Raw genomic sequence first — 72,089 nt, 5'->3', positions numbered from 1 at the left:
TCAGAGTCTTCAGTGGCATTACGCCCCCCCACTGTGGCTATTTGTCCACTCTCTAATGATTATGCCCTAAGAGGCTTGTAATTAGCATTTTGGCTCCTCGGGCTGTATCCACTTTGTGATTGCAGCCTGCTGGCCTTTAGGCCCTCTTGTACTCTCGTTTTCAAAGTAATATAACTAGCACTACTTTTTGCGCAAAAAAAAAAAGAATGAGAGTCTTAATAAACTAGTTGATGGCATCGCTATTATATGAAATTGCACTGCTATAAACTAGGCTCGTGAATGGTCCAAAATTGATAACCATGAGAATCACTAATCCCACTAGTAATTACAATGAGAATCACTAATCCCTCTAGTAATTACAATGAGAATCACTAACCATAAGAATCACTAATCCCAGTAGTAATTACAATGAGTCATTTCACAAAGCCATCGCAATAGACAAGGGGATGATAATACAATTGAAAAGAAGAAAGAAAGTAACTTCATTGATGATGGTAAGGTATAGGTGAGCTAAAAAATCTATTGAGGGAGATCTGAATATGAGGGTCACAAAGAAAAGGAGTCTAGTGTATTGAATGTAAAAAAGGACACACCAATAATAAGTGCAAACTTGGATGTTATAATATTTGCAATCTTTCATAACACCACATCAAAAATGTTGGTTCCACAAGAACAACAACATGCTCATTGTCAACCAGTGGATAAAGAAGGAAGAAAGCCATTCAAAGGATAACTTATCCTTACTCAAATTTGTTGAGAAGTTTCCCATCATAATGATAACATACAAGTTGAATCCCCTAATGAGTCCTTTGTCTCCCCAAATCTTGGCTTTGAAACGCCTTTCCCACCACAAAAAGCTATTTTAACCCTTAACATAGCTTTTGTATTTGGAATGGCTGTCACAAGAAATCCAAGAGAAAATCTTTGCAGATATTGCCCCTCTTTCCACCCTCACCCCTAGAAAAGGCTCTACAAATATGTATACAAGCCCCTTCTTTGCTTTTTGTGTCTTGTAAGTTGAGCTAATTGTAGACAATAATAAAGGTTGGGACCTTGGGATATGAATTTGCTAGCCCTTTTGTGGTGGGTATGTGGGTTTTCTTGGTAGTTTTGGTTACTTCTAACTAGGGTAAAGGTAGAAGCAAATAAAGCTACATAGAATTTCAGAATCATATTACATGTAGCTTTGCCTTGTCCAACTTTTTTGCCATGGGTCCCTATGTTACAAGGAGTTGCCCTTTCCTTGTAGGGGTCTTTAGGAGATGTAAGAGAAAAAATATAGAAATTGAGAAAAGAACAAAATATATCAATGACATTTTTAATGTGGTAGAGCATATGTAAAATGGATATGTTTGGAGACCAAACTAGAATGCAAGGTTCAACCACTTCGGTTTGATCATGCCACTTTTTTTCTTGCTAGCAACTCCACCTCCTTATTTATCAAGCATCCTTTATTCATTTCTTTGATATTCTTCATGAAATATAATGATATGGTGCAGTGTATTAAAGATTCCTTGTTTCATCACATGAGAAAGCTAATCTTGACAGCAATCTCTAACTTTGAGAATAACCCTTTCCTGTTAATCCTCCATTCCTCCTAAAGTGTCATCTCCTATGGGGAGAAGGTCATCCAATTTCTAAGAGCCATTGGGCTTGCCAAAAGAGGAAGGTTCTCGGTAAGATGTAGTACCAGTAGGGGTCATGGAAGAGTTCCATACCGAGTCACACTAATACCCATGTAGCTCACAAAACAATTGATTAGAACTCTCCTAAGAATCATGTTAATCTCTATTTTCAGGAACCTCAAGCAAGATCTATGGAAATCCTATGCAAGGAAATACTATGTTTATTATAGCAAATTCTAAAAAAGAAATTATGGGTACGATAATTGCTCTATAATAACAAAAATTAGTTGCATATGCAAGTATATGAATTCCCCTTGAAATCACTCTTCACACCCATGGTAGACTTTCTTTGAAAAACACTTTGCATTTAATGGGGTCTTGGTTTATCCATATCTAATTTGAAAACCCACTCTTGCAATGCTTTTCTATGAAAAAACGTATTGAGAATTTCTTGATGGTCAGAATGCTTGTTGCTTTGCCAATTTAGTTGATAGCATTACATTCCAATGGACCTTTGGTTGAAGCTTGACCTCCCTTCTATATAAACCTTAGTTCATCTTGAGAGATGGGGTTGATTAATGATTGTTTTTGTCACTCTGATAGATTGAAAAGCTTCATTAATGATACCTATGAACATGTTCTTTCACTTAATATTAGCTTTATTAATAATGAGTTATTACACTCAAATTTTTAGAAGGTTCTCAATCATATCCCTAGAGGTAAACCTTTGAAACTTTTGCTTATGAAGTCCTCCTTCATTTAACTAAAACAAATAAAGCCTTTGTGTCAAAACATATTCAAGCTGTGGGATTTACCACTATTGGTGGACGAGATCTCTTGGAGACTTTACTCCTTGAGTCATTCCCAATATTCTTTATTAACTTGACTATGATATACTTAACTATGACCGCTTTCCATGAATCAAGGCTCACTCACTTCCATACTTGACAGGCCCTTTTGTGGCCCATAGAATATATTTTCATTGGTCAATCAATGCCCACTTGTGCCTTTTTTGAGATCACCAAGCTTATCACCATTATTATACATTTTTGTATCCCTTCCCTCGTGGAGAAAACTCTATGAAGATATTTCACCATGATTATTGTACTTGCTTGCATCCCTTACCTCATGGAAGTAGTTAGAAAACTCTATGAAGACATTTTCAGCCAACCCAATATTCAAACGAATGCCTTTTGGGATGTCAATTCAATCTATGATGTTGGACCTATCTCTTGCACTTCTTAGTAAGGAAACAATTGATTTTGTATGAAATGACTATAACAATGACCTCTTTGACACAAAAGCCAGCTTCGTCAATATGGCAATTAGGGATTACTCAAGCAAAATTCCTTCTTTTGTCTTACCCATAGCCCATTGATTGAGTCTCCAATTAAAGGCAACTACATAATTGGAGGGCCAAGGATAATGCTAAGACACAACTCACTAGGCTTGTCTCACCAACATTAAGTTTGAAATTCTGAACAATCTCATCTAATGGAAGCCCTAATGGAAGCCAATCAGCACTCTTTCCATCCCGATTCTCAAAGCTTCAACAAACTACAAATTCCTTTTTTCTAAGCACCCCTTGAATTCCTTTGATTCAACTAGGTCAGTGGCTTATTAACCTTTACTACCCACTAGCACTCCTTCCATCCCAAAGCTGTAGCCAACTACAAATTCATTTTTCCTTAGCACTCCTTGCATTCCTTTGATCCAACCAGGCCAATGTCTTATTATCAACCTTCACTGCCCAACTCCACCACACATTTTCAAGCAAACTAGCATCACCTGTCAACCCCATCCTGCCTTCGCAACACAACATCTAACATCATATCTTCCATGTCTATGATCAAGTCTGACCTCAGGACCTTTAATGGGAAGCCTGAACATAACTTGTCATACTAGTTCATATTCTACCAATGACCAACCTTAGCTCCCTTCCCCTATTCAACAAACCACTTAACTATCTCCATCCAAGGAGTTGAGCATTCAAAAATTCTAAGCATCTATTTGCATAGCAGTTAAGTATTTTTTACACTGTAGTCCCAATCCACCACTGCAACTTTGATAATTTAAGGCTTCTGAGGGTATATATTGAAGTCTTATCCTACCCCTATCTTCAACACATAAAAAGGCCCTTGCCATTTTTTGACCTCCATCCAATAAGTATTCTTGAAATTCCACAAAGAAGCCAAATATATGGTAGAGCATGAGAATATGCTTGATAACCAATAGTCTAGCATTCCATCCTAAGTTGATTCCATACCACCCTCTTAGCTTTTTCTTTTGTATATCTTTGAACCAAGTTAAACCTTTGTCTCAAGGACCCTGGGATGATCCCAACTATTTGATGATAACCCCCATTTCCAACCATTTAACAGGTAACACACGAGTCCATGGAGGAATGGCACCCAAGCTAACTCTGAGAGAAAATGATTTCACCCAACTACATTTAAACATGAGGCATCACAGAATAACTTAAGTTTTTTGAACAAATTCTTCACACTTACCTCATCTTCTTGAGATATCGTTGGCATTGCAATAGCATTCCCAAAACAGACGTTGACTATTCTACCAAATCGAGGCCCAAAACCTAAACCATCCAAACACTGCTATAATAAAATTTGACAGAATTATAGCATTGGCTTTATCGAGGTCAATTGCAAGTTATACACACCATTGTGCCAAAGCTACAACAAATTCTAAGCTCAGAGTTACATTGAAAATATTTTTATAAAATGAACTTGGCTCTAATGAAGCCATTTTGTTCCTTATCCACTACCATCATACAAGTATCTCTAATCCTAAGGGCTAAATCTTTCACAATTACCTTATAGGAGATATTGAGCATGGAGATCAGTCTCCAATCACCAACCTATAAATCTAATCCTAAGGGCTAAATCTTTTGCAATTAACTTGTAGGAGATATTGAGCATGGAGATCAGACTCCAATCACCAACCTATTCTATCTGTTACAGAAGAGCTTCACCAACCCAACATTGACATCTTTAAAAAAGTATCCCTTTACATAGCTCCATTAGCCATAGCAATAAGATCATCTTTCAATAAATCCTAGAAACTTTGTCATTAATTCATCAGGACTCAGAGACCTCTTCTCTTTCATATTAATTAAGGCATCCCACAATTCCTTTATGGCCCAACAAACTTGTTGCATAGCTGAAACTTTACATTCAGCATTAGCTAGCACACTTTGAATTCTATTCTCCCACACCATGTCCAGTACCCAATTAGACCCCACACGTCCCCCAATTCATTTCTAAATACATCAGTAATGTGCCAATATTAAGTTATTATGTCCCCATGTTTATTCATAGTCCTTTCCATGGACTACACATTTCCCACCAAGTCTTCCCTAAATCTCCAAATACCATGAGGTCTAAATGATCTTCGCCAAGGCTATAAGTTTCTATCAAAATAGAAAAGTAAGATATCTACTTTGGCACCTCTATGCATGTTTATTTTGGGATCAATCCCTTGGATTGCATGACAACAAGAGGTTATAAAGGGAGGAGGGGTCTTGAAAGCATTAGAAGAGGCTTTCAAGAAGATCCCCGTAGATGACAAGGCCAAATAGGTGCAAGATTTTAGCACCAAACTTAAAGAAGTCACATCGATGGTGTGTTGCTACAATAGATTCCAACAATAGAATAAGTAAATGTTGCAAGTATTGTCAAATCATGGAATTATATTGAGACAAAAGGTAGAATAATCATAAAATGTAATCAAATCTAAGCATTTTCTTGAAATGCAATTACAAAGCCAGAACTATTGACTGTAAAGCTCCCACTAGGTTTAGTAGTCTTGAGCTTGCTTTGAGCTAGCATGAGATCTTCTTCATATAGTTGCATAAATGGAACACATAGAGAAAGTAAAATGTCAACGTATGGGCCTCGTATATGAACTGAACTTGTTCTCCACCACGTTGCACAATATCTCCACTCAATGAAGGTATTTGTGCAATTGTCTGAGGGCCTTTACAAGGAAAGCAATACGGTTGAAGAAGATCTCGACTAAAACAAATGCCTCCACATGCCTCACAAATGAACTCGAGCAAGTTTGCATTGATGTTGGTGAAGTGTAGAATGCCAAATGCTTGGATACAAAAGAAAACAGAAGTCAACAAAGTCCAAAGAGAAGTAAAAGAGGATCAATTTTTAGTACTCGAGTTCCATAGCCAAGCGTGCAACTTGGCTAACAAATGCTTGCTTAATATCATCTTTGGTTGGCCCCTTAGGCACCTCCACCAAGATTGTAAAATCAAAGACACAAATCATTCCTTTGGCCTTTAAGAATGACACATTCTTTAAGATGTACATAACAACACCTTCTTCGTTGAATTCTTGTACAAGTTGGGTAAGAGTAGATTTGCATTCCTTTACAAAAGACAACTGCAGTCCAAATTTTGTTATGGTAAGATCAATAAATTATTTGAATGGAGAGAAGACAAAAGCAATCAACAAACAACAAAACTTATAGTAGCTTTGTGATTATCTCAATTGCAAGTGTACCCATGATTTGTGAGATTGACAACTTTCCAAAGTTGATCATCTCAGCAACCCAAGGCACATATGTGCGAAGAAAATGATCGGGGCTCCAATTGAAGATTTCCTTCAAATGGTTCTCCTCTAATGATATATGTGGTAGCATCAACAAGAAGAGATTACTTTGAAGTTCCACCTTCACTTGGTCTTTTTGCCACAATAGTTGCACCCTCTATTCTATAGAATTCTCCAATTTCTAAGAAGTTTACAAATTGGTGGATGTATGTGGAGGGTATGAGCAATGTGACTATGTGTGAATAAAATTTGTCCATCAAATCACCTTTCAAAAATATGGGATACTTTGGATTCAAAACCTTTTATGTACCATATTTGCAAAGGAGTTTCCCCTCAAATACAAATCTATGTCGTGCACAATCTGAAAGTTATGTAATGCCTAGGGACACTAAAGAATTACCACCCCCTACATAGTTTTCTTTGGATGGCACAATGGCTTTTGCAATGCATTGAAAGTTATGTGGTGATGATTGCAACTTGCTCACATCTTTTAGTCCATTGTATCAATTTACTTCATCATTTTCTTCATTCGACTTGCATCGAAGTTGCTTGCTTGCTACAAATGCAAAAATGGGAAAGAGTAAGTGCCTAATATTGCATTAACATGCCAAATTAATGCAACTAAAATGAAGCCTATTTTCCAATAATTAAAAATATATTTGAGTTTGCTTCATATTACAATACAATACTAACCATATTTCTTATGAATACTAACAAATTAATCTATACAACCATTGTGTATGAAGACCAATTGCAAACAAATTTTAATTTACAAGTCTTCAAATGTAAATATAAATATCAAACATAGTTTTCACTTAATAATACATGATCGTCTAATTAAAATTAAAGAAAGTCAAGAAAAATTCATAGTCTATTGTTTTTCAATAAGAATCAATATTGATAACTTCACAAGATCCTCTTTTGGATGGGGAATTTATTTCCACAAAGCTGCTCGAATGTAAAGAGTTGCTTGTACATTGCACATGAGTAGTAATTGTTGACTTAAAGTTAACATACTCCGGATACTCTCGAATAAGCTTTTTCACTAAATACAACAAAAGAAAGAAGGAAAGAAATTATATGTTGCCCTTTAAAAAAATAAAAAAAAGAGAAAGAAACAAAAGTCTACCTTGTGTGTATGCCTCTTGAGCCACTTCCTGAAATGAATTCTTCAACGAGCATTGAGGGTTCTTCTTGATTGGGGAGTTTTTCAAGAGATTTTCTTTTGGAGGACGACTTGGGGAAGCAAGAAGTAGTGTGTTTGGCATAGGAGTAGGTGGGGATGCAGTTTTTCCCACATAGGAGCATGCAGAAATAGCAACTCCACCTATAAATCAAACACATACTAATGAAAAGAGAGGTAGACATGTTATTAGATTTATTTTAAAGGAAGATGCCTAAATTCAATGCAAGACATCGTTACATTTCTGATTTTAAAAAACAAGGTTTGAAGAAGAGAATGTTCACGTAATTGTGAACTGTATGCACGACGCTGTGGGAGCTGCAGTTCCAGCTTGCCTTCAAAACGTTGAGGTATAATTTGTCTGTATTGATTGACTGGGGAAACAAAATTTAAGCTTTTGGCCCAAATACTTTCACACGTATTCTTTCCATAAAAAATGAGGACTGACGGTCTACCTGTGGGCACGTATCACCTGGTGCGCAATGAGGAAGCAAAGGTATACACAAACACAAGTGATATACATGTAACTTGGAGTGAAAACGTTGAGTCATGTAGGCTCAACATTATCTATGAGAACCTTGCAAGCGTACAACCAACGAAACTACAACCTTTGTACGTTGATGTTTGTGATGCAGAGCAACTATGATATAGGTCTGTTGCACCGTAGATGTAGGAGACTAGAAGCATATTTGCATGTGGATGCAATGTATGTAAAGGAAACAAGCGCAATGGATACCGACATCCTAATACCAGAGCGTCAGATCAACAGCAAACTTTTTTGCAATGCAAAGAAGAAAGACAAAGAAAATATGGTTGAAGAAAGAACTCCATTAGCAAATTCAACAAATTTTGTAGTAGATAAAGATAAAGATTGGACCTTATAAAGTCCAACATCTTTGAACTTTTGTTATTACTTGGATATGTAGTCAATTTTGAGGTTCTCTATCTAGAGTAGTACTCCAAAAATAATGTTATGGTTATGTGTTTTAGTCCTTATAAGTTATAGTCTTTGTACATCACCTCTAGTCACCATATGATGCAGGTCATGTGATATGTCTTTGCCTCCATAGTACCTCTTGCAGACATGAGAAACTAGGTCCTTACAAAGGCCAAGGATTAATCCTTATACATGAAAGAGAGAACTATTGGGGGGGGGGGTTATCCCATTTTGTAAACCTTGACCCTTGGGCACCCTTGCTAGCATGAGGTTCTAGCCATAGATTTATCCTTGACCACCATGAGATGGCTTGTGAAACTATGTGACTAGATGTATCCTTGACATAGCCTAAGGCAAACCCTTGAGGGGGGGCATGTTGGGACATTTGTGATCAAGGGCTTGCTCTAAGGTGCATGTGTGCATCTAGTAGCAGTCACATGTTTGTGTGTATGTGTGTGTGTAATGAAGCACATTTTTGGTCTTCTCTTGTGTTCTCAACTCTTGTCTCATGATGCATCTCTTCTCTCCCACCACTCCCCAACCCAATCAAGTGGATGTGGGGCCCATAAGCACACATATAGTGGTGTCACCATCATGTGGAATTCTATTCTTTGTCACAAACCAATCGATATGTTCTCCATGATTTGAAAGTTCCTTAATTGGGATTGCCACATGAGCTATTTACCACAGATCATTTGGTTAAAATTAAGTTTTTTCAAAATGTAGATGCATATGGGAAGAAGAAGGTATTGAATGTAAGGAGATTGAAATGTCTAGAGTGCTAAAAATGTGGAAGAAGCATCTTGGGAAATTTATCCCACATAACTTTGTGGAAAGATGGCAAGCTAAGCAATCCAAGGAGTGCTTGACAAATTTCCTCGAGGATGTTAAGGTCTCAATAGTTGACTTCGTAAAAAACTATAATTTTAAGGATCAAAATGAGATACATCAATGCATTGGTATTCTGAACAAGTCACCATACTTGTCTAGATAATGTATCAACAGATTGAAATTGATGAGGAGAATAAAGATTCATAAAGAGATCCAGTTCTCTGTCTCTGATGACAAGGACCATGATACACTTTTTGTTCAACATTGCTTTATGTTCCACCATCATTGGTTTAGGGATCAAGGTGTAAATCTCAAAAGGAAATGGGTTTGCTTAAATGGTGTTGCATCTCAATTCAAGGCCATGAGGCCCTTCTATTTTGTTTCTCGATACTATGGCCTTACATACCTACAACTGACTCATAGTTTAGGTCATAGCAAGGGGGTGGGGGCATGATGGTGAAGGGGTAGTGGTGAAGAGGTGCTTGAAACATGGGAAACTGAAGATGGATGGGGAAAATCTACAATGCGCTGGCAATGTGGTCAAGTTCCTAAGGTCAAGGTTGACTCATGAGGCACATGCACGCTACCCATCAATAGATCAAGATTCAAGATGTAAACAAAATATTTTGGGAGCCTTGGCTGGGGGATGTAGACAAGTCTGGTGGCATGGCCATGCATTGTAGGTGTTTCCAAAGTATGATGCTACTTAATTGAGAACAAGAAAATTATCATGTTATTGATGTGAATGTACACAGGAACCTTGCAGACACTATAACAACAAATCTCACATCAACAAGAGGGCACATGTAATCATGTTCCTTCCAAATGTATCAACAATGAGAGTCCATCAATTTGGACCCAATATATGTTGGTAGAAATGATGTTCTAAGGGATGCCCTTTGTGTAGGTGATAATTTTGCTATTAGCATGCAATAGTGAAGGCATGGAGTCTTACATTGTCAAATGTAACACGTGTACTAAGGGATGGTTGGGCTAATGCATAATACATATAAGTCAAGGTCAGTTGTGGTGTCACATTGAACAATTAAGAACAATTATTACTTGATAGATCTTGCCAATTCAAGAGTAGAAATAAGCATTTGATGTTACTTACTCCTCGTGTATGCCATAAAGATAACTTGCACCTCGTCCAAATTTACAAATTCCAACCAACATGACGCTTGCTTATTGATAAGCATTGCAAAAACGAGGGAATTGACCATATATACACTTCTTTGTACATTAAGAAAAAACTTTGATTAAAACCATATTGCACCAAAAAATAAACAAACGTCAACTCATTAGCTTCAATCAAAATATCAAGTCAAGAAATATGTTGTATCAAATCCTAGGATTGCAATCATTATTCTATCATTAACCTCTTTCCTAGGGTTGGATAAAATTTAAATATCCTTTCTACCAAATATGGAAAGTACTGAGGAAGCTATCGAATGACAAACATGATATCAAATGAGCCCCTATGATGCAATGCAACCACATTTTGACTAAGAGATCTACTTGATAGCCAACGTCCTATATTTTTCTCTCCTCTTTCTTCATGCCTCCTCTCCTCCTTATCTTCCCTCCCTGCCTTAGCTCTCCTCTTCTCCTCAAGCTTCCACTTCTCCTTAAGCCTCCTCTCCTTCTCCTCAGGCCTCAGTGAATCCTCATCCCTCCTCTCCTCCTCAAATAGGTGGCGGGGCAAAAGTTGTAACAATTGAGTAAGAAATCTTGCTAGCCAAGGTTGAGGTACCAAATGACTTTATCTTGGTAGGCTCCATGCTAGCCTATAGAAATCTGCCTACCACAATGCTGGTCCTAACCTCTAGGTTGGGCTAGGGGTTCAACCCAACCTAGGGTCAACGCACAAGTTAAAACTTAACTGGCTTACTAAAGTGACTAAACTAAACCGTAATATGAGACTACAATAAATTGAGCTAGACTAACTAAACTCAATTAAATTGAAGTTCAAAACAAACTGTGGCTCCAATTAGAGCTTTGGAGGAACCTTGGAAGTGGAAGCGAATTGGCAAAATAAAGGCGAGACCAGGTTTGAGGCCCAATGGGATGTGGCCTCTACAAAAGAAACTCCAATAGCAAACTACAGCAAGCAACAAATACAATAAGCAATGACCAGATGCAGCAACAATAAGCAAACACAAACAATAACGACAACACAACACACATAATGTAGACTATTACAAGAAAATAATAGCACCAACACGTAGAAAATAGCCTGTAGACAATGCAGACAAGCAATGATGTAGATATAGCTTGCAAGTGATAGTATAACAATGCATTGCAACTAAGCAACATAAGCAGCTACCATAACAAGCTTCCTAATGAGTGCAGACACGGTGCAATAGGCAAGAGACTCTAGCAAGTAAGTAGCTATAGTGACTCGACAAGAAAGAGAATGCAAGCAACAACAATGGCAACACAACAATGATGCTAGACAAATAGGGTGATGCTTGTTTTGAGGGACATGAACTCACTACATTTTGAGGTTCCAATTTGACAACATTCTTGGGCATGTTGTTATTTCTAATGCAAAGAAGAGTGGCATATTGAATCTCCTTCCAATCAAGAGGCAAAGAGTGAAGATTGCAGAAGTCCCTCAAACTATATATTCAATGAATACTCGTCTCAGTGCTCAGATTCCCATAGGTTTAATCTCTTAGCGCAAAGACATATCACTGAATGAAGACCATTTCAAATCCATAGGAGTGTTTAGAGTTTGAAGTTCAAGAGCTCAACAATCTTTGGCTTGCAACTCTAGAAAGGAGAGTTCATGATATGCAGGGTAATGGAAAGCCATATTTCATCCATGAAGTAATGCAAAAATGTAATGCATCTTTATCGATGTCGCAACTGGTTTCTAATATGCGGGACACGGTCACCACTCAATTGAAATCTATGAAGCAAGAGATGATTGCTAATGTGAATTAGTGAACAAAGTTTATCTTTGCAAGGAAATGAAAAAGCAAGAATCTCGCATGAATAATAGAATGATCCTACACGTTGGGGGATTTAAACATGGATGCCTTTATGATGAAAAAGAGAAAGACATTGATGATATAATCATATGCCTTTAGAAGGAAATTCCACAAGTTGAATGGGACGAGAATGATATAAAAAATATATGTCAAAACAAGCACTCAAGAACAAGTCTACTTTAGTGGGAGGGCAACAAGAGTTAAGGTCCTAAGACAAACACATAAGCTAAGGGTGTAAGAAAATAATACAACGTCTGTGCTCAATAGATAACAGGATCTCATACACAAGAGAGAAAACAAGATAGTATGGAGAATCAAAAATTTGATTACTGTAGAACTGATACAATAGATGGCGCTACCTCCCAACCATGTGCTCCTGTGAAAGAAGCTTCGATGGCATGCTGGAAATAGTAGAAGACAGAGGCTGAATGCTAAGGAATCAAGGTTGTTGTAGCCACTGATAAAATGGGCTTCACGGGCTTGCTCTTATATAGCCACTAGTTGTAGTTGGTTAGGCTCAATTGGGTGGCCGACCTAGTCCACCAAAAATGGTCGACTGGGGGTTTAGGCCACCAACCATACGATAGAACCGGTGTGCAAAATAGAGCAATTAACCTACGGTCTCCATTCGGCCCATAGCCATCCAAGATCATCTGAGGCTCCAAACGGCGGGCCCCGCAACCCGAGAGTGGGCTACCTCAAGAAATGCTCCATCTACCCTCAGTGCGGTCAGTCAAGGGATGCCTTCCTGCACTTGCATGTAGCCTAGTTGGCAGTGTGCCAACTCTATCTGAAGCTATCCAGCCATCAAGCCACACATGGCCCCCATCTGGTGTCCAAACCAGGACCTACCGGCGGATAACCGAGCTACTCAAATGCTTTCTCCTCATATGGGGGGCTTATAAGTAGAGTTAGCTGGTTCCCGCATAGTTACATGAGAGTGGAGCATTGATATCTAACACCCCCCCTCAATGTCCATCCGCAAGTGAACTTACTTTTTCGGCTCAATGCCAAGTCGATGAAGATGCCTTTCCAGCAATTCTCTTCCAAGAGCCTTCATGAAGATGTCCGCAGAGTTCTCTGTAGTCGGACAGTACACCAAGTCGACCTCTCCATCCATGATGAGCTCACGTACAAAGTGATATTGAATCTCAATGTGTTTTGTGCAAGCATGGAACACTGGGTTCTTTGCAATCGCCATGCAACTCTGATTGTCACATGATAACTGTGTAGGCTTGTTCTGCACTGAACCCATGTCCCCCAAAATCCTCTTTAACCACACTGCCTCACAAGAAGCAAAGCATGCAGATTTGTACTCGGCCTCGGTAGAAGAAAGAGCAACTATGGGTTGCTTCTTGCTGACCCATGACACAACTCCAGATCCAAGTGAAAAACAATACACTGTCACTGATCTCCTACTGTCCACGTCTCCTACCCAATCCGAGTCACAGAATCTGGTCAAGATGTTGCCCTTGGTATAGGTGATGCCATAATCAAGTGTGCCTTTGATATATTTCAGCACCCGCATCCCTGCCCTCCAATGGTTCTCCCGGGGCTTATTGGAAAACCTGCTAAGTACACCAGTCGCAAAGCTGATGTCCGATCGTGTGTTGCACAGGTAAATCAAGCTACCCACAAGTCTTCTGTATTGTGCTCCATCCACCAGTGGTGATGAATCCTCGCTTGAGAGCTTCGCGTCAACCTCCATAGGGGTACCAATTGTTTTGCACTCAGCCATGCCAAATGCCTTCAATATCTCTCCAGCATACTTCAGCTATGAAATAAAGATCTGTTTTGGCTCCTGCCAAACTTCAATCCCCAAACAAAAATGCATCAATCCGAGGTCTGTCATTTCAAACTCTCTTCCTAGCAAATGCTTCGTCTACGAGATCTTCTCTTCATGGTTCCCTGTTATGACAAGGTCGTCCACATAAAGGACCACGATCATACACCTGCCTCCTCCTCTGAAGATATACAAATTTGCATCAGATGGGCTCCTCCTGAACCCGTTTTGCAGAAAGTAGGCATCAATTCACTGGTACCACACTCGTGGGGCCTATTTCAGCCCGTAAAGTGCCTTCTTCAGTGTGCAGACTTTACCTTTTGAACCGGGGATCTCAAAACCTGGTGGTTGTTCTACGTATACCTCCTCCTTGAGATCTCCATTCAGAAAGGCAGATTTCACATCCATCTAAAACACGGGCCAACTTCCCTAGGCAGTAAAGCCAAAACACTATGAATTGTGGTTAGTCGAGCTGTGGGAGCAAAAGTATCTTGATAATCAAAACCATGTACCTGTGCAAATCCTTTTGCCATGAGCCGAGCCTTGTACTTATCCAACGTGCTATGTACTTGGTCTTGTACACCCACTCGATTCTCTTGCGTTTTGGTGGTCGATCTACAAGGTCCCAAGTGTTGTTCTTCATTATGGAGCCATACTCCGATTGCATAGCCTCCATCCACGTATCATCGCCCTGTGCCTCTTCAAGACACTTGGAATCATCAGCACGGATCACTTCTGTCATCAAAGCATAGTTGATCAAGTGTTCCTGCGTCCTTCTTTGCTCCTCTAATCTCTTGGATCGGTGGTGTTCGGATGGTTCCTCCTCAATGGCTGGAGGTTCTCTGCCGTCCAAAAGCTACTTTACCCACTTCCGGAATGGCCATTCCTGTTGTGGTTCTGTAGGCTCTTCTTCATCTTCTTTGTCTTGAATCCTCCCAAGCACCGTTGGGGGAGTTCGGTCTACTGTTGGTGACGGTACTAGATGGATATCCTAGTCCTGGTTGTCTGGGAAGGAAGCATCCTCCTCCAATTGATGCGGCTATTCTGAGAAGACTACATCACGACTTACAATTACCTTCTTGGTAACAGGGTTATAGAGATGGTAACCCTTTGCCTCTTCATTGTAGCCCAAGAAAATACACTTCCGGCTCTTCGGTTCCCATTTGGTCCTGGTAGCATCAGGGACATGCACAAAACAGTCACATCCAAAAACTCTGAAATGTGCAGCTAAAGGTTTCTTACTAGAAAATGCTTGCAGTGGAGTCATCCCATTCACAGCCTTCGTGTAGCTACGATTGAGGATGTAAACTGCAGTGTTACATGCTTCAGCCCAGAAAGTCTTTGGCAAACCTTTCCCTTTCATCATACTCTGGCCCATTTCGTAGATGACGCGCTTGCGTTCTGCTACTCCATTTTGCTATGATGTATGTGGCGGGGGTTTTTGCCTCTTAATTCCGTGACTTTTGCAGTAACTTTCGAATTCAGTCGATGTGAACTTCCACCTCTGTCTAATCTCAGCTTCTTCACCTTCCTCCCCGATTCTTTCTCGACCATTACATGCATTCCTTGAACCTACTGAAAGCCTCGTCTTTCGTCTTCAGGAAGTATATCCATATCCTTGTACTGTAGTCATCGATCAGTGTCATGAAGTAGAAGGAACCACCCAAAGCTTCCATCTCCATCTTTCCGCGGAGGTTCATGTGAACGAGCTCTAGAGGAGCCTTTTCCCTGCTGGCCTCTTTAGGAAAGGGCTGCCGATGCGGCTTGCCCATCATGCAAGCTTCACATACATCGAGCAGATCTAAAATTTATGGTAGGTCTGCAATCATTCCACTTTTATGCATCTCCTTTAAAGAACTAAGGTTTAGATGACCAAACCTCTCATGCCATAGCTTAGTGTTTTTCACATCTGCTCGAGCACTGAAAGCTGAGAGTTCGTAAATGTTGTTGCACTGTGTACCTTTACCAATGACCTTTCCTTGAAGATCCAGGTGCACCATTCTTATCGAATTGAACTTTGAGGTTCTGATCCGTGATCGTAGAAACAGACAACAAGTTCCTCTTGATATCTGGCACATAAAGAACATCGGACAACTGTTTTACAACTCCATCTGACTTGAGAGCAATCGTACCTTTTCCTTTTGCTGGACATTTTGCATCATTGCCGACTGCTACCATGATGTCATTCCCTATCGGCTGTAGAGAGGTATACCAATCCTTCTGACTGGTCATGTGGCACGATGCACCACTGTCAATGATCCAAGGTTCATCCGCAGGTACATGAATTGCCTTTGTGCAAATCTCCTCAATTGCTACGAACAGCTCTATAGGTACTGCTTGCGCACTGTTGCTGGACTCTTTCTTCACTCCGTTCTCATCTACAATCTTCTTGGGCACTCATTCTGCTTGTGCCCTGCCTTGTTGCAATAGAAGCACTTGATCTTCTTCTTTCTCTTTTTATCATGAGAAGAAGATGGGTTACCAGAGTCCTTACCCTTACCTTTCTTTGATCCGGTCCAAAAAGCCGAATCTTCTCCAGTCCTCATCTTTTGACGCATCTCCTCCTCCAGAAGCATCGCGTTGAAATCCTCAAAGTTGAGGGGTGGATTTCTATTCTGCGTGTTCAGTGCCGTAACAAGACCATCGTACTTTGGTGGGAGAATCCATATGCACCTTCGTGCTAGATTCTCGTTGGTGATGGTGATGCCAATCGTAGTCATCTGATCACGCAGATTCTTCACCCTGGTGATGAACTTCTCTGCCACTTTAGACTCAGACAGTTTTTCATTCGCGAGTTGAGTCTCTAGATTCTGAATCTGTGTCTGATTCGTGGTCTCGTACTGATTTTTCAAGACTGTCCATGCCTCCTCTGCTGTGGTGACATGTTGAATTAACGCCATAACGGAATCACTAACACTGTAGACAATAGAACACAGTGCATCTGCATTTCTTCTTGTCCACGTGAGAATCTCATCCGTAGTTGGTACTATTTGTTGTCCTGCATTGGCTGGATTTGGTCTCAGAACCGGCCTCACGTCCATCCCAGTAGCAGTGTCCCAAAGCTCATATGCACTTAGGATGGTCTTCATCTTGAACTTCCAGAGAGGATAGTTAGAGCCGTCCAACTTTTCGCTTTCGCCGAACGGTGGGATTTGCAGTCTTGCGGGCTGGGCCATCTCTCACAATCTGCTCGCAAGAAAATAATACCATCTCTCACAATCTGCTAGAGTCCAGGCTCTAATACCATGTAAGAAAATAATACAATGTTTGTGCTCAACAGATAACAGGATCTCATACACAAGAGAGAAAACAAGATAGTATGGAGAATCAAAAATTTGATTACTGTAGAACTGATACAATAGATGGCGCTGCCTCCCAACCGTGCGCTCCTATGAAAGAAGCTTCGATGGCATGCTGGAAACAATAGAAGATGGAGGCTGAATGCTAAGGAATCAAGGTTGTTGTAGCCAGTGATGAAATGGGCTTCACGGGCTTGCTCTTATATAGCCACCAGTCGTAGTAGGTTAGGCTCAATTGGGTGGCCGACCCAGTTCGCCAAAATTGATCGACTGGGGGTCGGTCCCGAAATAGGCCACCGACCATACGATAGAGCCGGTGCGTAAAACAGAGCAACTAACCTCGGTGTCCATTCGGCCCACAGCCATTCGGGATCATCTGAGGCTCCGAACGGGCCCCGCAACCCGAGAGTGGGCTGCCCCAAGAAATGCTCCGTCTACCCTCAGTGCGGTCAATCAAGGGATGCCTTCTCGCACTTGCATGTAGCCTAGTTTGCAGTGTGCCAACTCTATCTGAAGCCGTCCAGCCATCAGGCCACACATGGCCCCCATCTGGTGTCCAAACCAAGACCTACTGGATAACCGAGCTACTCAAATGCCTTCTCCTCATATGGGGGGCTTACAAGTAGAGTTAGCTGGTTCCCGCGTAGTTACATGAGAGTGGAGCATTGATATCTAACAAAGGGGTACAAAGATTTGGATAAGGAGCTCACTTTGACCCAACTCAAAGAAAGAAAGAGTGAACTTACCAAAGTAAAGGTTAGTCTCTCACTATTTTGATGTTGTACTTTGTCTCATAGGCCCATGCAGTCTTTTGCATATGTTAATAGATCTCTCTCTCTCTCTCTCTCTCTCTCTCTCTCTCTCTCTCTCTCTCTCTCTCTCTCTCTCCATTACAAAGAGAACTTCACTCTCACAAAACTCATAAAATGAAGAAGAAAAATACAAATACTCAAAAGATGATAATTCTCTCTCCATAGCTCAAAACGACAAGGTTTTTGAAACATATCAAAGAAGAGAATTAGCTCTACAAGATGAGATCAATAAAGAATGAATATGTGTCAAGGAGAGGGCTTGTGCCTTAATGTAAGCAAGGGCTTTAAATACTATCTACAAAGGATTAGCACAATTTGCTCTAATACCATGTTGGAGGATCAAGGGGAGAGAGAGCACTTGATAAGAGGTGACCAATTGTACACTCTATTGCATTATTAAGAAACAAAAAATAATACATGTCCACCATTTAGGGTTGGGCTTAAAGTCCTATGCTTTATCACAATGCGTTCTCAACATCATGGTGGGGTTCATCATATATTGGCTAATAGTGATGCCATCTCCAACAAAATATTGAAATAGTATAGAGGTTTCTCGGTTCCAAATATTACATCTATAATCATTGAACTGGAAAAAAGAAAAAAAAATTTTTGATCAAAGCCTCTCTGAAAGCCTCGTGCACATTGCATCAACATCCTCATGTGTGTGAACAATCATTAAGAATCCAAGATGCTTGATCTCAAATATGCCCCTTGCTACTATGAGAAGGGAAAGATATGCAAAAACATATTGAATTTTATTTTCCAAATCATAGTTGTCAAGTTGCAAGTATAAAATTCTTGTAGGGCATTAAAATTACCATTTTGTAGTTGACCACAACATTGTACATTTATAGGTGCATTATCAATTTGTAGTGGATAGGATCCTTCAACATTCTCCAATATGTTACCATCTTCAAGTACAAAAGAACCCTCTACGTGTGTTATTGCATTAATACTTTTAGAGCTAGAGAAATATTACCATATTCAACTACATCTGTTATTACATGACTACTTTTAGGTGGAGAAGTTCCCTCTACATTCATGGGTACAATAGCATCTTCTCCATATTTGTTTTTTTTGTTTTGCAACTTTCAATAATATCAGATGTGTATATTGATAGCAAACTACCAAACCTACTTGTTGTGTAGCCCTTTGAATTTTACATCCCTTTGAAATCCTTATCTTGAAGCGTTACGTTCCTCAAGCCATGTCCACCCTCTTTATGTCCATCAACCGACATTTCCATCAAGGAAATTAGAAGTTGCATACTAGTTGAGTTATTTGTTCCATTTTATCATGGATAATGCATATGTACTTGCAACTTCACAACAAGATTGTTTCTTCCAATAGTAGTACAAATATGACATTTTTGTGCAAGCACGAGTTTTCTCTGCTAAGAGGAAAAATAGCCCTCCACCAATTAGAGGAGGGCTATGTAACGTAGGAAAAATCACAAAAAGGAGGAAAAAAGGAAAAACAAGCTTGCATTCAATAGGGATATCTTTTTCATTGATTATATCTTATGAAATGTAAATTTTTGGTGCAAAATTTGATGTTTTTGACATCATCAACACGTCAAGAGTAGGCAAAAACCCCCACAACGACTCTCTTTATTTTGGGGAAAATATAGAGGGTATGTGAAGATGAAAAACAATGTATAGCAAAACACGATTTGGCCAGTTGGCCGCATACCCTCTATATTTCCCCCTTGTTTTCATGTTTTGATTTCCTAACCCCTTTTGCACAAGCAGCTTTGTACCTATGAAAGGAAGCTTTTTATATTTCATGTATTGTGTACCATTCTTTTTCACATCCAATTCTCCACAAAAGAGCACACTTGTACCCATTTGTTTTTCTTCTATCTTTTGTGAGGCTTGAAACATGCCATATACGTAGCTAATCATATAAGATGAGTTTTATCCTCATTATTCTCAAGGTTCTTCAATCTAATTGTTGCTAGAAATAATTCTTATCACAACAATATACAATTAAAACTATATGAATGATTTCTTTGAGGTACTATCTTGTTGAATGACTTTTTACTGACTATCCTATCTTTCCTTGTCCTCATTCTTTATGCAAATTTCGTAGTATCTATGTGCATAAATGATGATGTATCTTGTTAGTGTAACTCAAAAAGGATGTCATCCTTTGAGATTATAGTTACTACCATCCTCTAATGTCACTTGTGTGATTGTCTTGAACATTAAGATTTTCTAATTCATTGATGTTATGAGCTAGATTGTCAATCTAATGTACCAAGCTTGCATGACTCTTAGAGATATTGATCCCAACATGATCATTATCAAACTCCTCATACTCAATTTCCTCATGAGGGTATGCTGATAAGATGTATTCACAAGTAGAAACTTGTGTATGCTTGGAGGACCAAAGAAGAACCTTTTGATTAACCCAATCATCTGTGTTTTGCTTGTATTTATGACAAGTTCCACCCCTAGCCCCATGTGCCATCTGTGGTGGCATAAAAAAGTACTAAGAAACAAAAATTAATGTCAAGGAAGCATGGAATCCTTGACTATTTCCATTTCAATAGTGGTAGAAACCCTACTCTACGCATGGGGGTTATAAATTGACAAATTGTAGTAGGGTCAATAGAGTGGATAGATCCCTTTATCACAACTTTGCCTTCATTTCTCAAGGTTACAATGTCTCCTTTTTACATAAATGAAGACAACCCATAGTTTCAAAAGGAAGCAAAAAAAAAAAAACTTGCAAAAAGAAAGTTAAAAGAGACTACATTTTAAACATGAAAATTGTTCTTTAAAACTTCCAGAAAAGAAAACAAGAAAAACAAATGGGAACCTTTGAAATCCAAAATAAGGGCTAAATTAATATCACTAAACCCATGAAACGTTGCATGATCTTAATAGATCTTATTGGTTATTTGGTTCATCTACAATGTTATATCGACCTAATCAAGATACCTAAACATGCCTTGGAGAGAAAGAGGCAAGCGGGGGGGAAAAGAAAAAAGAAAAGGCTTTTAAACTTAGAATTACAGAGGGGTAGAAATGTATGTGATGAAGTGGCTTTTTTCAAATGTTGAAGGACCTTTGAATGATGTGGCCCTGTCAAAGCTTTAGTTGCAGATAATCAAGGTTGTGACTTCTTTGCTGCAGGGTCAAAGTCATGTCGCCTCTTGATATCTTTGCATTAAAGATAGGATACAATTTGGACGTGGCCGTGGTGAGGACACTCTACCTCCTTTTCCACACCTCTAAAGATGGCTCAATATGAGACTTCTATCAAGATGGTCTTTATGGTTGACATATATCTCTATGGCCTTAACAACCTATCAAAGAAAATGGCCTCCTTTTGCACTACCATATCTTCACCCTTTTTTGGATTTTAAATAGCTTATTTCTTTTAAAATTAAAAATCTAAACTGAAATTGGTTATAATTTAAAATTCCAAAAGAATAAACTTGAATCCACAAGCAATGCATTAAATCAGTTTTAAGCCAAAAATTTCTATTTGGACACCATGTACTACTATACTCCTTCAAGAACTTAGTCCATCAATATACTAGATGAATTGCAAAAGACATGACTCCTTCATGAATGTAGTTTGTCAATTATTTAGATAATTTTCAAAAGACATGCCTCCTTCACATACTTTATTAATGATGAAATTGGATGAATTCCAAAAGACTACCCATTGTCACAAACTTAGTTTGTGAAGGATTGGATGAAGACCACTCATCTTCATGAACTTAGTATACAAAGAAATTGGATGAAACCAAATTACTACCCATCTTCATGGTCTTAGTTTATCAATAAAGATAAAGGACATCCAAAATGGTTGTGGAAGTTTTCCATATTAAGTAAATTATATCAAATGCATGAATCACTATCCCTTTGTTTATAAGTATTTGGATGAATCCAAAATACTATCAGTATTTATAGACTTAGTTTGTTAATAAATAAAGGACATCCAAAAGAAAATTACTATATGAAATAAATTAATATCAATGCATGCATCTGTTGGATTAAGTTGTGCATCCACCACAATCATGGTCCATCCATAAGAAATGGGAAATAATAATTCATCTTTAGATATGATACCAACAAGAAAGAGGATGCCTTGATAAAAGTATCCTTCAATATGGATATCACTTTGACCACTTGAATACATTGATGATAGTACATTAAAAAGAAAAAAGCAAAAGTATGCTCTTGGAAGGTCACACATTCCATTTTTTCCTTGACTACATGCACTTAACTTCAAGCTCCATGGGTCTTTCTTCAATCCTAAAGAAATATATTTGTTGGAGAATGATAATTTCTTCCCCCCTTCCTTTGGTCTCTACCAAAATTTTCCCCAGATTTCCCCTTCCTCCTTCTCTTTTTCCTTTTGCACAAACCTATCTTATCACGCTCACCTCATTTCCCTCTCCCCTACCATTGTTCCCTTTCTCCCTTCCTTTATGTGTCATTCTTTCAACTCCATCATCATGTTGCCTCCTTGCATGCCATGTCGTCCTTTGCCTCAATTACCTATTGTGTTTCCCTTTTATTTTCTAGTATCTCCCCACCCTCTCTCCTTGCTCTGCTTTATGAGTAATTTTGCCTTGCTTTCAATAGACTTTCTCTATAAATAGAGTTGTTTTTCTTGGCTATGGTAGCTGTTTCCTATTCATCTCTTGTCTCCTCTCCATCACTCCCTTGATCAATACACCCCTTTCCTACTCATCTCTCCTCTCCTTTTCTTATTGAGTGTACCTCTTCCCTTTTTACTCTATCCACCTCCCCCTTTCCTTGCTTAGCGCACGTCTCCCTTTCCTACTTCTTTTCCTACTCTACTCAAATTTGCCCTTATCTCAAGGACATGCCTCTATCTTCCACCCTTCTTACCTCTCAATAGATGCTCCATTTGCCTCTCCTATCGATCACCCCCTCCCTTCCCTCTTTGCTTGCCAAAAAGTCTTTAAAGTAAAGCAATTCATCACGAGAAAGGTAGACTTACTTTTATCATGAAAATATGTTAGTTGGTCGAGATGTGTTGCTCATCTTTGTTCTTGATTTTTTCCTTTACCAATACATGGGCTACTCATTCATGTAGCCTATGAGGAAACACATAAAGCATAAATGAGACGAGAGACTATAATGAAATCCATAAAGAGGAAATAAAAATTGGGTGTTTGAGCTTTTAGAGAAATTTGTATTGAAAGATGAGTGTAAGAGGGCGGAGGGGAGGGGGGCAAGAGGGGGAGGGGGTTGTATGGGAGGGGGGGTAGTAGGGTATTTCCCATTTTTGGAGGGAAATTCTCATTGAAAGCTCAAAATTTTCAAAAACAATATGTTCAAATTAATGCAAACTTTTATTTAAAATGCATGAATCCATAGGACTCTTGATAGATAGACTCAATCAATCAAGAGTAAATGAAGTGAAGAGATGTATTTAATCAAATTATATTCAAATTAATGAAGGAATTATTTGAAAATGAAGAGTTTTAAGTTTAAATAAATGAAGAGATTTATTACAAAATGCAAGAATCTATAGCTCTCTCAATGAACTTAGTCAATCAAGAGTCAAGAACAAGGAGGAATGTTAGGAATATTTTTCAAAATATGTTTTTATTTCAATTAATGAAGGACATTCATCTCTTGTGACACAAAGTGGGAGCATCCAGACATAGTGTTATATATATGTGTGTGTGTGTGTGTGTGTGTAAACTCACACTATGAGTTGTTTAATTCTGCCTATGATTGGGTGGTTTCTAGTTGGGCATTAGCACCTGCACTTGCAGGTGTTCAATGCTATTCAGAGTGGATTACATAAAGAATGCCTAATGCACATTCAAAGGAAAAAGAATCACCACCTCCTCATGACCAACTGCGTCAATTTCAACCCAAGATAGAGTATGCACATTCTAAGGAAAAAGAATCACCACCTCATCATGACCAACTGCATCAATATCGACACAAGATAGAGCATAAAAATTTCCACTACAATCACAAATACACCCACGATTTCCACCACAACCACAAATGCACCCACCACAAACCCTCATAACACATCTTATGTTCCATCCCCATCTGCATAACCCATGTCCTCTAATTTTTCAAAGAGGGCAAGGACATCCTTTATAAATTATCACATCCACACCAATCATGCATTCTCCCATTTCTTGCATGTCCATATGAATATGTTAGGCATATACAAATACTTATCTATACAAGTAAAAGTATTCATACAAATATTAAATCATGTGTTAATCATGCATTATCCCATTTCTTGCATGTCCATATGAATATGTTAGGCATATACAACTACTTATCTATACAAGTAAAAGTATTCATACAAATATTAAATAATGTGTGGTGAATTTTGAAGAAAGTGTGATGTGGCATTGATTTTTTAGCCATTTATTATCCCCATCAAATCGTTTGACCAATTTCTTTGTATTTTTCAAATCATGAATTTGAAGGAGAAATCCTTGTCCTTGCTCCACTCCTCTCATGGACTTAGGTTGTCAAGGGACCATGAGATCGAGATACATAGTTAGTAAAGAGTTTAAGGGCAAGAGTTTGTGGAACACATATACATGGCATGGGAGCAATCGTATCCTCACTTTCTGCTTCCATCAAGTCAATTAAAAAGTATATGGAACACAACATGATACCAATCCTTCTCATCTTTCCACTCTACCTATCAAATAATTAAAAGCTCATGGAACATATACACATAGCATGAGAGAAACCTTGTCTTGATCCACTCTACCCCTAGAGGCATAATTTGTCTAGAGTCCATGGGACCTAGATTGATTAGTATGATAAGAATTCATGCATTTCCATAAACTTGCTAATTCCATCAAGTCGGTTAAGAGTTCATCTAGAAGATATGCATAGCATGAGATAAATGCTTGACCTTAAAAGTCTCAGCAACACCCTTCCAGATTGTCCTCGCCTGTCTGCACTCCCAGAGGCAATGCTGAACTGACTCAACTATTGCGTGGCATCGAGGACAAGTAGGATCATCCCTAAACCTGGATCTCCACAGGTTCATTACAATCCCTCCATTCATATAAAGCCAAAAGAAGAGAGTGCTATTTCTATATCTGAGGGATTTATAGAGCCTCCTCCAAAAGTTATTCTACACCTCTGGAGAAATCTGAAAACTATCCCAATGACCTACGGACTGACAATGGTGGAAAGTATCTCTCTCATGACTTTTAGCATTTTTGTTATACATGCGGGATCTCTCTCTCTCTCTCTCTCCATTAAAACTTATCTCAAACGTAATCCAAAAAGAAAGTTGCCCAATGGACAATAGGAAGGGATACATGAATTATGCCATTGGTATATTTTTTATTTTTATTTTGTATATTCTTCTTAACGTTATGTATGAATCTTTATTAATTCATTAATTCTAGAAGAATAACTCAAGGCCTATGGAGAAAGTGATGATATTTTAATTTATTACTTTAATAACTTATTAATTTACTAATGCTAGTATTTCTAGCTAAATAGACATGGAGAAAGAGATGGGTGTTGCAGAATAATAGCTCAAGGCCTATGGGATTGACTTCTTATCAAATTTTCTCCCAATGCTAGATGGGGAGGTAGATGAAAGAATGGAAATTTCAATTTCTTCACCTCAGTACATGGAATCTATTGGAAAAAAATAAAGAGAAGAGAGATGTATTCTTTAAGTGGATGAAAATGGATAGGGGTACAAATGTATGGGAATAATTTTAAGTATGATTAATATAATGTCTACATATGTGTCCCATGTAACTTTGCTCAAAAGGCATGCCCACATGAGAAAATATTAATTAATGTAGAATTGCAATGCCTTTGGTACCCCCCTGTCATGAAGGGGCCAAGAAAAAATGGAAGAGAAAATACAATTATCAAGACGAATTGGGAAATTCCAAACACTTTACAATGGATTGCAAATTCTAGGCTCTCTTTGTGTGAAGACATTACTAAAGGATTAAACAGGTCAAAGGATTAGTGAAGACATTACTAAAGGATATAACATTCCTAAAGGATTACTGAAGACATTACTAAAGGATTAAACAGGTCAAAGCTAAGTAGCTAGAAGAAGAAATAACTCCTTCCTCTAAATTTTATGTTAGAATTTCAAAACATTCATTGGCAAGAGGGAATGGGAAATAATATATTTTATAGGGGAGGCATTCAATAAGTAGAGGGAGACCTTATAGAATATCTAGCCATGCTAAAATTTGGAAATGTAATGAAGACAAAGAAGAAAGTATCTAAGGGAAAGGTCCTAAGGTAGATGGTGAGAAAGAAACATGATTAAAAAATATTCATGAGATGATAAAGGCACTAGAGGTAGTTGTTGACAATGATAGCCTCACACAACACTTAAGAGAAGATAGAAGTAGTAGTAGATCCAAACATTGAGAAGGAATCAAATGCAAAACTATGAGGAGAAACATTGCAAGATCTATCACAATTCGCAACTATATAGATATGTTCAACTCGCTGTTTTTGATGAAGTATCTTTAATAGGCCATAGCACATTGGTGGTGACAGATATGCGACTCTGTGAAATCAAACACAACCATGTACAACCATTCGAAGGAATTGATGTAATCCTATGTGGAGATCTATGCCAAGCAAGCCCAATAAAAGATTCATGGATTTTTATGCAACAATCATCAAACACATCGATGGTCACATCATATTGGAAAGAAAATGTTTTGCTCTATGAACTAAACATACCAATGCGGCAAACAAACACTACATTCATACAAATACTAAATAAAATCAGAACAGGGGAGCATAATTCAAACGACATGACTTACCTAGACACACAATATTTAAGAAAACCATTGCAAAAAGAAAAAATCCCTCACCTCTTCTACACTAATGTTGCAAAGGACATCCACAACAAACAAGTATTTCAATTGCAAAAAGAAAAACCACATATCTTAGAAGCAATAGACAAAATACATAAAACTTGTAGCAAAAAAATCACAATACCAAATGATCCAAAAGACACCGCCGGTTTGCACAAAACGCTACATTTGAAACCAGGAATGATTGTTGAAATCTGTTCAGGAAACTTAGACATTTTCGATGGTCTGGTTAACGGTGCTGATGGAATATTCAAGGACTCCACTACAAACATAGAACCTAAAATTGTATGGATTCTATTTGAGAACAATGAAATTGGTAAGAAAACAAGATATAGAAACTCTTCCCTTTATAATGAAAATATTCCATTCAATTGGACTCCTATTCATTCAATTACACGCGACTTTCAAATAGGGACAAACTACTCAAACACAATCTCCCGTACACAATACCCTATACAACCGGCATCAACTAGAACAATCCACCATTACCAAGGATTGACAATTGAATCACTTGCATTTGACCCCACCTCTATTAAAACACATGGTCTAGTCTACACAGCACTCTCACGTATACGCAACCTAGACAAACTTTTCCTCTTAAACCCAATAGAGAAAAAACATATCAAAGTAGATAACAAAGTTCTCAATGAAATTCAACACTTGCAAAATGAAAGGAAATGGGTTGCAAAACAAATAAACGTTTCCAATCGAAATATACAACAAAAAACACTACAATCACTTAACACGAGCTTAACACTAGAGCATTAAACTCACATTTACAAGATATAATCCATGACCAAAGTCTATTAAGTGCAACAATACTTTGTTTGCAAGAATTACATAACACAAAGAACATACTCTCCTTACCTAACTTCATATGTCTTCAAAATAAAAATGGCATAGGGATTGCTACATGTTATAAACAAGAAATGAAATTGGCAAAGGAAAAATACATACAAAACAAAGGTTGTGAATGCTTGCTAACAATATTCACAAATGAAGACATGGGCAATTTTTCAATCATCAATATATACAATTCACCTTCCACATCCACTTCTACATTAATATATTCCCTACAACAAGTTATAAGCACAATACAACCAAACACACCAACAACAATTATAGGAGACTTCAACATTAACTACAGCAACTTCAACAATAAAACCAAACAACTTCATACATTCATGAAAGAAATAAACATGACACAATTAATCCAAAAACCAACAACAGTACATGGTTCAATTATAGATCACATATGGACCAACAATCCATAGCATACTATTTCAGAAACTAACTTCACCTACTGGTCATGGACCACTCCCTTTTTTACACAAACATAGATTCACCTACAAGGCAGGCCTTATGAATGTAATTCATCTTGTTATAATCTTCTTGCTTTAAGTTGGCATTCCCATTCTTGGATTTTGATCTTTCCATCACCTAGTTGGGAAGAGGATTCTAAGTTAGTCAGCCTTACTAAACCAGGTAGGATCATGCTTGTTGGAAGCCTAGGTTGTTTTTGTACTTGGGAGCTCTCTCTTGCTGTTCTTAGATTGCCTCCCTCTTCTTCAAACTCCATCAAGCTGGGCTCAACCTTAAGGAGACTCCATCAAGCCAGGCGAATTGAAATATGTGGTCTTTTTTCAACTTGTCGTCCATGTTTTAGAGCCTCCTATTGGTATCTAGAGTAGCTGCCCTACTTTAGGGACTTTTGTTGAGCAAATACACTCTATTTTGAGCTTGCCCACGTCTATCTTGCTTCCTAGCTTGTTTCTTGGCTCGTGAGAACATAAACAACCTAATTGCTACAAATTCGCATGTGCTTGGGGCTGCTACTGAGTTCCCCCTTCTCTATAAGAGCTGAACATTTGTTGATTTGGGACTACATAACAAAAACGACCCGCTTTATCACTATTTTTGGACTACTCTTGCTTCATTTCCAACTCCATCTTGAAGAAACGGCTTGTTACAGAGCAGAGGCTGCTCTGCTTCTGGGCTTCTACATTTTCCAAAGCTCTCGACATTAATTTTTTGGAATTTCTATTCTACTACATTGTTTGCCACTGAGCCATGGGGTATTATTTACAAGTACTTGCACTCATTTCGATCACTTAGTCAGTGATTGGACAATCTGTATATAAACATTTTGTAGGTCACTTTGAAATCATGTTTGGGCCTCTCTTTGGTGTAAGAATGGCATGAAGTGTTGTGCTTGGTATCTCTTGCAGCTAAGGATAAGCTTGAGGGGACCAACTACCCATTGTGGTCATATATGATGCACCATGTGCTGTTGCTAAAGGAGTGTGGGGTGTGGTGAGTGGTGTTGAGCTTAGGCCAAGTTTCCTTCCACCCTAACGTGTATCTGAAATCTACACATCTTTATGACTCATAGAGTATAGGGGCATCAAGGAATTGAATACATCCTAGTGACAGACTTCTTGCTATTTTGTGCATGCTAGCAAAGGCTGAACACAATACATCTCCTTTGCTAAATATAGTCTACATAGTGGCTGGATCTCTACCCTTTTCTTTCTTAACTATAACCCACAAAAATGCATTTTATACTTTTTCATCAGGCTTGGTTTGCACAAGTGCACATGGCAAGCATCCAAAGACTCGAAAGTGTGCCACTAAGGGCTTCTTGCCATACGAAGGTTCATATGGAGTTAATATTTGTAAGCCTTTTGTGGGGCATCTATTCAGCACATATGCTGCGCACATGATACTATTGGGTAAACCTTGATCCTTCAATATACATCTTGCCATTTCCATGAGAGATCTATTTTTTCTCTCAATCACACCATTCTGCTGAGGTGTGTATGGCACAATAAACTAGTGAATAATGCCTGTCTACCATATATGCATGAAAATCCTTTGACATAAATTGTCCCCCCTATCTATACGAATAGTACCAACTTTGCAGCGGGAATGATTTTCAATCATATCGAGACAAAATGTTAAACGTGTGCAAACAATTTTTCATCGGATATACCCATGTGAATCTAGAATAATCATCAACAAAATTCACAAAATAGAGGTATCCCCCAATAGATTGTGTTTGCATGGGACCGCATACATCACTGTGAATGACTTGCAACTTTTTAGTAGCTCCAACTGATCCATCTTTCAAGAATGATGCCCCATGCATTTTTCCCAAGATACAAACCTTACAAATATGATGGGAAGGAATATGTTTATGTGGCATCTCACAAACCATATCCTGCCTATGCAAACACAACAAGCTATAAAAATTTAGATGGATAAATCTGGCATGCCAAAGATTTGCATTTGCCATCTCTGAAGTAGTAGCAATTGACAAAGCATCATCTGCACCCTTCTTATATTAAGCCATCCTATGTGCTTGAAGCACATCCCTAATGTCATGAACCATCCATCTCTCATCAATAAAAACAACTAGACCAGTAGTCCTAGCAATGGCTGAAATTGATAGGAGTTTCTTCTTAATTCTAGGCACCCATAACCTCCCCATAACACACATCAGAGAGTCCAAGTCTTCCACCATTACATACACACCCACAAAATTCCACAAAGACATGTCCTTCCATGGGAAAGAGGAGGAATATCACAACGATGCAATAGGTGGTGCAATATAGCAAAGGAAGAGAGATAAGAGGAACATTACAACAATGTACGAGATAAGAGGAGCATTACAACAATGCAAGAGGGAACAAAAGGAGGAGGAAGTTCGAGGAACACCACAAAGGAAAAGGAGTAGGGAGAACATTACAACATTGCAACAAGGAGGTTCAAAATCGCAAAGGGGTGAAGGGGAGAGAGGAAGACCAACTATAGAGCCAAAATGAGGAGAGCTACAAGGCAAGAGGGCACTCCCTTGATGCCACTCCAAGAGGGTGGTGGCTCGGGGGATGCCCATTGTGCAAGTGGAAGGGATTGGCTGCCATTTTTGAAGAGGAAATGGAGCGTGGACTCGATGTCCCAAAGAAAATAGAAAGGGCGAATAAGCTCCCAACTCATTGAAGGAAAAGCGCCACTTGAATATGCCATCGACCTACAAAATAGAGCCTCGTGATTATGCCGTCTATTTGATTAGGACCTCCTTCTCCATATCTCCTAAAGAGGTGAGTGAGATAAGGTAGGAGAAAGCAGCAAGGGCAATGTGCCAATGTATGAGGTAAACGGAGGGCAATGAGAGCTGAGGTGGAATAGGGGCTAATTGCTTACTAAAGATGCTTAGCTCTTTGGTTTAAATGAGGTGGTCTCAGGAAATGTATCTCACAATGATACAATGATCAACCAATAAGGTATAGAAAATTAAAAGTGAGATCCCATTAAAGACCTAACTCTTTTTAATGATTTGAAATCACTCACTGTAACTTACACATTGGGATTGCATAATCAAGCAAATTCTTTTCTTTACAAGCGAAAATGATTTTCTATTTTAGCGATATAACCAAAAACATTGCTAGTTGAGAGGACGCCCCAATTGCACCTTTTTTACCCCATCACCTTAGAACCAGTCGTATATTTACTTTCTTTTTCAATGACAGTCTACATACTCCCCTTCCAACATCATTCTTTATGTGAGATTATCTCTTGCATCTCTCTAGAGGTTCTTGTGAGCCCACTCAGGGAAAGGGGAGCATTCAAACGTTAATTAAAAACCTTAATGTGGAACAGTGGCATTTTTTCCGAATTATCGTGTAGGGCATCATCAATGGTTGTTTTTATATTATTTGAGCTCAGGTTCTGACTTATTTTTGTCCATTGAAATAGTTCTCAACCCCTAATGCGTACTCACTGAATATACGATTAAAAGAAAACTTAAAAGGCAAAACTCAAGAAACATAATTTGATTGAAAAAGACTTGCAAAATCCTCCAATCCATTATAGCTTTGGCGTGAATGTTTCGAATATTAGGAAAAGGTGGAAAAGCACTTTAGTAGAACTTGCTTGCCAATAGCAAATATTGAAGCTTTTTGTTCAGATGCCTATCAATCAAAATTGAGCTATAGCTTTCCATGTGAAATGTGGTTCCCATGGTGGAGAAGGGAGAGAGAGAGGGTAAGCTAGGAAGAGAGATAATTATACTCAAAGAAAGACATAATGAAATGACTAAGCAATAAACAAATGAAAGTACTCACATGTAGACCAAAGAGTTTGTAGCTTGATACTTGATTGATTTGACACTAGACAAGTACAACTCTCATATAAGAGCGCACACACACACACACATATGAACACCTATGCATATGGGATAACTCCCAATGTGACATGTGGCATCCATAGGACACACTAGACTAGAACTCACACTAGAACACACCAAACTGACTCAACTTGGCTTCATATTCTAACACCCCCCCATGAAGGCAAGGTGAGAGACTACTGGAATGGAACCAAGAACATGACAATGATGGTCATCGAACTGTGCAATGACAATCTAGAAGCCATACTATCGCAGATGCAAGTGAGCATGGCTCAGAGGCTCAACCAACATGGCTCAAAGGCTCATCATGCATGGATGCGTGGCCAACTCAGAGGTCTAGGAGACTAATGTATCAACATCCTGGAACTCACATGCCAGGCATGATAAATAGACCTATCAAAGCCAATACATGGCTTCCATAGTTCATCACCCTCTTGGCTCCAGGGACTAATTAGGGACATGGAGCCAAACACCATAAATATAAAAACAATATATGATTTTAGGAGGACTATCCAAGGCAGAGAACCTTATTGACTCAACACACATCATTTATTCCATTCATTTTTGGAAACAACCTAGATCAAAGTACCCAAAATAGAATATGCTTAGAAAATATATGGATCATCATCTCCATCGTCCTGTGGAGGGAAAGAGAGATGTCGGATTTCAACAATAAGAGCATGAACTTGTATCAGAGGGTCGTCATCTTCATCGTCACTCGTGACAGCAGCAACCCAATTGGCATGGTCCTTAGTTTGCTGTTTGGCAAGCTTTTGGTGGCATGTGTCCTCCGTATGACCAAGCTTGTTACAAAAGGGTGCACTTGAGAGGCTTAAATGGCTTTGACTTTCCATGTGCTAGTGTAGGCCTGGGTTTCCATCTGCTAGTGGAGGCAAGAGCCTCTGTGGTATTTGAAGAAGAGATTGGAGAATCTTTGTTCCGGCGATCTTTTTCGAGAAGAAGAGTCACCATATCATCAAAGGTAGTCGTGGCAAGCCTAAGTTTTTCAAGAGTATGCTCAAAGCGAGTGACTCCTTTCCTACTCTTCATGAGGACAACCATTTTGTCCTCGTCGTTTGGGGGACACTTCAAGCTGGAAAGTTGTTGCACAAGAGACTACATTTTTGCTAAATGTGCACTCAAGGTATCACTATCCTCCATTTTCAAATTATAAAATTGCAACTTCCAGAAAACCTTGGAGTTTGTGATTTTGTTACAAAAAAGATTCTCGAGACACGCCCATATCTCCTTGGCCGTTGATTTGAAGTCGATGTGATGAATCAAAGTATCATCGACCGATGATAGCAATAGCTTTTGAGTAGTGTTGCTTCCATGTCTTGAGTTGTTGAGGATCCGTTGTGGGAGTGTCATCCTCAATAGCATCCCATACATTTTATTTCATGAGGAGCAATTGAACCTTAGTTTGCCAAGTAGGGAATTCTTCCCCCTTGAACTTCTCCACGAGCAATGAGCTGGAGGAAAGAGACGTCATCATGAGAGAGATGGAGAGGGAGATGGAGCAGCAAAAAAGTAAGGATAGTTCAGCTCATTTGGAGGAGAAGAGGTAGAGAGCAGTAATGGCACGCATCCCGTAGGCAATGAGCAGCGGTGGCAGGTGTATGGGCAGGTGTACAGGCTTCCGCGAAGCAAGCAAAGGCAGCAGTCCCGAGAGAATTACAGTGTACGGGACTATACGGACTGTGTACGTCAAGCTATACCGCCAAACTTGCAGCTGATGGCGAGGCTAAGAAGCAGCTCTTGGCGAGGCATTTGGAGCTGAAGGGGTAGTTGATGGCGAGGAACCATGGTGAGGCTAAAGGAACGCCTGATGTAGCTCAGGTCCCGAAGGTGAGGCTAAGGGAAGGGAGGCTCTACCTTGGAGGAGAGGGGACCTTCCATTTTTGGGCTTCTCTCATCCTCTAGGTAGAGCAAGAAGAAGGGGAAAGTGGAAAGGAGGCTCTGATACCACATGAAGGCACATGGTGGAGAAGGGAGAGAGAGAGGGTAGGCTAGGGAGAGAGATAATGATACTCAAAGAAAGACATAATGAAATGGAAATGAAATGACTAAGCAATGAACAAATGAAAGTACTCACATGTAGACCAAAGAGCTTGTAGCTTGATACTTGATTGATTTGACACTAGACAAGTACAGCTCTTATATAAGAGCACCACACACATATGAACGTTTACCTATGCAGATGGGATAGCTCCCAATGTGACACGTGGCATCTGTAGGACACACTAGACTAGAACTCACACTAGAACACACCAAACTGACTCAACTTGGCTTCATATTCTAACACCTATATCTAGCTATTCTTCAGCTAAGTTAAGCTCGAGCATTTATGTAAATGTATCAATAACATAAGCAAAGGTTCAAAACTAGCAAATTAGCAGCTTTATGAAAGGAGAGATCATAACCAATCAACTGTTGACATCACTTCAATCATTTCTCTAGATTTGCTAGCTGTAATAAACACTGATAAATAATAACAATAATGTTCATAAATGACAGAAAGGAAACCTTCAGAATTTGAGATGTAACCAGGTCACAATGTAGCTCTATCCTAATGTTGAGAATCTCCTATGATATGTCTTGAGTTTTTGTCTCAGTATGGCATGGAAGACAGTTACCAAAAACCAAAACTTTGATAGCTCCACTTTCAATCTTTGAATTTACGGGTCAGAGAATGGGGCCCAGGGAATTGAGACCCTTAAAGATACTGAACTCCCTCCTATATCAAAACTTCCACTTCCAGGAAATCCTGTAATAGTGGAGAACACATTGATTGAGGTAAACACAATTCACAGACATAACATCAACTAGTCAAAGCCGAGAGGTCATCCCACCAGCCACTACAAGAATCTCCCCTGTGATGTAGGACGCATCATCTGAGACAAGAAAAGCCACAGCCGAAGCCATGTCACCAGTAGACCCCACTCTTCCCACGAGGGTTTCAAACTCAATCATCTGTTTCTGCAGTCGAAAGGGGTGAGTAATTGAGAATAAACGCTGAGTTGTTTGGAGAAATAGATAAGATGTAGAAAAGAATGAAAAGCAAGAAAGCATACTATCTTGGGATCTCGAGAAAGGTAATCTGCAAAATGTGTGGGTACAAACCCTGGTGCCACAGAGTTTACACGCACATTTGGTGCGAGTTCCGATGCCAAACCCTGCAAAAAGCCAAGGATTCTCATATTCAAGCAACCCCTGATCACAATGATAATACAATTCCTAAAATATTAGCTTGGAAGCATTGCCGCCCTTGTTCCTGGCAAGGGAGGGGGAAAAAAAATGTAAAGATGTCCTAGTGCAGAAGGGTGAAAAAAGAAAGGGATACCTTAGTCAGTCCAAAAAGTGCAGTCTTTGTGATTCCATACATGGCAGCATTTTTATGAGGATTATAACCAGCCACAGAAGATATGAATACAATGGAAGCTCCTGCTGCCAGATGAGGTGCTGCATCCTGTTAGCAGTCCATGAAAGATACTAATGCACATATCAGACTGATAATCTTACACATTCCACGTCAAACCTCAGAGAGATTGGTTTCTTCCCAAACTTCCAAAATAGTTGCGTACATACCTGAACAATAAGAACACTGGCTTTAACGTTCACTTCCCATAGCTTGTCCATCGCAGACTCTGATATTTCTAAAAGGGATTCTACAGATGGGCTAACAGCTGCATTGGAGACAAGAATGTCTATCCGGCCATACTTCTGAAAAATATATCATTTCAATTATTGAATTTGCACAGGCTTGAGAGAGGTTATATAAAACTTTCATGTAAGTCTTTCACATGTTTGAGAGCGTCCATGTAAGTTTTTCACATTTAAAGATACTTACTGTGCATATGATGCATTCAATAAATCCAGCGACTAGTCATTTGCCAATACACGTCTCAGAAAACAGCTAGGTTCTTTCTTTCAATTTTCCTTCACACCATGATAACTTTTGTATCAGGATTTCAACAGCCAGAAATTAATGAATGTGCGTGCCTAAAGGCCAGAAAGGAGGGTCAAAGTACCACAATGCAGAATCGATCCCACCAATGAAGATAAATTTGACCATGACACGCAATTCTCCACATAATGAAAAGTATACAAAAAATTTCAAACTGGACGTAAGAAAAGTATTCTAAAAATTAGTATATTTAGTCTTTAGTATCTAAACAGGGATTCTGGTAAAACCCAAACGTGATAATTTAATCCAGTGAATCTCTAAAAATTTCTTGGAGTCTTTACAATTTTCATAAGTTTCCGAGCTACCAGATCGTCTTACAACAGAGTACCTCATGTAAAATGAGGTCATGTACATGCTTTTATGACTTAGCCTTGCCAAATCGCAACTTAAAGCTGCTACATTTATTGCGAACAAACCTCGCAGCTTGAGAGCAATGTAAAATTGTAATAACAGTTTACAAAATATGGCATTGCTCACTTATCAACAAGGTATGAAAACAATTTTGAAAATGGGTAACTGACCCCAATATACAGGATGCTCAACTGAGTTCAGAACATACAAGGAACTTAATTCAGCATACTTGACTCCAGAAGGCATGATATATAGGAGGCTCCCTTGCCTTCACAAGACACACTATGGGAACTTCATTCCATTTACTTGGGATCCTCAATTGACTCTGGATGATAAAGGGCACTCACTTGACTCTGAAGGTACTCACCGAACTCCACAAGACACAGTATACTCATCTGCTCAGGCCAATGCCTGACCTACTTTTTACTCTCTATGAGCAGTTTCTTGTCCAGGTTTAGAATTACCTGCCACACTCCAAGAGAATTGCTATTGTGACAAACTTCAGCAAGTCATTCTGAAATTCATGGCAAGGAGTTTCTGACACTCCCCCACCTGTTTATTCAACCTCTCGGACTGCCTTACGGGGATTGAGAATGCTGCCCAATGCTGTAGGTAATTCCTGCCAAAAATGACCCCCTCAATGACAATCTCTTGAAGAAACCCCTGAAGCTTAGTTGACACATGATTAATGACTGCCAAGCAGCCCTTAATTTTGAATACCATGTATTGGTAGGTTGAGGGCAGTCACTATAAATTCCTAAAGCTTAGAAATTCACGTCCCCATGAGTAAAGTTTGAAGCTTTCCACAAAGCTTTAGGCAGAACTTCCCATTTGTTGATTGAGATCACTCTTGTACGCCAATGTATTATTTAATTAGGAGGGTTAGGGGCACTTTTTCCTTCTAAGATATTCCTCCTAACCACAGCTAGTGGTTGAGTTGGTAGCACAATCAGTTTTGACTCACCCTCAAGGTTTGTTGCCCAATAGTGTCAGATACCTAGGAAATAGGGTTGTTGCAATCCTCCTTTTATGCCATTCAAGCATTTTAGGCTTCTTCTCTACCTCCAACACATTCCCATGTTTGTTGCCCCTAGTTTTCTAGTCTTCTCTTACATGTTTTGGCTTCAAGACCTCAGCAAGCAGTGTCCCCATTGAAGTTATGACCTATGAGCTTGTCCTTGATATTTTCAGCAGCATACTAATGCTGCCCAAAACCATGGGGACAATCCCTCGTTAGGCTCACCCCGTGGTCAAATAGCATCACTTCCTTGATGTCCTGACTTCTTAGGTAGAGCATGATATCACCCAAGTTATGTTCACATGTCACAACATGTCATCAAAGTCTAGCTCTTGCTGAAAGATGGTGTGCATGGGATCAAGCGGTGCTCCCATACTGTGGATACGGGCCTAGTTGTATGAAGTACTCATGTATCCTTATTCCTCTAATGTACTAGAAGCTCCCTCTCCTTCCTTTCACACACTCTCTCTCTCTCTCTCTCTCTCTCTCTCTCTCTCTCTCGGCTATGGGAAAGAATGGAGAATGAAACCTCCCTATGGCCTCTTCAAGGGGAAGGGGAAAGATTGCTTTGCATAACATTTGGAATATTGATTTACTGCATAGATTTGAAAGAACAGAACTAAAATGTACAATCTTGCTTAAGAAAAGATGGACACATAGTTAAGGGGCCAAGACCTTCCCCCCCTCCCCCAAAATTGAGATACAAGACCGAGGTGTGAAGTACATTTTATCAACACTTGCCAAACTTGAAAGGACTCCGTCTATAGCATGAGCTATGTGCAAGACACGAAAATGAAGCTCAAGGCTGAGCAATAAGTCTATATACATAAACAATATCTCAAAAGATAGCCTAGCTAGGGTACTCAAGGTTCCAAGGGCTTTCCCATCCTAAGGGAAGATGCCTGCACACGCATCACTATTTTTAAACATTAGTGCTCCAAACAATAAGATATTTGATTCAACAAAACTGCCGTAAATCTTTCCCTGACGGAAGTGTTGGAGAAGGAAGATTAAGAGTGAGAAGAAAATCAGTTTAGAACTATTACTGCACATGACAAGCTGCCTCAGACATGTGATGAATTGTTGAGGAAAAGCTGTTAGTGTAGAGCTGCAATGGCTGATTGGAAAAGATCTCTAAAAGCCACTCCAAAAGTGTGAGGAAGGAGCTGCACCAAGGAGGGAGACTGCAAGACTGCATGGAGGAGGGGCCACACCAAGGAGCTGCTGCAGAACTGTGTGGGGAAGGAGCTGCACCAGGGAGGGGCTGCTGCAGGACTGCATGGGGAAGGAGCTGCAGATAAAGGACTACTGTAGAGCTGTATCCTGTGTGGTGAAGGAGCTGCAGAGAAAGGACTACTGCAGAGCTGCAGAGTAACACATCCATGAGTTGTCTCTTAATGTTATGCAGTTGTATGACTGCCTGCTGCAAAGCTGCATGGAGAAGGAGCTGCTGCAGGATGCTAGAGAGTATGCAACATAAAGTGCATGAGAGCATGTGTGGAATGAAGAGGGGGAGGGGGGTTGGTTTCTTTTATAGATGCAGGTGGGGGTCTACTTCAAACGTGGGAATTTATGCCCAAAATGGCATGGACAAATTGGCTCCCTCGGAAATGGTGGGCTGCATGGGGACTTGTTCCTGCAGTGACAAGTGGTGCCATGGGTCATGCATGGCCTTCTACATGTCCTATGTCACCTCATGGGCTGCCATGTGCTCAATTCATGGCTGCCACATCAGCATGCCACGTGTCACATGCTATAATTGTGGAATGAGGTTATTTTAACCACTCTTTATTTGCAAGACTAATAGTCCTTAGCATCAGCCCATCTGTATGTCAATTCGTATCTATGTTGCGATACTATTCAATCTGTGAATTAACCTATAAATCATCGCTTGCATCTTTTCTATTATCTTAGGTGGAGCTAGTGGAACGTGGTAGGTAATTCTGGCAACTATTTTTGCACAACCATGAAAAACAGAACTGATGACAATTTATCTTCAGTGAGAAGTCAGACGACCGTTTCTTTCTTCTCACTCTCTCACTCTCTCTCTCTCTCTCTCTCTCTGCACACATTAGGGCCCAGAACCAATTTGGGCTGGAACCCCCCTAGGTACTTTATTTCACAGATGAAAGATTTACAGAGAGTGAAGATCGGCAGCTCGAAGATGATCACAACGTGAGAAAAATCTGAAAATACATAGGAGAGCAACTCCTTCTCTTGGCAAGTGCCAAGAGTATAATTTCTAGCCACTATCTAAACGCAGGCCCTTCTAACTGCCATGGTTACGTGCTTTGGTAAGGTTCTTCCATAGCTCCATGAAAATAGGGTATTTTGACCCCTCTTGGTACCTCCATCAATTTAATGAAGCGCACCACCATGGCACCTATTAACCATTAGCTTTTGTATGCAAAAGAATAATCTGTAGACTAAACCTATTAGCTTTTGTATGCAAAAGAATAATCTGTAGACTAAACCTAGTCTTTGTGGGTGTCCCCTCCAAGCAAACCAATGTGCATGCCAAACATTGATTCTCTGGTTGACCGAGGTCGATCCTCTTTGACTATAATTAAGTGGCTTTGTCTAAAGTCAAGGCACCTTAATTATGACCAAACCTCTCCGACCGAAGTCAGGGCTTGAGGAAGTAGGGGCTGAGGGGGCGGAGTTTGGGGGCGGAGGTAGGGGGCGGGGGGTAGGGGCTGGGGTGGCAGAGAGAAGGGCGAGGGTAGGGGCTGGAATGGCGGGGGGGGGGGGAAAGGAGGGATAGAGGGTGGGGAAAAGGGCTGAAGGAGTGGGGGGAAAGGGCATTGACTGAAGTCAACCCTCTTGGCCTAAACCAAGTCTCCTTGACCGAAGTCAGGCCTTCTTGACTGAAGTCAATGCTTTGACCACTTAAAAGAACTCTTTGATCATAATTAAACATAAATGGAAAACTCTTGAATTATGATCAAATAAGAGATCAACTTGTACTTTACTTGGAGTATTTATAGCTTGGTAACATCCCCTCGGCTTTTAATGAGTTGACCTCAATTGAAAAGTCTCTTTGTATACCCAGAACTTGTGCATAGTAAGACAATATGTCTTCATCCATCCACTTGGCATTCAATGCCAAATAATTCTTGAACTTGATAAGGTATCTATAAAATACCTTGCCTTGAGGTCCCTTGTGTACAGTATGGTACATGATCTGCTCTAGTTGAAGGAACTCCTGGACCAACTCATCCACTTCTGGTGGATCTTCTATTATGGGCTCTGTAGGCTCTGGCCCTTGATATTTCTGAGAAGAGTCACATGAAAGGCATTGTGAATCTTCCAATGCTCTAGTAACTGCAATCTTTATGCCACCTCATTGATTTCATTTGTGACCCAGAAAGGGCCATAGTACCGGGTAGACAACTTGGCATATACTTTCTATTTGCCCTTAGGCTTGCGGAGCCTGGCCTTCTCAAATTTCAAAAGTACCTAATCGCCTCTCTTGAGGTCTAGTTTCCTTCTATGCTTATCTGTAGCTTTCTTTTATTTTTTCTTGAGACCTTTCTATTGGTGTCTGCACTTGGCCGAATGCCATTTGGAGGTCTTTGACATCCTGATCAGCTGCAAATATCTCATCTTTGCTCCCCAAGATTGGTGGCAAAAATACCGTTCCATATACGACCTCAAATGGGGCTTTACCTATGAAGGTATGAATTGTATTAACCGACTTAAGGGTCTCATAGGATAATTCACACTCTTTCGTCCAATGGAACACAATCAGCAACTTGTACAGGGGGCGGGATAAGGAGTTTTGTGAGAGGTCTCAAAGATACTTATAAGGTTGAGGTGAGAAGAAATTCTCCCAAAACCTTTGAAGAAGCAATTAAGTATGCCCAAATATACAAAGATACAATAAGGAAATCCAAAGCTGGAGCTTCAGAACAAACAAGTTTTGTTCCTAAGTTCAATAAATTTTTCAATTTGCAAACTCCACAGTGGAAGGTACTTTTCCCAATCTGATTTTGGGTTAGCAACGTAGCATTTCAAAAGATCTAACATTGTTGAATTTGCTACTTCACTTTGATAATTTATCTGGGGATGGAAAGAAGAAGAAAAGTTCATATTCATTCCCATATTATCAAATAAGGTTGTCCATGGTCATTCTGGGGTCTCTATCACTAACAATGGACTTAGGCATATCGTTGTGCTTGAAAATCTGAGCCATGAAAAATTTAGCCATATAATCTACCTTGATTGTCTTTTGTACTGGAATGAAATGGGCCTGCTTGTTGAATCTACCAATAACATTCCATATCCCATCATTTTTAATCTTTGATCGTGGTGGTAAATTAAAAATTTGCTATACTTTGCCATGGTGCCTGCAACTAGCCTATGATAACATAAGGGCGGTAAAATCACAACTTAGCAAGTAATATCCCACTGGCAACATAACCACAATAAATACGAAAACACAAAGGAGCTAGAATGCTTCTACTCAAAGATACAGTACACCGATTGGCCCCAATCAGCTAGCACCCGTTGTGGTATTTCTTTATTATTTATTTCAATGAAAACAGATTATAACAGGCCCTGTAAGCATCCAGGTCACAGCATAGCCTCTGCTTCCATCAAACTCGACCAATCATAACCATATAAGCATCCAATCCCCAGGCAAAACTCTTCTGACAACCTGCCTCTAGCTCTCACTGTGTGAATCACTCAACTCAACCCTACCTATGTTTTACGGCATCAATTCCATGGAAAGCAAGGCCAGAACTCAGTCCTTGGTTGTTATGGTGCCCCTCGACTAACAACTGGCGGATTGCAATGCACAGCAAGACACACTGACTGACCAATTGCGAGTAATCTTACTGCATAATCACCTGGAAAGCAGCCTTAACCCAAAATCTCAATGACAAGCCTTCAACGGGCCAGCAGCAACAAACCAACCACAGCATCCACAGCCTGGTCTCTGATAGAAATCACCAAGAGATAGTACCAGCCAGAAATAACGCAGCTCGAAAGGCCCAAAAGGCAACTCGTCCAGCTTGTAGGAGCTTTGGAACAGCCTAGAAGTGCCACATATCAAATCACCCCTGACTTGGTACACCCCAGGAGTAGCTGCACAACCCCAGAGCCAACTCGCCCTGCTATCAGACTTGAAAATCACCAGAGAACACCTCCAGATAAAAATCGCCCAGCCTTGTGGCCCATGGAACAATAGGAATCCTCTCCTGGTGAAATTACCTCCCTTCCCTAGTACCAGAATCAGCAGGATTCAGCCCTGCATGAATTCGCCTTGCCTCTTGACACCTAGAATAGCCAGAATACAGCCCTAGAAAAAATCACCTATGCAGAATGTGCCCCAAAACTGCTTGCAAATCCCCAAAGTCAACTCACCTTGGCCAGACCGAACCAACCTGGAAACAGTAGAACATGTATCAATCGCAATTTGCACTAGCAGATTCCTACATGCACCAAAGTAGGTGAAATCATTCCTTGACACTTTGCTTGCAATTGACCTGGCTGGCTCTTGATTGCACCTGAATGGGGCTATTTTTGGCCTTTGGACACAATTGGTTGACTTTTAAGCTTAAAATAGCAAATGGATTTTTTGGATTAAAAAAAAACTACCCCAAGGCACAATTAATACACCAACAAGTGCACAATTTGCCTAGGATCACTAGGAATTAATTCCCCGAGCCTGATACACATATCGGGACTCTCGAAATTCCCGTCGCACCATGGTCCAAGGTATTCATGCGTAAATTCAATTACGTTAGAATCTTCTAGTCTTTGAGGGGGTGACTCCCCTCGAAATGCATCTGAGAAGCAATATTTAAACTATTCAAGAAACTAAAATTTCTCTATCAACATCATTCAAATCAGCATGCATTTCTTTAACGAAAACCATGTACAATGAAAGTACAGATTTCATTGCTATACTAGTAGAAGCATCGAATACAACATGAATAATCTCCCCTCTATTCCTGGCAATGATCCGTTGCATTTTTACCCTATGTACAAAATCCAAGACTCTTTCAAGAAGAGTCAACTTCATATCCCTATGGTGTAACCAAGGCATTCTCAGAACTATATCATGATGCTTAAGAGGGAAAATGAAGAAGTCTTCCTGATCCATATAGCTATGTACATGCACACAAAATTTCCCAATCAAGCGAGAAACTGGCATAGGGTCCCCATGAAACATCTAGGACCCTGCTTAATTCGTTAGTCTTGATAGTTAGTCTAAGAGCCAAGTTCTCTGAATAAAATTATATGTTGCCGCTGGGTCCAAAAAATGTCTCTGGCCTTTTCCCATGCAAGGCATAGCTCTCTCGCTTCTAGGTTGCTAACCCGTCCCAAAACATCAGGGACTCCTCATGCCACTGGCCTTGCAGCTTCTTCTGCTCCTTTAAGGATAAAAGCATTTCAGGGCACTATGCAGCTATATGCCCCCCATTTCCACATCAAAAGACCTCTCCTCTTTGCAAAAATAGCAATTTGCTTAGGGGTAAACTGGGACTTGCCCTTTTATGCTCTTGCCATCTCAGTGCCCTTTGGCTTCTGAGGCTGGAATCCCTTTTTCTCATCCTTAGAAAACTCCTTCTCTGACTTGGAGAAATCAGGTTTCTTACTTTCAGTGGTCCTTGCCTGCAAAGATGACACACTGGCAGGGTCCTACATGTGCATAAGACTAGCTATAGAGTCTGACTGCATAATATCATGTATGCCTTTTAGACACTGGGTATTTACCACAGCCTGGATCTTTGGATTGAGACTAGCACTGTATTTCTTGAGTTGGATTCTCTTGGAGATCTTTTTGAAGGGAGCGACCTACATATAGGCATCCCAAAACTTCTCGTTATAGACCCCCACTGTATCCCCAGTATCCATATGCAAGCTCTCCCAATCACATTAGGAAAAAAGGGAGCTCATTTTGGGGCCCTGAGAGAAATCCACGATTTCTTCAATTTTCTTTCCTCTAAAATAATATAATACGACATAATCCCACTGACATATGGTGTAGAATTTAATATTTTTGATGTCACCGATGCATTCAAAATCTTCCAAAGGACTTTTGAAACACCGAAAACGAGCACTGAGAGGCCCCAAAAAGGCCAAAAAGGCTCAGAAAACCACATGTGCAATTGAAAGCGATAAGACAAGTTGGCAGGGTACGCGCCCGTGATGTCAGAAATACCAAATTTTGCACTGTATGTCAGATATAATAAAGTAGCTCAAGTGTCCTCATTGAATGCAAACTCGATGGTATTTCATTTTTTTCTTTTTCTAAATTTTTAAATGTTACGTTGGTCCTCCTTTGATTGGTGGAGGGCTATTTTCTTTTTAGGCTAAAAGGCCCCAAAATGAGCTTTAATTTTTTATAATGTAGTCCCTGAATTGTTATTGTTTAGGCATAAATTGTTTATAGAAGGCTTTCTTGAAGCCCTTCCCTTTCTTTGGCACTGAGCCATCTATTGTTTGAGTACTCCACCATACACTGGCTATCGTTATCAAATGCACGCTAACTATGTGCAACTTTGAAGACTCAGATAAATTCTTTGTACTAAATGCAGCATCAAACTGCCTCATAAACTGCATAGCCTTCTCTGTATAACCATATTGGCCATTAAAGGTGATAGATTTACTACCTTCTTTGAACTCTTTAGGCTTAGAGGCCTTTGCTGCAGCTCGCTTATGCTTAATCACCCCTTTCTTTGAGCCTTGGGCACAGGTGACCCAGATGAAGTTGATAAAGATGCCCTCAAGCACCAACAGATAATCGGTATTTGTAATGCTAACATGTTTAGTTACAAATGCAACAATCTTGCATTTTTCACCCAAGCCCTCATGAGATGGGATGATGCACTTGAGTTTCTCATACTTTTTAGAATACTATTTTGCAAAACAATGTACTATCCTCCCAATGTGTTTTGTTGTTTTCAAAGTCTGTTGTTTTCTTTTCCATGAGCAGGAAGTCCCTTTCTCTCAAATGACCCTTTTCCTTTCTTTGCTAAAATCACTTGTTTTTTCCAAGCTAGCAAGTCCCTTTCTTGTATTTACACATTTACACTTAGTTTAGCAAGTCCCTTTGTTCCTTATCCTTGTGACAAAGAAGCATATTTGCATTTGCCAAGTTGAACTTCTTTTAGGGGACAAAACACACACACACACACACACACACACACACACACACACATATATATATATATACTTTGAATGAAGCATCTTTGCCTTTGCTAAGTTGAGCTTCTTTTGGTAGAAAAAAAACTGTATCCTTTGAATGGCTAAATAAAGAGGAATCTTGGCCTCTTTGATTATGCATAGATTAGAGAAGGAGAATTGACTCGTGTAGAAACATTCTTTGTGAACTTAAGAGACTTACATTTTTATGTATGTGAGGTTAGAGCACATAGGGGTGAACAAATCTAAGTATTTCATTTGAAGTATATAATGTAGCTCCTTAGAGAATGTGTGCCCTACAAGCACAAATTCTTAAAAGGCTTCCTTCCATATAGTAACTTTATTTTGATTGAGCGTGATCAATCAGAGTTAATAGATGTGGAGTTCGATCTCTTGGCTAACCAATAATGTTAGCATGAGATATGCATCGAAAAGACAAATAACCATAAAGCATAGAAATAAAAGATGACATGGCAGTGCTTATCATATGCAAAGGTATGCATGCTAGTGAGGGGGTTATGCATATGTAGCGCTAATGATATGTCTTAGGTGACATGACATATTCACATGGTAGCTGATTATGCATATTTAGCGTGTGGATAAGATGGCAAAATCTTGCCATCTCCCTTTTTCCCAAAAGAGTGTGAGTAGCAGCAATGTCTCATGGATGCAATTTGGAGCAAGGCATATATGGTCCCTTCTCTCCTCTCCTCTCTTCTTTTACTTCTCTCCACTCCTCCCTTTTCATGCATCTTCCTCTCCTTATATTCATTCACCCTAATTTGAGCTTCACCTCTCCTTTCTTCTTCCTTTCCTCTTCCCCTCTGACTACGTATTACGTGATTTTATTCATTATTTTTTTGAGTTTTTACTTTCTCCTAATGAAGACTCTGTGGTTTTGTTGCCTTGTTTAATTGTATAGGTTTTGTTGGTTGATAACATAGTGTTGTATATCTTAGTAATAGCATTCAAGTTTGTGGTAGAGAAGATCATGGGTTTAATAACATTATTAAAAAAACCTCCCTTTTTGGGAAATATTAAATGTGTGTCCATCCCCTCCCCCCTCTCAACATGCACTGTGAATTTCAAAATCAAACTTAGACATAGTTTTAAATATTAACCTACGACAAATGTAGATCTGTGGAATCGATTGAGCCATTTATGGGACATTTATGCCCCCTTATTCTACTAATATTGGCCCCCTTTATGTCCCCTTATTCACAGGCTAATAATGGACCACTATGCATATGTACATTGATACATGCCTTACTAAAAAATGCTCCTCTATGTTGGCCCTCTATGCACACGCATGCATGCATGCGCGCGCGCGCGCACACACACACACAAATCAATATAAAGTACTAGCAGATCATATCATATAAAGAATGTATGTCCCCTTACTCAGTCAACTATGTTGGCCCACTATGCACAATATGTACATTATCACTATAGCCAAGTCGTCATATTAAAAATTCTTACTAGAGGTAAAGATTAAATGTTATGCACAATATAACCTAGTTGTCATATTAAATATTCTTATTAGAGGTAAAATATTTCTCATATTAAATGTTATGCACAATATAAATTAAGTAGTATGTGAAGAGTGAGAGTAGTGACGATGTGTTCTTTTTCAAAAGACATCCAAGAAAAAATGTGAAACTCTCCCCTCATCACCAAGTGGTGGTCTTTCTTGGCAATCTTGTCTTTTGCCACATGGCAAATGTCCATGTAGAGCAATGTGGTTTTTGCCTTTTGGAGCGTCGTCTCTTCACAACTACGAAGTCTCATTGTTTTGCTAGGACGGTTTGAGGCTCTCCATGAGAGTCGGAGTAGGCGGTGTCCATATGTGCCCTTCCTTGGTTCGTGGAGCCGCTCACAGCTAGCAACAAGCTAATAGGTTGGCATGCCTGGGGATAAATGTAGGGGTGTATGTTTTGTCCTATCTGAGGATAAATGTAGGGGTGTATGGTTTGTCCTATCCAGAGCTTTAAATAGGCTAGGACCCACCCCGCCACTCGCCGGAAAAGCTAAAAGTGCAAAAGCTTATGGACTTTCGAGGATCAAACCAGGACCTGTTCTGAGGTGCTTGTAAGCTTTTGCCACCATGCCACGCACCGCTTGTGCACAGATAATAACTATTTATAAACATATGTTTATAAGCTTCGATGATGTTGGGACCCATTACCTGCACTGGCGACAAACCAAAAGCCCCTATATCTATCATCAGCCAGTTGGCATAGCTCGTAACAGCTCGATGGCCGAATCTAGAATGCGGTCCTGATACCTTTATATATGGCGACGTTCTTACTTGTCTACTCTACGCGTGTGTGGCTTTTCTCCCTACATGATCATAGATAGCTACTTGTGTGGTAGCAGGTTTCATTAGCTCGTGTGTTGGTCTCTTGAGCAGTTATCTTTCTCATTTTATGTGAGTCTTTGCAGCTTATCATAAATCTCCATAAGCTTCTCTTGTGTTGTTGCAAAACAAACACGGTCGGGTTGAGCGACCTAGTCGTGTGATTTTTCTTCTATAAGTTTTGGTTTTGGCATATTGTCTCGGGTCTCTACAAGCATTCCAAGCATTTCGTATTGCATGTGAGAGTTCGTCTTAAATTTGGAGAGAGACTTGGCACCTAATAGTCTTAGGTTGTTTACAAGGAGAGCATAAAAGACATGTAGCCATTGTGTTCCAAAGTGCCATTTGAAAAGGCAGGTCTTTACACACCAAAAATCTCCATGCTAATCCATGATCCGTAGGTCCTGCCTCAATTCAACACTCTTGTGGGCAGCCAAGCTTCTATGTCCAAATATAGCCGTCCTAATCCATGATCCGCCAGTACTCCCGTGGGCAGCCGTCCAGGGACGGGCGCTGCAACACCGTAACGCTGTGGGCACCCAAGCGTTCCACTTTCGTGGCCTTCAAGCTCCTTTTTAGCTGCAAATCCGTAAATGCGACAAACAGTTGAATATTTTTTTAAGCATGGGCGCACTTAACAGCGCCCATGCTAAGCCGCCCAGTTGGCTGCCCGAAGGTTGGACAGCCATTTTGACGCTTCGGCGGTCCTCTCGTTTCCTTCCCCTGTTGCAGGTATGTCCAAAGTTTAGGGAGAACTATAGTTTGCAAAGGAGAGCGCCTTGGAAAGTTGCCGCTATTTGTGTAGTCGTTCCTAAGCCCGTAGACGTAAATTTGCACTGCATTCTTCGCATATATATCTCTCTTTGCAAAGTTCCATCGTAAACGAGAGACTAGAAAGACTTCCAATCCACGTTTTCTCCCGCATGAACGGGATAAAGGAGAGAGTTGAAGACACATAAAACTACATAAAATTGTAGATTTGCTCTAAGACAGTTAAATGCCGCTTATACCCTATGAGAAACTTATCAAACGCTTGCTCTAAGCTCTAGGCTCTCAATATTCAGAGGGACGAACGCTTACAGCAACAGTCTTTTCAACCAAGGTTTTCCTTTGCTCTCCGTTGGCTACATGGCAGACCATGCCAATCGCATCGATGTTCTGTGCTTTCAACGCTTCCACAGCTTCCTCAACATTTCTCTGCCCATAGAGATCATAACACCTATTTTTATTTCAAAGCTCACAAAGAATTGCTCTCCTAGAACTGAAGCTCAAAAGGAAGCGTAATTAAAGGTGGGAAGAACAAACAAAGGACCTGCTTTCGGGAGGAGACGACCACAGAGGCGCCTTCGGAGCCGAGGCGCTGAGCTATGGCGAAACCGATGCCTTGAGAGGAAGCAGTGATGAGAGCAATCTTACCTTGGAGACGACGAGGGAGAGCCATGACAACACATGCAACGAAGCAAGGTTGGCAAGTTGATTATAATATCGCGAGGCCGGCGTCGCAGCCGTTACATCGTTAGCATCGTCCACAACTTGAGGCCTTCAAACAAAACCATTGACGTCGAGTTAAAATATAGGGAAAACAAGGTGAATACAATTCAGCGGGCCTGCCGACGTCATATCGAATGAACTTAGATGGTTATGGCGTGTGGTGACCAGAAGCATCTTCTCCTGATGTGGCTGTAGCCTGGCGCTCTTTGCTTGGTCAGCGGACACATATCAGTTGGGCACCATAAGATAGTGATTCAACATGCTCCTTTGGGCCTTGAAGGCACCTTCCTATGGAGGAGGAGGGTAGAGATTAAGCACTATGACACATTAGAGGAGTTGGGCCCAGGACAGGCCCAGGACGGTAGAGATAGATGCAATGATACTGGACTCCTAATAAGAGGGACTGAGCACCACCAAGGACTCTGTACTATTGGTCTGGGCAATTTTCATGGACAAGAGTGCCTCTCAAGGTACAATTCGTGAAGCAGACTCTTTACCGCTTCCAGCATAGGTTCTACAGAGTAGGGGAGAATGTCAATATTTATAGTTGTTGCCTCCCTTGGGCTCGTGTCTCTTGTAGGCAAAGGACTATTGCAACGCGCATGTTTTGACAACACAGAATGTCCTATGTGTGCAAAGGGATAGACCTTGTGTTGAGAGATTGTATCGTGCTTATGTTTGGCGCATCATCACTGAAGTCTTCATGTTCGAATGCCCACTTGCAATAAACCCTTAGTCGCTCGATCTCTTGTTGAACCATTGGGTCCACCCTGATATCCCTCTGTTCTACCTTTGCTATGAGGAAGAGTATGGATCGTTTACATACATGAGAAAGTGCAGTGTAAACGAGGCCATGTGTTTTAATTCGAGTTTAATTCCAAATGGGTCAAATGTGACTAAGTCCATGGTCAACCCCTGCGAGCGGTGTACAATTCAAGCAATTGTTGTGACTGGATGGGGAATTGCTCTGTGAAATGGTATTGAGGTGGTTCTTTCCAACTTGGAACTCTCGACCAACATGTACAATCGGTGTCCACCTAGGCGGCGTTCCATTTTGTTACACGAATATCATGCTCTCGCCCCCATGCAAGGGTTAGCAAACTCAATCCAAATGAATGGATGTTTCGAGCTACAGATGCTACCCTTGAAGTTGCCATCTACACTGTTGACAATCCCATTAAGGTTTCCAGAGCAGATCTCTACAAGCATTCCCTCCTTTAGTTTCAGCTGTTTGTGCAGTCCAGTTGTCATCCTTGGGTAAGTGGGGATGTTGACACTCTTACTACATGATTTGTGCCTAGGATCCATGGCTTTGAAAATGTGTGGCTATGTGTCAAGCATGTTGAATACGTAGTCATTGTGTTTGTCCTTGGCAGTGTTTGTGTAGAAAAGGTATGGCACGGTATGTTTAAATGGAGGCTCTCGGAGGTGGTTTTTGTTCAGCATTTCTAGGTTAGTGTCAGTTTGTGCCACAGTCCTGATTTTGTTTGTCAAGGCAAGGAACTCGATGTTGTTCTAGTGCATGGAAATGTTGAGCTGGTAGTGCAACATGTGCATTCTCCAGAAGGATCCAAGGAGAGTGGACGTTTGTGCATTACTCAAGAAATATCCAAGAGTCTTTCATTAGGCTTGCCTAGAAAAGGTCCTTGCATAGCAAGACTTCGATCTCACCAAAGGGCTTGTCGTGGTTGTGCTTGATCTCAGTAATCTCAAATTAGCGATGGCAACAAACATGTTTACTGCAACCAACGAGGTTTCATCAATGACCATGAGCTCGACCTGTTTGTACAGTGCAAAGAGTGTTTGGAGTGTCTCAACAGACAAGGCAGTGTATGTAGATTTCAGTAAATACGAGATACAGCACTGCTTGGCATGTCCTCCACCTTTTTCTTGTACGATGGTTGAGCATCCACATCGCCTCTCTTTCTTTTTCGCGACTGCTTGCGGCCTTGTGGATTGTCCCCCATCTCGGTTACTAGCTCTCTTGTTGGGGTGTCAGCCGGTATGCCTTGTGCACTGGCTTGTGATGGAGCATGTACGGTGCCAACAATACAGGTTATCGATGTGCCCATCATTTGTAAATCTTGTCATGAACACCATGTAAAGAGTACTATGCATGGGGATGCTATTCCAAAGAGTGAGATCCCACCTCGGTTGCAATCAGGTAGGGAGAATCGCAAAGCATCTCGATGAGGTCTGTTGCCTCATTATCCTTTTCCAAGTGGTGTACCTCTTCTTTTTCATGAGCGAAACCAATGGCATGAGCATAGGAGGGGAGTGACAGTTGTTTACAAACAACATGTGGTGAGGTTGGGCATCAAAATGTCCAATGTCCACTGTTTTGGGTGGCCTTGATTCATTCCAATAAATGAGCATGAAACTGGCGAGGTGGTTTGCAGAGATGCGTACTAGGCAATCATGCATCATTCCAATAAATGAGTGTGAAATTGGCGGGGTGATTTGCAGAGATGTGTACTAGGCAAATATCTCGTCGAGCCGAACGACTTCTGAAGTGCAAATGATATGTCTGCCTTCTACAAAGGCATGGCTTGAGCACTGTAGGGTGTGCTGAGGAAGTGAACAGTGTAACATCTAATTCAGGTATGTAACATTGGTACCCGTTTTAAGATTCCCTCAAAAATTCATTAAAATTATAACTTTTTTTAAAAAAAGGTCATATTTTGCGTAGTGAATTTTTCAAAACACTTAAAATCCTATCAATTTTGGTACATAATGCCCGCAAATTATGAAGGACCTTGACTACAGTGGACAATGTCAATGTATTTAGAAAAATCAAGAAGTCTATAATTTTTGTCCTTCCTTTGACCTTTTATTTTCAATAGAAAAACTACATGATACAACTTTCAATCCTGCGTGTAGTAACATAACCTTAGCAAAATTCTTAAGTTAAACTTTGTAGTATCACATAAAGTACTGAGAGATTAAAAAAATATCATCAAATTAATGGAAAAAAGTAAATGCCTCCTTCAAAACATTCAATGCATATGGATTCTCAAATGTCTTAAGAACACTTGTCTATTGAAACAATTCAAAATCACAAAATTGTCAATATAATTCCATAATTGGAGTCTACTCAATTCTCCCATATGTGTCATCTATATCATCTTCATAACCATCCCCAACAACAAATTAATGGGAACAACTAAATGTTCAAAACATTCAAAGGATAAGGATTCTAATATGTCTTAAGAACACTTGTCTATTGAAACCATTCAAATACAAAAAACTGGCAATACAATTCCATAACTAAAGTCTACTCAATTCTCCCATATGTGTCATCTACCTCATCTTCATCACCCTCCCCAGTCTGGGTTTCCTATATGGGTTTCTCAATCACTTTCTCTTTCACAACCTCCTTCTCCCATGTATCAACTAGCTCGCCTACCTCCGTAAAACTGGCTTTTAATATCTTAGGAGGTTGGGGTTCTCGTGACGAGGCTACCACCGAATCTGCATCGAACTTCCCACCTTTCAAACCAATGCTCATCAGGCAAGTTATGAACAGCAGTCACCCTCTTCTTTATGTAATCACATTGAATAGGATCTTTTTCAACTGCAATTATATTTCAACCCTTTTTTAAGGCACATGTTGTGACTATGCTTGAACCAACAAATAGATCGAGTACCCACTCATGCTCATTTGAAAATAGATCTATGAGCTGATTAATTAGGAGTTGTGGTTTTTGATAAGGATTAACTATCTCCCCATTCTTATCCATGGTCACATGCCTGAGCTTCTTCGTCACAGCTGGAATAATGAAATGATCAGGAGTAAATGGAGCAGATGAGGGAAAATTGATGTGACCAATATTTTTTTTTCCATCCATAGACCAATACCCAACTGAAATGTTTTCTGTAGCAGATGTGAATCGATGTCCTTTCATTTGTCTCACATTGGGTTTCATCCTATGACATGCAATAAAAATAAGTTTTAAATTTATCAAAAGAAAATACAATTATAACAATAATAATTGACACAAAAAAATCTTTGCATTTCGCTGCTGCACTCACCAATAAAGGTGGTCATGTCCAGCACATTTATCATTGATGACACTCATCACTGCCCCAGACTACAAGTCTGAATGAAAAATTATGACACACCAAAGCATTGCCGACGTAACCGACATGAACTGGTCAAGAAGACTCATTAGTTCCTTTGCTTAGTAAGGGACCTCATCAAAGGTGGATCTGGGAATATTAAATCTGTATGGTATGTCTACAATGACCAACGTGTACTCATTCTTTGAAACTATCTTCGACAATTCATTGCAATCTCCGTTGAGCACACGATAAAAGTTTGGTGGATGGTTTTTCCCCTGTCAAACTGTAACATGTCATCACTAAGAGTGATAGATTGTTTTCGAGTTCGACGCTCTTTTTCTTTTGCAGCCCAGTCAATCAATTGCTTAAAGCTTGCAGGTATCATACTACTCTCAGATCCCTTCTTGCCTCTTTTTTGAAGGTTGTTGTCAAAATAACAGTTCAATATTTTCAAATCTACAATTCGAAAGAAAAAATTCCATTAGAATATGTATACCAAATTTGACATACCATGCTTTTGAATACATTGAAATATGGAGCCAAGATCTCCATCCTACTGCTCTCTGGATACTCCTCCTGAACAGCATTCCAATCCGGCATGTTCAATTGCCAGATCATTGCTTCCTGCATTCTCATGTATATTTTATGCCTACATTGAAAACACATGTAAAATTCTTCTCACTTTTATAGTTGAAACAAAGCCTATTGAAACATTATTTGTAAAGAGATCAATGTAAAATCAAGGAGAGACATGATGCAAAAGAGAGAGGTTTACTTACTCATCAAAAAAAATGCCCATTTCATCCAAAGAGAGATCCCCAGACACCACTCTACCAAGCACAGACTTAATTAGAATCTCATCTTTAATTCCTTGCATGCTCTTCCATGCTGTGGCTCGAATTTCTTCAGGTAATGCCTTCAACATTTGGGTTTCTTGCTTGACTCCTTTAGGTATGAGTTTTTTCTGCCCTTTGATTTCAAAAATCTCCCACTTGAAAAAAATTGCATTTATCAAATCCCAAACTTCTCCACTATGAAATGCAATTTGAAACATCCCGTCCCATGATCTGAAGTTGTCACTTGGCCTTGACGGATCTTTAATTATTGCAGAAATCCTAGTCTTATTCAACAAAGACAAGAGAAACTCTAAAGTGATCAAAGAACGATCCTCATTGAGTTTCGTAATGAACTCATTGTGATAGAAACGAACCCGTTCTATCCAAGACAACAATAATGACAATGAGTATAGGAAGTCCAAGTAAGTTTGCCTCCGAATCAGTCAAACTAGCATAAACCATACAATTACATGTCTTGTAATGAGAGTTGCATGGAAACTCAATATTCAACTGCCTTTTTGCCTCTGCTGAATAGGAGCCTCCAAGAATAAAGTAGTTATAATCATTTGCTTTCCGACGATCAAAAGATGCCTTGTTTGGACAATCTTTTGGATCCATGAGCACAATGTAGTTCACAACTTGTGCATGCGGAGTGTCCTTCATTCGTGACTTCAAAGTCTCAATATGGAAAGGATGTATTTTTTGCATCTCAAATGGTCGAAGGCCACAGTCCTAGGATCAATAGGGGGTCTGATAACATGATCAATGTGCAAGAAGAAAGTCTGTCGATCCACAAGGTTATCTCATTATACCTTTGATCGGACTCTATTTTGTTGTGTATCTGAGGTGCCATCTCCAATGTCAGCTCCTGGTACTTGCAGCTCACCACTGGTTGGGATTTCAATGATATCCAATGGCTATACTCTCCTTGGAGCCTTTGATCTCGGTTTACTCCATTTTTTCCCTTGTGCAATAGATGGAGTCAAACAACATTTCCTCGACAATATCCTCATAAGACTCAAGAGGAAATGCACTTGCAGCCAATAGAGGTGGCAGTGGTGCCCTCAAACCATGCCCACTTAGGGGGGTGCTCAAACCATGCCTACTTGGGGGTGCACTCAATCCATGATGGCTTGAAAGAGAAGGTGTTCTCAATCCATGTGAGCCCATGGGAGTTCTTAATCCTTCTGTATTAGAGCCAAAATTTTTAGCTTCAACACGAGAAGATCCCTTTCTTTTTGACTTTGAAGAACCTCTTGGTCTAATTGGTGATGTTGCGGTATCTTCTTCATAACCCTCCTCTGTATGCTCCTCAGAATCACTATTGGAAGTTGATACCTCCATCTCCTCGATTATTTCATCAACCTCCACAATTTGATTTGTCAAGTGATAAATAAGTTCTTGGACACACAAAACAAAATTGAATCTATCATACTTTTCAAAAGAAATTACATAAACAAAGAAAATTAGAAAATACTTATGGATAGTAACTAACCTTCCCTTTCTCTTTGATTTGTTTTAATTGTTCTGCTACAACATGTGGAGTAACAGCTTTCAAAGAGAACTTAGACTCTTCCATAACAATACAAACAATAGGTTTCTTATTGTTATTAATCCCAAGCATTTCAACACATTCCTCGTTGGACTCACTTCTTGCAATATCTTTAATCTTTATTATTGGCTTAAAAACTGATCTTCCAGTGGGAAGTGTCTTTGGAAGCAATAGAGTCATCTCTTCCATATCAGTGTCAACTTTGATGGTCCATTTTGAATCAATGTTATTGTGTACTTCAGCTATGTCCCATAGTTTTCAAATTTGCAATGAACCTTCATCAAACAGAGCAGGAACATCATAAATTTGTTGAAGCTATTGCACCTCAAGACTTGGATCCTTGGCACTTTATTTTGATTCCTTGGTGCCCTTCTTTTCCACCCTTATCTTTTGGATCCTAGTGGAAGAATCCTCCGAGGCTTTCCAAAGACACGGATTTCTCCGAAAGTATGTTTATTCGACATGATACCTACAAAAGACGTAAACAATGTTAAAATATTACGATATCATGGAGAGAATATCTCAAGTTAAAAAAAACAAAAGCTAGTACAATAAGCTTGATGGTTTCTAAAAAGACTTTGAGCTTCTAACATCTACATTCTTCATCGAAAACGATGTAGACATGCTTTTTCCTGGAACATGATTTTGGACTAGAGAATAAAAAACAAAAAAGCATGAAAAGTAACAACACTACAATGCAAAAATGACAAAATTATGGCCAAAATGCCTCTCTCTCTTAAATTTAATTTAAAAACACTAAAAAAAAACTCCATAATTCAAAGAGAAAAATCTACTTTTCAATACAAATCAACCAAAAAATAAATAAAATTTACCGACAAATCCTCTCCCTTTCTCCCTCTCCCTCTCCCCCCCCCCCCCTCTCTCTCTCTCTCTCTCTCTCTCTCTCTCTCTCTCTCTCTCTCTCTCTCTCCCTTCCTCTCTCTCTCTCTCTCTCTCTCCCTCCCTCTCCATCTCTCTCTCGATCTCTCTCGCTCCCTCACACCCTCTCTCTCTCTCTCTCTCTCTCTCTCTCCCCTCTCACTATCTCTCGATCTCTCTCTCCCTCTCTTTTTCTTTCTCCCTCTTTCTCTCTATCTCTCTCTCTCCCCTCTCACTATTTTTCTCTCACTAACTCACTCACTCTCTCTCTCTCTCTCTCTCTCTCTCTCTCTCTCTCTCTCTCCCCCTCTCTTTCTCTTTCTCCCTATTTCTCTCTCTATCTCTCTCTCCCCTCTCCCTAACTCTCTCTCTCCCACTCTACCTCTCTCCCTAACTCTCTCTGCTTCTCTCCCTCTCTCCCTAACTCTCTCTCTCCTCTCCCTCAGCTAATGCCCATTGATGATATCATCGACTGGGCTACCAGCCCGTCGATGATATCGTCGACCGGGTGAACGGGTATGCGCTTAAGGCGTGGGGAGCTCGAGCGAGGAAGAAGGAGATAGGGGAAGAAGAAGATGGCGGGAAAGAATCGAAGGGCGAATCAGCGAGGGAGCTAGGGGAAGAAGAAGATGGTGGGGATGAAGAAGAAGAAGATGGCAAGGAAGAAGAAGCTCCCTTCAATCCAAAAAAAATTAAACAACTGCATCAGGAGATGGAGAGCTTACCTAGCAAAGCTGGAGAGCTGAGAGGGGTGGACACATAGAGGGAGAGATGGAGAGGTTAGAGTAACTAACAAGAAGGGATTGGGGTAGAATATAGAGTAATTTATTTTTAAAAATATTTCTTGCTATTTTTAGTAAATAGGATAGACTAGCAATCAAAGCAATGTGTTTTCAAAAAATCAAACATAAAGTACTTTAAATCATATTCAAGCACACTGCCTTCATTTTCAAAATATGATAAATTATATTAAAGCACGTCGTAAAATTTGATTTCACGATTGAATTAAAAATAAAAAACACTGAAGCATAAGAAAATTGCACATACCTAGTGATTCTTTGAACTCTTGGGTGTATTTGGAAATGGGTTGCAAATAATGAGAAACAAATGTGGGAATCTCATGTTTATAGAGAAAAGTTTCTATTTTTAAAAATTTCTCTATGCTCAAAACCCTAAACCTAACCTTGACTTTCATGGTCAAGCATATAATTTCGACCTTTCCTTGTTGCATGGCACTTTTGGGGTGTCCCCTTTGAAGCTTTCCAAAGTTCTGCATGGGAGGTTCGTTCGATACTACGTCTATCTCAATTTCTTCTTCTCATAGTTCCAAGGGCACTTCCTTTGCTACATTAGATGTATCTTGTACTAGTGGTGGAACCTCTTTTGCCACCTTGGATGTGTCTCCTACTCCTTCACCTAAGCATGATGGTGTACATAGAAGCCCAAGTACTCAAATCCATGGACCTAATATTCCCATTGAAGAGAATGAAATAATAGATGTCGAAGCAAGCACAAGAGGTCAACAAGTGTTATCAGGTATGTGGTCCATGTCTAAGTTCATTCAATGGCTCTCTTTGTTTTGTTTTTGGAGCTAGAAATTATTTCTTACAAGGGACATCTAATCTAGATGGATCTCAACAACTGTCTCGGCTATCACAAAAGGGGAAGCGGAATTCAATCTCATCTATTGAGGAGAGACTAAAGGGAAGACCAATGAATGTGGACGTCAAAAAGTCTAGCTACACAAGATGGAGAGCTCGTATAATGCTAGACACTGCACATCTGAAAGAGACCTGCAATACTCTTTGTTGTAGCAGAATGTGCTTGGTCACTTTTGGGGTTGCAAAATTAAGGGTGTTACGGCAAAATTATGTTGAAATGAATAGAGATGATCAAAATTTTTATTTAGCATGGTCTATAAGACATAGGGAAAACAATATGAACAAAATTGTGTTTGAGTATTCATTCGGTTCAAGGATTGTTTGTCGCAACGCATATAGACTTGCACATTGTCTTGGCAACGAAAGGCTAAAAAGATTACAGGTCCGCCTCTATAAAGACCCCCGCATTTGTACAGTAGGACAAATGAGAGTGCCTGGACCACATGGCAATATCGTATGCTCGTGGTTGCAAGACTTTGTGCAAAAACATGCGGAGGCTCTTCCAAATAGTGACCAATTGCACTTACCAGATAATTTCTCCAAGTGTGAGATCCATTCCATGTACAAGGATGCCATGGTTATTGCAGGTGATGAGTACGTGACATACCAGCATTTTTGTAGGATTTGGAAGAATAAATTCAACAACATGAAGATACCAAAACTTTGTCACTTTGGCGTCTGTGCCACATGCGTAGACTTGAAGGCCTTGCATAATAGAAGTCAAGGACAAGAGAGAGGTGTGTGTAATGATGCAGTGAAATTTTGCTTCGTTTTGACAAAAATTGTTTGCTTGCAACATATAATCATTTTCTATATTTGCAGAAGAAGCAATCACAGAGTTGCAAATGCATCGAGAAATGCAAGCTCTAAAAAGGAAGAAGTTAGCAAAGCATGGCAAGAAGAGCTACCAACATCCTGATAAGTACATAACCATCATCATTGATGGGATGGATCCAAAGACGACCAATCTTCTACACTTCAAACGAGTGCCCAAGGATTTGAAAGAGGAGAACTTCATCACATATCACGTGGTTGGATGCATGATCTACCATGGTGAATTAATCCCCAAGGTTTATCTAATGACACCAAATGTAAGAAATGATCCTAATCTCACAGTTTCCGTTCTTAATGATGCATTGAGGAATCTTACACAACCTCTTCCAAAAGTGTTGTATGTCTAACTTTGATAACACATTGAGAGAGAACAAGAATCATGTTGTATTGGCATATCTTTGCATGCTTATGGAGAAAGGCATATTTCACAACAACACAAAGCAACTATAGATGTGCTTGATAGACGTGCAAAATAGCGGGCACGTCTATAGGCATTGCTTGAATAGAGAAATTACGGGCGCATCTAATAGCACATCTAACAGGTTAGTTATTTGCATGTGTATTGACATGTCTATTAGCGCGTCTACACTGAGAAAATACGGGCCCATCTAATATTGCATCTGTCAGAGCATCTATTTGTGTGTATATGAGCGCATCTATTAGCACGTCTACACTGAGAATTAGACGTGTATTTAAATGCATATTTAGATGCAAAACAGAGAATACAGAAAGTGAGATTTTGGTGTACATCACTACTTTCCAAACATTGCCCATGATTACCAATGCACATGATTTTTACAAAAACATCAATGCTTTTTTGCAAGCCCACATATACAAGAATTAAGTGAGGTGAGGAGAATGAGACAATATGTAAAATAGTTTTGCCAATATCAATGATGGGTTATGGTTCAGGGTTACGGTTCAATCTCATCCTCAATGAGATCAACCCTTGCCAAACTATCTACTTCAAAATCCAAACAGGTGTTTAGATCAACAAATACATTCAACCCACTACTACTTGTGCTACTCATGTGCTCATCGAAATCAGCATCACTAATGGTAGGCTCGTCCTTACGGGTAATGGTCTCAATATCTGTATCTCCTATCTCATGATCATCCTCCTCTCTCGTATCACGGTCATCATCACCTCCATGGCCATGATCATCCTCCATACGCTCCATATTAGTAAATGTACTATACATCACTTTGCAACGTGGCATAATAGGTATGACATGCCACCATCTATTATTTTCCACCATTGGTTCATAGAAAACCTAATCCAAACACAAATACAATCATGTTATTTTCCTTGCATCGAAGGTATCAAATATTTAAAAGCGAGTATTTTTATATGCGTGCACAGTACTTGTTCACATTGTTGCAGTAGTACTAGTGTGTCCTTCCTACTTTGCCAAAATGTTGTGGAGTCAATAGTTACAAAGCCACTTGCATGGCGTTTGATTGTTGCATTAGGGCCTCTTTCCACCACGTCCTTAAACCACTTTACATCCAAAACATACACAAAGAAGCATCGAAAGTCAAGCTTAATAATATCTTGGATTATGCCACAATAATCATCCATGGCTCCATTGGCTCCCTCAAAGCTATCAATGATGGCGCAATCTTGTGTGTTTCTCTTATCATCAATCCGTTGTGTTCAAAAATGCTTGCCCTCACACCATATAGCATTGACCATAGTGCACTACACCAAGAAAAAATCAATTAAATAAGCAATCTAAATTATTGAAAGCTCCTAACTTATGCACAACATTCTATATACCGACCTTGCTCATGCATTCCCTAGCATACTCCCATTCTTCCATTGTGATATGCATCCCCTCGTCGTTCTTTGCTTTCTCCATTTTGTCAAGTAGCTAATCCACATGAATATCCTTTGGAAGTGCTCTTAGATACTGAGGGTATGGCACACGAGATCCGTGGTGTGTACGAAAGAGGGCTCTTTCTTCTTGTCTTCTTGCCTTTGCATCCTCGTATCTTGTCACCCATCTTTTCATCACATCACTATTAAGCACGCAATAGAGGTTGATATTATTAAGCAACTCTGTGTCTTACTTTTTTGTGTCCTTTCCCTTGAGGCACAATAAAGGTCATCCTTAGGTCTTCATCATCTCTCCATAGTCATGGGAGAGAGCTATTCACATCAACAAGAAACTCAGAAATATATACAAGTGACTCTTGTACCAACCAACCCTCGGCCATGCTAACTTCGGGTCTTGCATTTTGTCTCATGAAGCCCTTCAAGATCTTCATGAAATGCTCGAGGAAGGACAACCATCGTGCATGTATAGTACCACATATAGCAATCTCATCCCCCAAATGCACTATAAGATGTAGTTGGCTTGTGAGAATAGAACGTGGAAATGTCTCCTCCACTAAACAAGCCACCTCCACTGACATAACTCGAGCATTCTCAAGCATGGTGGGATCTATTTCCTTTGAGCTCACATACCTAGAAATGAAAAAGTACACCATATTAGCAATATGAACACCTTGCATGGAGCATTGATATGCATCATATTTTGTATCATGTAAAGCACCTCACAAGCTCGCCCATCTTGTAAATACAATCCTTCGATGCAGTACGAGAAATGCTAGTAGGTAGTATGAACTGAACCCACGAGGAGGTGGTTGATTAGTTGCTTATAATTATTCACTCACAAATTTGAAAGGAAAAAGATATTATGCACATAAAATACTTACTTGGAGCATCTTGTGCCAATCATGAGATTTCAAGCCATATAATTGCTCTACACCTCTTTTCTTGCTCTTTGTAAAGGCCCCCTTCAAACACCTCATGCATCCAGTGGGAGTATGAATTGTAGTAATAGCGTGCTTCACCACCGCCATCTCTAGCTTTGATAACCTCCACGGTGCACGAGGTAAAAAAACACACCCATTTGGTCTCTCTTGTGGCCAAGCTTCACGCATCCTCCCTGTGGTACGTAGATCCTCCCTTATGCCTACGGAATCTCGTGTCCCATTCAAATGCTCCCAAATGGTGGATGCCACATTCTTAAAGATATGCATGGGATCAAGCAAGTGATTGATCTTGAGGTGGGAACAATATGGTAAACGATAAAAGATGGAGTATCTAAACAAAAGCTGGTGTTAGCAGGCAATCTTTATTTCCAGCCAATATAGCACACAATCGTTACAAACCCTTACCGGCTCATGCCAAGTGGTGGAGGAGTCATGGAACCATCCCAAAGTCTCATCTAGTCTCCCGCAGTGAGTGATTGTGGGAGGACTTCATTCCAAGGGGAAACATATCTAGGATGATCAGGTGGGAGAAATCGATGGTGATTCTCATAGATGACCTTATTCAATGCGTCTACCCATGAGGCAACTAGTGAAGGACCACAAATAGGACATGCATGGTAACCCGATGTAGTAAGACCTAAACAATAGATGCAATTAAGAGTTGAAGGTGGGTTCAAGGTGCCACATCGGTTGTCTACTCATAATTAAAAGTGCAATGCTTAGCTGAACACTTGCCATAGCCTGGGAAGTCATGCATCATCCACATCAAGACTACTTTGCAGTTGAAGTCTCGTGATGAGGGAGGCCTACTCACATCATGCACCTCGATACCTCTCCAAAGTATCTCTAGCTCGTCAATCAAAGGCTCAAAATAAACATCAGGATTTTTGACTTTATGTTTCCCTGGAATTAGAAGGGACAACATAACATGTTCTTTCTTAATAGCCATAGAGGGTGGAAGATTATAATTCACCAATATCACTGGCCATACACTGTAAGAGGTCTTTTGAGACCAAATGGGTTCATACCGTCCATACCCAATCCAAGTCTCAAGCTCCTAGGTTCTTCCTTGAAGCTTGGCCATGTGTCTTCAATATGCTTCCATGCAGGAGTGTCTGTGGGAGTTCTCCATTTGCCATCGGTTGATCGATGGGAGGAATGCCATGACATGAGCTCTGCAATGGATTTGCACTTGAACATATGTTGAATGCGAGGGATTATGGAAAATGTCACAGAACCTTACGAGGCACGTCCAAAGTTTTGAGATTTGCTCTGTATCTTGCCTCTCCATAAGTAGGACACTCTCTTGCATCCTTATGTAGTCCACGAAACAAAATGCAATCATTGACGCATGCGTGGATGCGCTTGTAATCTAATCCTCCAAGAGAGGTCACATGTTGCCTTGCCATATCTCTTGAGGTCGGTAATTTATTCTCCCTTGGAAGCATTTTACACAATAGCCTGCACATGAAGACCATAAATGAGGAAAAGCATTTGAGTAATTGACCCACTAGCATAATTCACCATGTTTGCAAAATAGACTTTAAAGCTTACTTAAGTAATGCATTCAAACTTGCATTGCTCCATCCATAGATGGTTTGCAAGTTTAGTAACTCAAGGGAGGCACGTAGAACAGAGAATGTGCACCCCTCAAACAGTGGAGTCGATGCTGCAGTAAAAAGATTGTCCTGCTCCATACTATCATCCCTCCCTTCAGATTGATGGACATATAAATCCCGCACCATATCATCAAACACCTCCTCCTCCATGGCTTCATGAGGTAATGGCGAAGGGCTACTATCACCATCACTCCATACATCCGTAACGGTCCCTCCTGAAGATCCCACCTTATATCACCGATGCTTGGCCTCCTCACGATGAGCATAGGGCAACATATGCGGGTGTGGCACTGCATCCTGTATCAAATTAAAACGAGATCATAACTCAAACATATGAACACCCATTGGTATCTCAATCAACCTTAACTCTTTAACACTTACCATGTTTACGGTCGCATCCCATTCTCCATACTTTGAGATGTGATTGAGTGTAATCCTACGTGCACGATACATGTTTCCTCGACATTGATCACACATACATTTGATTTTTTGCTCCAACTACATTTTGTGATGGTGGATACGGAGGGATTCATCCTCACTGGAGCTACTTGTTGAAGATGAAGACATCCTACAAACAAACAACCCAAAAATTTTGACTTTTCTTCAAATATTTAATCTTAAAAACTCTGTGGCGCATCTAAAGGTGCGTCTAAAACTGCATCTGTCTATTCTGTGGTGCGCATCTATAGAAGCATCTAAAACCGCGTCTGCTCTATGTATTTAGATGCATAATTACATGCATATTTAGACGTGTGTATAGATGCGCCATTAGACGTGCTTATAGACGCGGTTTTCAAATCTATTTTTAGCACGTTTGCTTTCCTTTTCTTCACATAAGCTTCGTGCGGCTTGCTTGCTTTGCTATTAATAGATCCATAGTCCGACACTTATCTCCAGGCACTACTTCCAGGCTTGCACAATCATCTCCAAGCACGCAGGAGAAGAGGGTGAACAAGGAAGAGAAGCAACTTTGAAGAAGGACAAGAAGCTTCCATACCTCCATCCAAGGTAAGTCTCTTTATGGTTGATCTTCTTTGAAAGTTGCTCTCTTTGGATTCTCATCGTTTGTCATATCCAAGAAACAAATGATTTTGGGTTTAGTGTTACACTTTTGTGTCGGGCGCATGTCCTTTTTCACTTTTTAGAATAGTCCGTCTATCAGAGCGTGTCTAAAACCGCATCTACGGGTGCGTCTATAGACGTTCTACTCTATTTTTAGAAACAGATAGCCACGTCTATAGATGCACTATTATACGCAAAAATAGACGCGCTTCTCAGACGCATCTATAGACACGCTCCGACAGTTTTAGACTCTTCCCTTCCCTTCCCTTCTCTTCCCTTCCCTTCCCTTCTCTTCTCTTCCCTTCCCTTTCCTTTCCTTTCTCTTTCCTCTTCCCTTTCCCTTTCCCTTTCCACTTCCGCTTCCAAGAAAAGGATTTGCCTCTCTTTTCCTATATTTGCCTCTCTTTCCTTCTCTCTTTTATCCTCTCTTTCCCTCTCTTTTCGTGGTAATTTTTCTCTCTCTTTTCTTCTTCTTTTTCTCTTCTCAGCTCATCAGTAATCTTCTTTTTTTCTTTTTTTCAGTTCATCATGTGGCTAGGAAGCTCTTTAAGCTCACCTAATCTTCGGGAGACCATCTTTTGGGAGTTATATAACCTTTTAGGGCACCCTCCCAGTCTTGGGGAGTTATACGGCTACATGACAGGGACTCTAAACACCCCCCAAGAGTCGGCACTATAGACTCCAAACCACCCCAACCCCACACCAGCTGAGATTACCCTAGTGGAGTCAACATAGCCCAGTCGGCTACACAACCGAGCCCCTTCCCCCATGCCGTCTTATGCCCCTTTTTCCATGCCATCTTATGCCCCTTCCCCCATGCCGTCAGGAGGTCCTTCTGTCTCGCAGAGCCATCGATGTACTCCTGTGCAGTCGAGACTTCGTTCTCTAGGTATGAGTGGTCCACATAGTCCCGTGCAATCTCCAGCTACGAGTGGCCAACGTACTAGCTCGACACGACATGGTAGCAGGATTTGGGAGGGGTGGTGGTGGGACGAGGATGATTCAGATGATTTAGAGGTGCCTCCGAGTGATGGTACGATCTTCTATGACATCACTCAAACAGGAGGCATCTTAATGGATGCACGGGGGAAGGACATCATGGCCTTCATGCACTCTGTTATTGCTAATAATTACAAAGATTGCTTTATCCACTACAAAGACCAGCCAAAGAGGTTGGCTAATGAAAACCTTGCTGCTGTTCGCTCTATGTATCCTAACCCCCCTAATCTTCAGTTCACAGATAAATGGGCCAAGTCAAAGATTGTACGATACTTGGCAATAAAAGATCTTTGCTTAAGAGGCAGGCACTAGCGGAGCTTGCCAGGCTCGAGGGAGGTCAACCACCAAGGGGCCCACCCCACACCACTCACAAGCGTGAGTGGAAGAAAGCAATGAAGGCAGCAAAGATGGACCCTAGTCTGTAGCACATGGACGCATGAAGGATCCACATGGAGCAATATGGAAGCGTGCATTTGCATTTTGGAGCAAGGGGTGTTGAATCATGGGAGGCCCAATTTGTAAGTATCAATCTCAAATTATATTGTTTATGTAGTTTATTAGGAGGTTATTTCTTTGTACTAACCCTGTGGGGGTTAAAGGTCACTGTGCCTTTACCCCGGTTATGTACAATACTCAAACACATATATAAATGAATGAAAAAGAAGATTAGGGTGGTTCTGCACCCACCAAAACTTGTGGCTCTCTGTCTCTCTCTCTCCTTCTTCCGTTCTTGCTTCCGTTGAGAGCACTCTCAACTGGTATCAGAGCCCGGGTGATCTAGTTGAGCGTGCGTGAATGCTGGAAGCTCAGCAGCTCTGTGGGAGGAAGGAGAAGCTCTATGGGAAGCTTTGTGGGTGACTTTACTCGCATCTGAGTGTGCAGAGACCTTGTAGGAACCTTTGCAAAAGTCACTTTGGCTTTGCGAAGTGGTTTTGAGAGCCTATTAAGTGGTTTGAAAGAAAAAGTCGTTTTTTGAGCTTTTCCCTGTTCCGTTCGATGACAGAGACTCCGTATTGACTTGTAGAGGCAACTATTGCTTGATTTTGGTGTCCACATTACTTCAGGAGCCTGGAAACACCTTCATTCCTGAATTTGGGATCATTTCATTGGATTTCTGAGTCACTGTGTCAATTCCTGCGTTTTTTGCCCGGGTGTTGGAACTCAAGTTTGGAGCAACCATTTGCAGATCTGTCAGTTTCGAAGGACTCAAGAGGTCCTAAAACTTCTATGTTGCTCATCATTCGCACTCCGGTGGAGTTTACAAACAGCTCTGTTTCAAAAAACGTTTTTCAGTGCGTGTGTTGGACCTAGTGATTGAGACCACGGTTTCCAAAACCGTCTGTCCCATTGCGTTCCGGACGCCCAAAAACCCCTACCTATCAGTTCTTACATGATTCGGTGGAGGATTTTCAGAGTTATAAATCTCTGTGTACTCGATTTCGTCTCTCTGTTATGCATTTTTCATACTAAGGTTTTGAAACCTTAGATTTATGCCACATGGTAGTGGATAAGGGTTGACTCCCATTTCTCACTCATCGGTTGGGATTTTGGAGTTCTGGCAGAAGAGAGATATTTGCAGATTTTCTTGCTAAGTCCGATTATGCAATGGTGCCCATGTTTTGAAGCATCTCAGGTTCTATTTTCAGTAGCGCTCATTACCGTGGGACTATGATTTCTTGAGCATACCTTATGCAGATCACTCTAGTTGCACTTTGAGCAGTGTGCGCTCATTTGTGGTATGCATTGGGTTGCAATGGATGATTTATAGGCCATTTGGATGCATTGCGGTCCTTGTTGGATGCGCTGATAGGCCCAAATTGCCTTGTGGGATGCTATTTTTTATGGACGCTTTGGACATGGATGCTATTTTATGCTGAGGGACAGCTTTGACACATTATTGGTGCTGCACTGACAGTGCTATGCTCTCTTGGATGAGATATAATTGATGCATATGCCAGTGGACAGTGTTTATGCTTGAGTCATTTGGCACTTATTGGCATTTTCTTTTGGGCCAGATTTGCTCATATGGATGCATAGTATATGCACATGATTCAGATGCATCTTTTTGATGCTTTGAGCTTTGAGTTTTTTGTGATATTTCAGTCTATTGTGGCATACACATTTGGGTGCACCTGGTATTTGGTGTGATTCTCTCTTGCAGGGACTAGTATTTGGGATTTTGTTTCATTTGCATCATGGTCTCTTATGTTCATTGCCATCCTCATGGGATACCTTCCGTACAGCTGTCAGTAACTCTGCACCTGGTGGAGTACTAAAATTTGATGATGTTGAGGATAGCTTGTTGGCCGAGGAGATTAGACGAAAGTCTATGGATGGCAACAAGCAGGATGCAGCCTTAAATGTGCAAAGGGGCAGATCACAGTTCAGGGGGAAGTCCCAAGAAAGAGGGAAGTCTCGTAGCAAATCCAGGGCACAAAACATTGAGTGTTACCACTGTGGCAAGAAAGGCCATATGAAAAAGGATTGCTACAAGCTGAAAAGAGAGCAAAAGGATAAGAAAAAGAATGCAAATTGGGGTGCAAATCAAAAGGAAGAGAGTCCAAGGGAGGACAAAGGAAAAGTGAAGATCGAGGAGATCAATGCAGTCACACATGATAGTGACAACGATGTTCTCTTCATGTCTACTTTATCTGCAGAGTTGCTTACCACTTCAGATGATGCATATTCCCAGGATTGGATTTTGGATTCTGGTGCTTCATTCCATGTTACTCCCCATAGGGAATGGTTCTCCACTTATGATAGTGGAAAGATAGGTTGTGTGCATCTTGGAAATGACTATGCATGTGACATAGTGGGAGCAGGTGACATAAAGTTTTCTTTTGCAAATGGGTCTGCATTTGTTTTGAAACATGTGAGACATGTGCCTAAGCTGACCAAGAGTCTTATTTCAGTGGGTCAGCTAGATGATGCTGGTTTTCACACCGCTTTTGGCTTTCAGAGTTGGAAAATTCAGAAGGGCTCTATGCTTTTGGCCAGGGGTGCCAAGTGTGGGACTTTGTATCCCTTACATGTATCAGGGGTATTTGATCATGTTGTTGCAATAACCGAGCAGCCAAGCACTTCTTTGTGGCATTGCAGGTTGGGGCACATGAGCCAGAATGGAATGAAACTCTTATACCGTTTGGGTTATGTACCGCATTTGAGTTTCTCTGATTTTGAATTTTGTGAGCATTGTCTCTATGGGAAGCAGACTAAATCAGCCCATAAAAGAAGGGGAAAGAAAGAGTTTGAAATGCTTGATTTGGTGCATTCAGACGTATGTGGTCCCATGCCTACATGGTCATTAGGCGGGGCTGAATACTATGTGACATTCATTGATGATGCAACTAGGAAAGTGTGGGCTTATGCTATAGCTCGGAAGAGTGATGTGTTCCAGGTATTTCAGAAATGGCTGGCCTACGGACTGACAATGGTGGAGAGTATCTCTCTCATGTCTTTCAGTATTTCTATGATACATGTGGGATTAAGAGGGAGCTCACATCCCCTCGTACTCCAGAGCAAAATCCAGTTGCAGAAAAGATGAATCGTACCATTCAAGAAAGGTTGCAATGCACGCTTTCCAATGCAAGTCTTTCTGGTGGTTTTTGGGCTGAGGCAATGAAGACTGCAGTGCATGTGATCAATAGATCACCTAGTGAGAGTTTGGATAATGGTATTCCTGAAGAGGCATGGTGTGGCAAGAAGCCCTCTTACTCTCATTTGCATATATTTGGGTGTGAGGCATATGCACATGTGTCAAAAGAGCTTCGAAAGAAGCTAGATCCTAAGTCTAAGAAATGCATCTTTCTAGGTTATGGTGAAAGTGGAGAGATGGGCTATCGTCTCTGGGATCCAGAAGCAAAGAATATCATACGCAGCCATGATGTGGTCTTCAATGAGAAGAAGATGCATAAGGCACCCATGAGGGATGTGGAAATGAGGAGAATCACTTTCCAGGATGTGAATCCACCTGCCTATGTTGATAGATAGCAAGCTGTCCATGCACCAAATGTGCAAGAAATGGTGCCACCAAGTACTCCCACAGGTATACAATCAAGGGTAGATGATGGATCATCTATTGGTGGAAATGATGAGCCAAATGTGGCTGATATGCAAGTGGGACAGCAAGCTGAAATGCCCTTGAGAAGATCATCTAGAGTGTCTAGACCGCCTGATAGGTTTGTTCCAGGGGTAGACTATGTGATGCTTACTGATTGCAGGGAGCCTTCTTGCTACAAAGAGGCTATGATGCATGAGGATCAACGCAAGTGGGAGTATGCTATGCAATCAGAGATGAGTTCACTTATGAAGAATAAGACTTGGGACTTGGTTTCTTTGCCACATGGAAAGAAAGCATTGCCATGTAAATGGGTCTACAAAATGAAGGTCACAGGTGATGATGTGCCTAGGTACAAGGCCCATTTGGTTGCTAAAGGGTTCAAGCAAGAGAAGGGTGTGGACTTTGATGAGATATTCTCTCTGGTTGTGAAGATGACCACACTTAGATGCATGCTTGGACTAGTGGCATCAGAGGATATGGAGCTTATGCAGATGGATGTCAAGACAGCTTTCTTGCGTGAGGAAATTTACATGGTGCAACCGGAAGGCTTTGAAGAAAAGGGCAAAGAGCATTTAGTTTGCAAGCTAAAGAAGAGTCTCTATGGTCTTAAGCAAGCTCCTAGAGAATGGTATCAGAAGTTTGATGCTTTCATTCGGTCCCAGGGTTTTAGAAGGAGTGAAATTGATCACTGCCTCTACACTAAAAGGGCTAAGGATAATAGCCTGATAATCTTGGCACTATATGTGGATGATATGCTATTGGCTAGCAAGAATACTTATGAGCTAGATGCAATAAAGGCCAAGTTGCATGAGGCCTTTGATATGAAGGATTTGGGACTTGCAGGTCATATTCTTGGTATGCGCATCACGCGTAATCAGAGTAGAAAACTCCTTTGGATTTCACAAAAAGAGTATGTTACAAAAGTATTACAGCGTTTCAATATGGAGGGGGGGAAGGCAGTGAGTATTCCATTGCCTCCATATGTGAAACTGAGTCATACAGATGGTCCCAAATCAGATGAGGAAAGGGCCATGATGGCCAAGGTTCCTTATGCATCAGCAGTTGGGAGTCTTATGTATGCTATGATAGCTACTAGACCAGACATTGCATTTGCAGTGGGAGTTGTTAGCTGGTATATGGCTAATCCAGGAAAGAGGCATTGGGAAGTAGTTAAGTGCATCATGAGGTACATGAAGGATACCAAGGAGATGTGCATCTGCTTTGGTAAAGGAGACATGCGTGTACTTGGGTACACAGATTCAGACTATGCAGGGCATGTGGATAGTAGGAGATCTACTTTTGGTTATGTGTTCGCCTTTGCAGGTGGTGCAGTGTCGTGGATGTCTCGTGCACAAAAGTGCATTGCTTTGTCTACCACAGAGGCTGAGTATGTTGCAGCCGCAGAGGGTTGCAAGGAGGCTATATGGCTTGATCGGCTAGTGGGAGACTTGGGGATTCATACAGGTGTACCGACATTGCATAGTGATTCCATGAGTGCTATTCAGCTAGCACGGAATCCGGTCTTTCATGCAAAGACCAAACACATTGAGGTCAGGTACCATTTCATCAGTTGAGGACAAGCGCATAGAGCTTGTCAAGGTTCATACAGATGATAACCCTGCAGATATGCTGACGAAGAGTCTACCTAGTCAGCGGTTTGAGTATTGTCGTGTATTGATGGGCATTGGATAGTATGCTCACTGGTTGTTCTACCTTAAAGGCACATTGTCCTTTAAGTGGGAGGTTGTGGGGGTTAAAGTTCACTGTGCCTTTACCCCGGTTATGTACAATACTCAAACACATATATAAATGAATGAAAAAGAAGATTAGGGTGGTTCTGCACCCACCAAAACTTGTGGCTCTCTGTCTCTCTCTCTCCTTCTTCCGTTCTTGCTTCCGTTGAGAGCACTCTCAAACCCCTCCGCAAATTGTGTCATCTTGCAGCTTAATATTGTGGGTAGGTACCCTACTCCTATCGAGATAACCTACCACTGCCACCATCGCAAAGGAGATACATGGAGGCACTTTTATAATGACGGGTTGATTATTGAGGAGCAGTACATCCGGGCTGCTAGAGCGTCCCTCGAGGTATTTGAAAGTAATTAAAGGAGTTATTTTTTATGTATTTATTTTTCCTTTTTATAGCTCTTTTTCTTTTTTTATTGGAGAAATCATTTATTTATTTTTATTCTTATTTTTTACATTCTATTTTAACCCACTCTCCAAGTCATCTATTCTTGCAAGGGAGGAAAAAGGTGCCTGAACTTCGTGCCTTTCTAGGTTCAAGTTTAGGACTTTTTAATCTATGTACTTAGATGTTTA

At 40.4% G+C, this 72,089-nt stretch overlaps 1 protein-coding gene across 1 annotated transcript; it reads right to left on the bottom strand.

The window, feature by feature from the left end:
* Positions 1–34,525: 34,525 nt before the first annotated feature.
* Positions 34,526–49,372, bottom strand: IBR1 (indole-3-butyric acid response 1). Its single transcript, XM_087392634.1, has 6 exons — positions 49,244–49,372; positions 49,012–49,128; positions 35,671–35,805; positions 35,426–35,551; positions 35,157–35,258; positions 34,526–35,061 (listed from the first exon to the last, which is right to left on the bottom strand). The coding sequence occupies exons 1-6, from the start codon at positions 49,370–49,372 to the stop codon at positions 34,912–34,914; spliced, it is 759 nt and encodes a 252-aa protein (XP_087248760.1). The 3' UTR covers positions 34,526–34,911.
* Between the last annotated feature and the right edge of the window lie 22,717 nt (positions 49,373–72,089).

Source organism: Dipteris shenzhenensis, chromosome 21 (assembly GCF_047967505.1).
Source record: "Dipteris shenzhenensis isolate YYH24624 ecotype China chromosome 21, Dip_SZ_1.0, whole genome shotgun sequence".
Classification (NCBI taxonomy): Eukaryota; Viridiplantae; Streptophyta; class Polypodiopsida; order Gleicheniales; family Dipteridaceae; genus Dipteris; species Dipteris shenzhenensis.
The sequence above is the reverse complement of the archived record's forward strand: the minus strand, read 5'-3'. Positions and strand labels throughout refer to the sequence as shown.

Coding starts and splice junctions, on each gene's coding strand:
- IBR1 (XM_087392634.1), bottom strand. CDS start 49,372: ATGGCTCTCCCTCGTCGTCTCCAAGGTAAGATTGCTCTCATCACTGCT. Junction 35,552..35,670: donor CCAGTGTTCTTATTGTTCAG/GTATGTACGCAA, acceptor GACTGCTAACAG/GATGCAGCACCTCATCTGGC. Junction 35,062..35,156: donor TTTCTCGAGATCCCAAGATA/GTATGCTTTCTT, acceptor TTTCGACTGCAG/AAACAGATGATTGAGTTTGA.